This window comes from Coregonus clupeaformis, chromosome 6, assembly GCF_020615455.1.
Source record: "Coregonus clupeaformis isolate EN_2021a chromosome 6, ASM2061545v1, whole genome shotgun sequence".
NCBI classification, from domain to species: Eukaryota; Metazoa; Chordata; class Actinopteri; order Salmoniformes; family Salmonidae; genus Coregonus; species Coregonus clupeaformis.
In genome coordinates, this window is record NC_059197.1 from 8,169,115 (window position 1) to 8,241,203 (window position 72,089).

At 44.5% G+C, this 72,089-nt stretch overlaps 1 protein-coding gene across 1 annotated transcript; it reads right to left on the reverse strand.

Annotated features, from left to right (window-relative positions):
- Positions 1 to 3,082: 3,082 nt before the first annotated feature.
- Positions 3,083 to 54,733, reverse strand: LOC121567275 (interleukin-1 receptor accessory protein-like). Its single transcript, XM_041877172.2, has 11 exons — positions 54,250 to 54,733; positions 51,795 to 51,889; positions 20,348 to 20,636; positions 19,877 to 20,072; positions 12,790 to 12,952; positions 12,518 to 12,589; positions 9,559 to 9,685; positions 9,210 to 9,358; positions 6,267 to 6,410; positions 5,884 to 6,030; positions 3,083 to 4,156 (listed from the first exon to the last, which is right to left on the reverse strand). Exons 1-11 carry the CDS (start codon positions 54,462 to 54,464, stop codon positions 3,309 to 3,311), a joined length of 2,445 nt encoding a protein of 814 aa, XP_041733106.1. The 5' UTR covers positions 54,465 to 54,733; the 3' UTR covers positions 3,083 to 3,308.
- Between the last annotated feature and the right edge of the window lie 17,356 nt (positions 54,734 to 72,089).

Sequence of the window (72,089 nt, forward strand, 5' to 3'; positions counted from 1 at the left end):
CCAGATGGGATGGCGTATCATTGCAGAATGCTGTGGTAGCCATGCTTGCTAAGTGTGCCTTGAATTCTAAATAAATCATAACAGTGTCACCAGCAAAGCACCCCTACACCATCACACCTCCTCCTCCATGCTTCACGGTGGGAACTACACATACGGAGTTCATCCGTTTACCTACTCTGCATCTCACAAAGACAGAGACCAAACAACAGATTTCCACCGGTCTAATGTCCACTGCTCGTGTTTCTTGGCACAAGCAAGTCTCTTCTTATTATTGGTGTCCTTTAGTAGTGGTTTCTTTGCAGCAATTTGACCACGAAGACCTGATTCACGCAATCTCCTCTGAACAGTTGATGTTGAGATGTGTCTGTGACTTGAACTCTATGAAGCATTTAATTGGGCTGGTAACTCTAATGAACTTATCCTCTGCAGCAGAGGTAACTCTTGGTCTTCCTTTCCTGTGGTGGACCTTATGAGAGCCAGTTTCATCATAGCGCTCAATGGTTTTTGCGACTGCACTTGAAGAAACTTTCAAAGTTCTTGAAATGTTCCATATTGACTGACCTTCATGTCTTAAAGTAATAATGGATTATCGTTTCTCTTTGCTTATTTGAGCTGCTCTTGCCATAATATGGACTTGGTATTTTACCAAATAGGGCTATCTTCTGTATACCACCCCTACCTTGTCACAATCCATTAAGAAGGAAAGAAATTCCACAAATAAACTTTTAAGAAGGCACACCTGTTCAGAGAAATCCATTCCAGGTGACTACCTTATGAAGCTGGTTGAGAGAATGCCAAGAGTATGCAAAGCTGTCATCAAGGCAAAGGGTGGCTACTTTGAAGAATCTCAAAAATAAAATATATTTTGATTTGTTTAACACGTTTTTGGTTACTACATGATTCCATATTTGTTATTTCATAATTTTGATGTCCTCACTATTATTCTACAATGTAGAAAATAGTAAAAATAAAGAAAAACCCTGGAATGAGTAGGTGTGTCCAAACTTTTAACTGGTACTATATATATATATATATATATATATATATATATATATATATACATATATATATATATATATATACAGTGCATTCGGAAAGTATTCAGACCCCTTGACTTTTTCCACATTATGTTACGTTGCAGCCTTATTCTAAAATGGATTAAATTATTTGTTTTTTCTCGCATCAATCTACCCCATAATGACAAAGCAAAAAAACACTTTTTTTAAATGTTTGCAAATGTCTAAGTACTTAGAACTTTGTTGAATAACCTTTGGCAGCGATTACAGCCTCGAGTCTTCTTGGGTATGACGCTACAAGCTTGGCACACCTGTATTTGGGGAGTTTCTCCTATTATTCTTTGCAGATCCTCTCAAGCTCTGTCAGGTTGGATGGGGAGCAGCGCTGCACATATATTTTCAGGTCTCTCCAGAGATGTTCGATTGAGTTCAAGTCCGGGATCTGGCTGGGCCATTCAAGGACATTCAGAGACTTGTCCCGAAGCCACTCCTGCATTGTCTTGTCTCTGTTCTTAGGGTTGTTGTTCTGTTGGAAGGTGAACCTTCGCCCCAGTCTGAGGTCCTGAGCACTCTGGAGCAGGTTTTCATCAAGGATCTCTCTGTGCTTTGCTGCGTTCATCTTTGCCTCGATCCTGACTAGTCTCCAAGTCCCTGCCGCTGAAAAACATCCCCACAGCATGATGCTGCCACCACCATGCTTCACCGTAGGGATGTTGCCAGGCTTCCTCCAGACGTGACGCTTGGCATCCAGGCCAAAGACTTCAATCTTGGTTTCATCAGACCAGAGAATCTTGTTTCTCATGGTCTGAGAGTCTTTAGGTGCCTTTTGGCAAACTCCAAGCGGGTTGTCATGTGCCTTTTACTGAAGAGTGGCTTCCATCTGGCCACTCTACCATAAAGGCCTGATTGGTGGAGTGCTGCAGAGATGGTTGTCCTTCTGGAAGGTTCTTCCATCTCCACAGAGGAACTCTAGAGCTCTGGGTTCTTGGTCACCTCCTTGACCAAGGCCCTTCTCCCCCGATTGCTCAGTTTGGCCAGGCAGCCAGCTCTAGGAAGAGTTTTGGTGGTTCCAAACGCCTTCCATTTAAGAATGATGGAGGCCACTGTGTTCTTGGGGACCTTCAATGCTGCAGAAATGTTTTGGTACCGTTCCCCAGATCTGTGCCTCGACACAATCCTGTCTCGGAGCTCTACGGACAATTCCTTCGAACTCATGCATGATCAATGGAAACAGAATGCACCTGAGCTCAATTTCGATTTTCACAGCAAAGGGTCTGTTTTTTATTTTTTATACATTTGCAAACATTTCTAAATACCTTTTTTTGCTTAGTCATTATGGGGTATTTTGTGTGGATCGCTGAGGATGTATATATTTTATTATCCATTTTAGAATAAGGCTGTAACGTAACAAAATGTGGAAAAAATCAAGGGGTCTGAATACTTTCCGAAGGCACTGTATATGTTTGATTATATATGTTTATCAGTCATAATCATAGTCATAATTTATCAGTTGCAGGGCAGATCTGACACAAGTGTTCAGTTTTACAAGCAAATAGAGCATGTCCGCACACACTTTCCTGGGTTGCATCCCAGCACGATATTCTCTCTCTCTCCCCTTCTCTACTCTCTTTTTCTGCACTTCAGCTTTTGATAATACAACCCTCATTCAATACAACACATTAATTTCATAAGGAAATACACTATAATGACATGGCGACAAGGTCATGGTTCCTGTAGAATCAATTCTATTAAGTTCTATTGAATTGCATATTTACTGAGACGAGAAATTGTTGTATGGCATATCAGAACCCAGTCTTAAAAAACTTGCATTGATAGAGCTGTATGGATTTCTGAACATATGGCATACATAAACCAAATTTGAGTACCATTTGTCATGGGCTCAAAGGACCTCCAAAGAAGTAACATGGACACTAGATAAAGTATATTATGATAATCTAGACACACTCAGCACAGAGCAGTTTGCTTGGACAGGTAGTTAGTATCCGTCAGTCAGTCAGTTTCAACCCCCCCAAACCAACACACACAGAGATAAACAGATGGGAGACAAACCAACCCAGGCCAGTGAATGGTGAATGGATGACATCTAGTGACGTCTTCGATAGGTCAGTGAAGAACCAAATGAGATACAGAACAGACAATCAATCACAAACACTTTTATATTTCACTTAAGAAACAAAGTTGTCTGCTATTCCAATGCGATGTGTCCTTGGCATTTCGCCAACAAGTTGTGAGTCAAGTCTATTGCAGTTGCCCCTGTCTTCAGACAGTGTTCTACAGTGCACAGCCATGCCTGATATTGTTGCAGTTATTGTTATCTAGGTCGCACGCACCGTTATCAGAGTTCTGTGGTTGGTTAGGGGAAGGATGAGTTTCAGTACTCTTAGGGTCAAGTCCTGGTTGGGTTTCTGTGCAGCTTGAATGACGTCCTAGTTGGGTTTCTGTGCTGCTTGGATGAAGTCCTGGTTGGGTCTCTCTGATGTTTGGGTGAAGTCCTGGTTGGGTCTGTCTGTTACTGTTTGCTACGGGTTGATGATGAAGCTGGATCTTCGCCGCCGCACTACCCAAGACCCCGCGGGGCTCCCTAAAGTGGCCCACCTCTTTAACCTTTGACATCTCTCTGCTGCGAGCCTCCTGTATCCTCTGTATCCTCCACTTGCGCCCCCTCCCTCTGCCACCGCTGCCTGCAGCACCCTTGCCGTCCCTCTGCCTCTGTGGCTTGGCGGCATCCTGCTGCTGGCGCTGCAGGCCCAACGAAGCGGCCAGGTCGGAGTGGGACGAGGTGCTGTCGATGAGCCTCCTCCCCAGGGCCAGCGGCCTCACAGGCAGGGCCAGGAGCAGGCGCTTCCAGAAGCGAGAGGTGGGCGGCTCCGACTGGCGTCCCCTCCAGGTGATGGTGGCGGTACTGCAGCGTAGCTGCTGGGCCTCAGTGCAAGAGGCCAATAGTCTCGGGAGGGGGCTGTAAAGGATGGTGATGATTTGGGCGTGGCTGGTGAGCTGGATGTAGAGGCCCAGGCGACACTCCAGCAGGCTGACACTCTTCTCTGTCAGGTAGTCGGGGCTCAGGACCACCAGGAGCCGGCGGCTTGACTGCATACACCTGAGGACAGCCTCCGACACATCTAGTGGAGAGAAACTCACCTTAGGAACCCACCAGGACAGGACTATGACACTATGGGCAACAATCAATAAAACCGCATTGCGGTATTTAAAGACACACTATGTGCGTTCAGTTGCTGACTATTTACGTCAAATTTTGGATTGAATGCATACGCTAATTTATACATTTCTTATCTCATTAAACCACACAAATCTTTAATTTTAGGCAAACAAACATATATGACTTTGCTCACGGATAGGGTGGAGAGGTAGGCTCATTTGTAGACAGTATTTCTGTCTATTTAGGTGACCCCTTTTGGCTTACAGGCAAAAATCCTGCAAAGCTAGATTTTCTTCCTATGGTCAAATAAAATTACAGAATAGTTTTGATGTACTGTAAAAAAAATAAAACGTACTGTGAAAACTTAATGTAAAAGAAGTGTACTGTAAAAACATACTAATCACTAACAAGTGGACTCCCCTCACAACTGTGAACATTAATCAAACTGATTAAAGACACTGATTAAACATTGCTATGGCAGGTTCGACTGAATTTCAGCCTATAGATTTTCCATTATCAAAAACAATGACAAATGCACAATGTCAACATACTCATAGCTATCATAGATATCACCTTCCATAAATGTATTTCAACCAGGAACTCCAAACACACAGCAATGTGAAAGATAATAATATGCCATATGCATAATATGACAAACATTAATGAAAATGTGATGACATTAAATGACATGGACGAAACGGATATTGAGATATAAAAAAAAATCATTTATTCAGATAAAAATGTACATAATATGAAAGAATTATACAAAATGATACAACACATGTAAAACACTTTCAAAATAACATTTAACAGAATGCAAAACAAATGGATGAATGGTTTCTCAATCACAAAAAAGAAACAGTGTAATAATGGAACAATGGTGTGTGTGTGTGTGTGTGTGTGTGTGTGTGTGTGTGTGTGTGTGTGTGTGTGTGTGTGTGTGTGTGTGTGTGTGTGTGTGTGTGTGTGTGTGTGTGTGTGTGTGTGTGTGTGTGTGTGTGTGTGTGTGTGTGTGTGTGTATGTATGTATGTGTGTGTGTGCGTGTGCGTGCGTATGTCACGTATATGCTATGCCATTCTGTATTCTCCACTATGTTATTACGCTCGCGGTGTGTGTCTATAGCTATATTCTGCAGTGGTATAGCGTTACTATCTTGGCTCTGTAGCGGGTCTTTAATCCTTCTGACAGGTAGCTCCACCCGGAGTCGCTTCCAGAACCTAGAGGACAGATCTCGCTGCATTTGTCCTCTTGCCAACGGACCAGCGCCAGGGCTACTCTCGCCCGCCTCAGCTTGCGCATTTGGGATTCAAGATGATTTGTAGATCAGTGATTCAGCGCAGAGCCTTCATTCAGGCCAAACCTCTGAATCCTCTAATGGTCATAGCATGTGTCATTGTTATGGCCAGGGGAGGTTTGCTGGCCATGTGACATGACCAGGGAAAACTCCAGGCCCTAGTTGTAGGCTATTAGAGTTTTTCCTGGTCAGGTCATGTCAGGAAAACCTCTGGTCTGTAATCATCTCCCTCACAATTCCTACACATTTCTACCCACTGGTCCATTCTTACACACTGTTCCCCTTTCGCTCATACACTCCTCATCCCGCTGTTGGAATGTTCCATACTGATATCAGTGTCTGACGCTAGACCATACAATTCTGTCTAAGGTTCTAGAGGTTCTCCCATACTCACTCCCTCCAGGAAGGCTGTTCCTGTCCCTGTCAAAGATGCAGACGGTATAGCCCAGTTCATTCTCCAGGACCCTGCGCAGTGTCAAAAGGACAAATTGCTCCTCCTCGCTATTCCTCGCGTACGAGATGTAGATGTCGTACTCCTTGTCTGAATGAGGAAGAAAAAATATAGGTATTTCACAGATGTCATTATTAGGATCAGGCAAATGTCCAGGTAACTAACTAAGGCCTGGAGTTAAGTCACAACTATTGCTTGCAGTTTTTCCCAGGTCAGGTTGAATAAGTTGGAGCTACACTTTCTTGGCCAGGTCAAGTGGTCAGGAAAAACTACAGGCCCTAGTTGGTTATTCTTAGCTAGGACTGTCTGTGCAGTAGGTGTCCCACCTGTAGAGCGTTCGTCGGTTCCGAACCAGGAGCGATAGAGCAGCAGCAGCTCCAGCCAGAAGATGTGGTAGACCACGAACAGCACCAGCATCAGGAACAGAGTCACGCCCAGGCCACAGTCCAGCTCCACAGATGGCAGGTACACTGAAAATTCATTACAATAGAGAATTAGGTGCCTCGGGCTGGCCTGGTTGGTAACACCATCACCTGCAGCATATAATGTACCTCTATTCAAGGCGACATTTTCACAGCGCAAAAGAATTGTGCGAAAAATAGCGTAAACCTACTTTTTTATTTTACCTACTGTATATTTAGGCAGGTGATTCCCATTGAGACCAATCTCGCAGTATGATTTAACAAGAATTGAGTAAACTGAGCAATACTTCTATAACAGTGGCGGTCAGTGCCGTTTATGATGAGGGAGGACCATTTTTATTTTTCATGAGCATGGCCTTATTTCTATTACAGCATGTTGGATGACTGTCATTCATATTCCATTCACCCAGTTCAATGTAACATCGATAGGTTTAGGCTACTACAAGATACTCAAATGTTCTCTATACTCAACATGAGGTTGCTACAACCTAGCCTATGAATGAAAGTTTACAACGTAGGTCCACACAGGTGGAGAGAAACATTTGAGATGACAGACAGTGACACATGGACAGACAGTGACACGTTCAATACGGCCTTGCACACTCTTGCCTGCATCTAGCTTATCTAGGGTGTAATCATTAGTCCAACAGTTGCAAACGAGAGTTTCTATTGTACAAATTCAGGTATTTTCATCCCCGTTTCGTTTGCTTCCGTTTAAGAAACGTTTTTCAACAGAATCCACAGAATGAATACACCCCTGATCATAGCAGCCACGTTGTATTCATTCTAGCCTCTATGCGCTCTCCTCCTCTCACCTTTTCCCTTTGTTTGTGGACTTCAATGAAGAACACATCAGCTGTATGTGACCAGGCGAAAAAACCTTTCCAAGTCAAACCTTGTCATAACCGCTACACACGGCCTACATCGTTGTCCCCATATTAGCTAAAGTAACGTCAGAGTCAACATAGCTAATGCGTTAATAAAACCAAAAGCTTACCTTGACTTGGAAGAGTTCCAGTTTTGTGTTGGATAGTCATAGCCAACTAGCTAACATAGCATCCCTATGTTTGAGTAACTAAACTAGCCAGTTTCATTTGCTAGATAACTAAGTGAAACTGAAAAAAATTATACTCTCACTCACTCTCTCTCTCTCTCTCTCTCTCTCTCTCTCTCTTGGTTCTCCTTAATTTTTGAAGAAATTAATTGGTTGAAAACTGTTCAACTATTGCTCTTTGAGTCAACTACTCATCACATTTTATGCACTGCAGTGCTAGCTAACTGTAGCTTATGCTTTCAGTACTATATTCATTCTCTCCTTTCATCCTTTGATTGGGTGGACAACATGTCAGTTCATGCTGCAAGAGCTCTGATAGGTTGGAGGACGTCCTCCGGAAGTTGTCATAATTACTGTGTAAGTCTATTGAAGGGGGTGAGAACCAAGAGCCTCCTAGGTTTTGTATTGAAGTTAATGTACCAAGAGGAGGACGGAAGCTAGCTGTCCTCCGGCTACACCATGGTGTTACCATACAGAGTGCTGTTGAGGCTACTGTAGACCTTTCATTGCAAAACAGTGTGTTTTAATCAATTATTTGGTGACGTGGATATATTTAGTCTTGTTATTCAATGTTTTACCATTTTTAATTTTAAGAAATTCACTGAGGATGGTCCTCCCCTTCCTCCTCTGAGGAGCCTCCGCTAATCTATAGTTGCCTCTTTATAACGCACATTGTTGAGGATTATTGTAATTTTTGCACTTTGCACAATTATTTTGCACTACGAAAATGTCTCCCTCAGTCTGTGGTAGCATTGTATCAAATCCCACCCCTCCTACCTGTATGTATCATCCTGCTCTCCCTCACTGTTATGACTGCTTATCCCAACAAAACTCATAAAATAGGAAAGGTGTGATATAGCCAACTCTTCTAGGCTACAGGATTGGTGTGACCTGATAATATACTGTACTTTGTATGTTAATTCATTAGAGCCTAAGACATTGGGGGAAGGGGGGGGGGGGTGCTAAGCTGACATATGGAATTGTTTTAAGATGGTCATACTATGGATAATTTAGCTTGTTTGTTTTTATTCTATTTCTATAAAAAAAATACACATATTTAACCCCTTTTTTGGGTACCTTCATACTTCCATTCATTTTTTTTTTAACCAGTACTGGTTACATTCAGAAAAGTAGCGTGACACTTATCGGGGTCCTAGAGCAAAACAGAGAACACCATCGTGTCCGTGAGAATCTCAGCTTTCCACAGTGCGAGCCCATTAATTTGTAGCCCAAACGGTTCGGACGCTACCAAACAGAAGTTGGCACATCGACGGTACAGACTACCAACTTCAGATATCTCTAACTTCAACTGATGGATTTTGGTGGGGACTTTTTTACTATGTAACTTAGATTGATGCACCGGGGCGTCAATCGACTCTAGGGGGTTGCAGTTATTGCTTGAAATAATAAAACATAGTCGTACACTAAAGAATGTAACATGTAAAAATAAAACAAAAAAAGCCAAGTGATAAAACAGAGCAAGATATAAAACAATGGTATAAAAATCATACTAATAAAGGAAACAAAGAGCATTAAAACTGAGAATAAAAGGCAAACTAGTTAAAAATCAAGATAATTAGAGTATTGAAATATTTAATTCATGTTACAGTAAACAGTCCAAATCTCTACTGCTAACCATCACACAACAGTCCACAAGATCAACCACAGAGCACTAGCTACACACTACTTTCCCATAGTGACTAATACAACATTCAGCACATTCCAACACAAATGATCAACAAATGCCATATTGTGTCATGCTATGCTCTGTGATGTGCTAACTCATTCCTCACTCTCCTCTTCTAGCACTGCCCTGCGGGTGGCTACATCTCGGCCGTTGCGTCCGGAGCAGTTGTATTCTCTGGTCAGGTCCTCTGAGCTGAAGTCCTGGATGCGGAGCACATTCTCAACTGTCCAGTCCCCAAAATATTCCAACACCACCCTGTAGGATAGAGAGGGGAGGGGAGGAGAGAGGAGATGAGGGGAAGGAATACATTGGAAAGGAGTGACAGAATAATGAGAGGAGAGGATTGAAACAAACAAAACAAACAAAAAGAGGAGTATAAAAGAATAGAGATGAGAAGAGAATAGAAAGTAACAGAAGAGACTAGACAAGACAAGACAGAAGAGGATGAGACTTGCCTAGAAGTAAATGAGATGCGGGGATCAGCTAGCTGCTCTACAGTCTTCCCATCGATGGTCCACCAGGTCTCCCTGGGTCCTTCCAGGTAGGGCAAAGACACCCTGCATGTGAGATTCACCTCTGACCCTGCAACAGTCACCACGGCTATCAATACTGCTGCATTACCATGGGAACAATGTCTACTGTGCTACTGTGTCACCATGATAATATCACCCAATCGCTACAGCCATGACTACAACTTTGTCACAAGAACATTTTTATAATATGAAAAAAGGAATAGCAACAACTCACAAAAAAATGCAAGTAACATTCTGTGAAATAGTAGTGATTTTACTCGATTTAACAGTAATGTCCTGTAAAATATTCTACAGTAGGTAGTTCTACAGTATATAGTTGTTTAATTACATCAACTTAATGTGGAACTTAATGTGGAACTGTGACTTTGGTCTGCACCCTGTGATGGAAATATTATTATTGGCACAACCAAAGAACAGCTAAACTGTTCTTACAGTTGAAGTCGGAAGTTTACATACACTTAGGTTGGAGTCATTAAAACTTGTTTTTCAAGCACTCCGCAAATTTCTTGTTAACAAACTATAGTTTTGGCAAGTCAGTTAGGACATCTACTTCGTGCATGACACAAGTAATTTTACCAACAATTGTTTACAGACAGATTATTTCACTTATAATTCACTGTATCACAATTCCAGTTGGTCAGACGTTTACATACACTACGTTGACTGTGCCTTTAAACAGCTTGGAAAATTCCAGAAAATGATGTCAAGGCTTTAGAAGCTTCTGATAGGCTAACTGACATCATGTGAGTCAATTGGAGGTGTACTTGTGGTTGTATTTCAAGGCCTACCTTCAAACTCAGTGCCTCTTTGCTTGACATCATGGGAAAATTAATAGAAATCAGCCAAGACCTCAGAAAAAACATTGTAGACCTCCACAAGTCTGGTTCGTCCTTGGGAGCAATTTCCAAATGCCTGAAGGTACCACGTTCATCTGTACAAACAATAGTACGCAAGTATAAACACCATGGGACCACGCAGCCTTCATACCGCTCAGGAAGGAGACACGTTTTGTATCCTAGAGATGAACGTACTTTGGTGCGAAAAGTGCAAATCAATCCCAGAACAACAGTAAAGGACCTGGTGAAGATGCTGGAGGAAACAGGTACAAAAGTATCTATATCCACAGTAAAACGAGTCCTATATCGACATAACCTGAAAGGCCGCTCAGCAAGGAAGAAGCCACTGCTCCAAAAACGCCATAAAAAGGCCAGACTACAGTTTGCATCTGCAAAAGATGGTACTTTTTGGAGAAATGTCCTCTGGTCTGATGAAACAAAAATATAACTGTTTGGCCATAATGACCATCGTTATGTTTGGAGGAAAAAGGGGGTTGCTTGCAAGCCAAGAACACCAATCCCAACCGTGAAGCATGGGGGTGGCAGCATCATGTTGTGGGGGTGCTTTGCTGCAGGAGGGACTGGTGCACTTCACAAAATAGATGGCATCATGAGGAAGGAAAATTATGTGGATATATTGAAGCAACATCTCAAGACATCAGTTAGGAAGTTAAAGCTTGGTCGCAAATGGGTCTTCCAAATGGACAATGACCCCAAGCATACTTCCAAAGTTGTGGCAAAATGGCTTAAGGACAACAACGCCCTGACCTCAATCCTATAGAAAATGTGTGGGCAGAACTGAAAAAGCGTGTGCGAGCAAGGAGGCCTACAAACCTGACTCAGTTACACCAGCTCTGTCAGGAGGAATGGGCCAAAATTTACCCAACTTATTGTGGGAAGCTTGTGGAAGGCTATGTGAAACGTTTGACCCAAGTTAAACAATTTAAAGGCTACTAATTGAGTGTATGTAAACTTCTGACCCACTGGGATTGTGATGAAAGAAATAAAAGCTTAAATAAATCACTCTCTCTACAATTATTCTGACATGTCACATTCTTAAAATAAAGTGGTGATCCTAACTGACCTAAGACAGGGAATTTTACTAGGATTAAATGTCAGGAATTGTGAAAAACTGAGTTGAAATGTATTTGGCTAAGGTATATGTAAACTTCCGACTTCAACTGTATATATATATATATATATATATATATATATATATATATATATATATATATATATATATAAATATAGCTAAAACCTACATAATAATAATAACAATAATAATAATAATAATAATAATAATAATAATAATAATAATAATAATAATAATAATAATAACAATAATAATAATAGTGCCTAATTGGCATGTTGCTAACTGGTCTGCATAAACCAATATTTTATATATATATGTACAGTATATGCTTTTCAGTATTTCTACAGCTTTAGCTCGTACACCATTTCTCTCTCACCCATGCTTTGTCATCGTACTGCTGTCAACTCTCGCTCTCTCTGTGTCAAGTTGGCTGGATGTCCTTTGTCTGGTGGACCATTCTTGATACACACGGGAAACTGCTGAGCGTGAAAAACCCAGCAGTATTGCAGTTCTTGACACAAACCGGTGCGCCTGGCACCTACTACCATACCGCGTTCTAAAGGACTTAAATCTTTTTTTCTTGTCTCAAGGCTTAAAAATCTTTCTTTAACCTGTCTCCTCCCCTTCATCTACACTGATTGAAGTGGATTCAACAGGTGACAACAAGGGATCATAGCTTTCACTTGGTCAGTCTGTCATGGAAAGAGCAGTGTTCCTAATGTTTAGTACACTCAGTGTATATCTTAATATAATATAATATGCCATTTAGCAGACGCTTTTATCCAAAGCGACTTACAGTCATGCGTGCATACATTTTTACGTATGGGTGGTCCCGGGTATCGAACCCACTACCTTGGCGTTACAAGCGCCGTGCTCTACCTGCTGAGCTACAGAGGACCACATATATAATATATTGATATGCTGATGTATCTGATAGTCCTTCTCTACCTACCTTGTTTGACGGGATAGAGTTGCTCCTTGGCAGGGTTGAGTATATTGGGCTTTTTGGGTAAACCACTGGAAGCTGAGAGAAACACAAAGCAGAAAATACACTCAACTTGTTGAAAGTTTGACATTATCATATATTGCAAGATCAGATAGTTATCCAGAAAACATAACCCTAACTACCGGAAACACATATCATTGAATTGCTTTAACAAAAGGATGTACAGTGCAACGTTCATAGTTACAAAACATTCAGATTAGTTGTGAAAAAGGCCTTACACACTGCAGTTACATTGACCACTCTGGTGAATTTGATGGCTCTTCCTTTGGTCTCGTAAGTGACCACACATTGGTAAAGTCCTTGGTAGTGCTCCAACATTACATGGATGACCAGCTTGTCTCCTTTGAACACACGATCGATGTTCCTGAAGGCATTACACTCCTGCTCAAGGTCAACACAGATAGGGAGGGGGGAGTAGAGCAGAGTAGATCACAGGAGGTTGGTGGCACCTTAATTGGGGAGGACGGGCTTGTGGTAATGGCTGGAGCGGAATTGGTGAAATGGTATCAAATACATCAAACACATGGTTTCCATGTGTTTATGCCATTCCATTTGCTCCGTTCCGGCAATTATTATGAGCTGTCCTCCCCTCAGCAGTCTCCACTGGAGTAGATAATCTTTAGTAGAAGAGAGGGACCAAAGAGGTCAAATGAGTTGTACACAGACAGATCTGAACAGAGCAAAACATTCTACCGGGTACCACAGTTAACACCAGTTCTCGCAGTTACAACTTGATGTGAACACATACTGTACTGTACAGTGAGAGAATGAGCGTGAAGAAAAAGGCTGATGGAACTGAGCACAGTTTAAGTAAGTCCCTTGAAGGGTATAGAACCCTGTGGTGATATAGCCTATCTACATTACTTCTTTATGAACAGGCCCTGAGCTTGGCAATAGTGGGGCTATGTTGTGTGTTATGTCTTGTTCCTTCCTTCAGCAAATCAAGGTTACGTTCTAAATGTTCCATTGCCATGATGGCTGGCAACGTTCTTATCCCTTGCTTGCTAGTTAGCCAACTTTGGCTAACACAGTCACGTCAAACAGTCCAGCCAGAATAACAGAAAAGTAGCTACATTTGCGTTTGTTTAAGCTGTTTTCTAGTGATTTTTAGGGGATACATCCATAACAATGAGCTAATGATGTGCGATTTTGCCTGGCATAGAACATTTGCTCTCTCGGCAGGTTACTGTTCAGAAGAGATAGCCAACTACACAGCAAACACAATCACTTCAAATTGAAGCTGGAATGACAGCAAACTAGCTGAATTTCGTGGTTTTCTACTGAAATGTCTTTGTATATACAGTGAGGGAAAAAAGTATTTGATCCCCTGCTGATTTTGTACGTTTGCCCACTGACAAAGAAATGATCTGTCTATAATTTTAATGGTAGGTTTATTTGAACAGTGAGAGACAGAATAACAACAAAAAAATCCAGAAAAACGCATGTCAAAAATGTTATAAATTGATTTGCATTTTAATGAGGGAAATAAGTATTTGACCCCCTTTCAATCAGAAAGATTTCTGGCTCCCAGGTGTCATATATACAGGTAACGAGCTGAGATTAGGAGCACACTCTTAAAGCGAGTGCTCCTAATCTCAGCTTGTTACCTGTATAAAAGACACCTGTCCACAGAAGCAATCAATCAATCAGATTCCAAACTCTCCACCATGGCCAAGACCAAAGAGCTCTCCAAGGATGTCAGGGACAAGATTGTAGACCTACACAAGGCTGGAATGGGCTACAAGACCATCGCCAAGCAGCTTGGTGAGAAGGTGACAACAGTTGGCGCGATTATTCGCAAATGGAAGAAACACAAAAGAACTGTCAATCTCCCTTGGCCTGGAGCTCCATGCAAGATCTCACCTCGTGGAGTTGCAATGATCATGAGAACGGTGAGGAATCAGCCCAGAACTACACGGGACGATCTTGTCAATGATCCCAAGGCAGCTGGGACCATAGTCACCAAGAAAACAATTGGTAACACACTACGCTGTGAAGGACTGAAATCCTGCAGCGCCCGCAAGGTCCCCCTGCTCAAGAAAGCACATATATAGGCCAGTCTGAAGTTTGCCAATGAACATCTGAATGATTCAGAGGAGAACTGGGTGAAAGTGTTGTGGTCAGATGAGACCAACATCGAGCTCTTTGGCACCAACTCAACTTGCCGTGTTTAGAGGAGGAGGAATGCTGCCTATGACCCCAAGAACACCATCCCCACTGTCAAACATGGAGGTGGAAACATTATGCTTTGGGGGTGTTTTTCTGCTAAGGGGACAGGACAACTTCACCACATCAAAGGGATGATGGACGGGGCCATTTACGTCAAATCTTGGGTGAGAACCTCCTTCCCTCAGCCAGGGCATTGAAAATGTGTCGTGGATGGGTATTCCAGCATGACAATGACCCAAAACACACGGCCAAGGCAACAAAGGAGTGGCTCAAGAAGAAGCACATTAAGGTCCTGGAGTGGCCTAGCCAGTCTCCATACCTTAATCCCATAGAAAATCTGTGGAGGGAGCTGAAGGTTCTAGTTGCCAAACGTCAGCCTTGAAACCTTAATGACTTGGAGAAGATCTGCAAAGAGGAGTGGGACAAAATCCCTCCTGAGATGTGTGCAAACCTGGTGGCCAACTACAAGAAACGTCTGACCTCTGTGATTGCCAACAAGGATTTTGCCACCAAGTACTAAGTAATGTTTTGCAGAGGGGTCAAATACTTATTTCCCTCATTAAAATGCAAATCAATTTATAACATTTTTGACATGCGTTTTTCTGGATTTTGTTGTTGTTATTCTGTCTCTCACTGTTCAAATAAACCTACCATTAAAATGATAGACTGATCATGTCTTTGTCAGTGGGTAAACATACAAAATCAGCACGGGATCAAATACTTTTTTCCCTCACTGTATCCATAAAAACTATGCTTATTCATGATTTGGACTGGCTGAGAAAAGCTGCCAGCATGTCTGTCTCATCCCGAATCCCGACATGTTCATTACCATAGGACAGCTGGAGATCAAATTTCAATATTGAAACAATGTTGCAAATGTCGGCGAGACAGACAGCAAGGTTATTACAAATCTCCGCTGTTGAAAACCATAGTCTAAAAGAAATGGGAGACAATCTCTAGATGGTTTTTACAGTGTAGATCTAGTATATAAATTGCCTGGCTGAGCTGATGAGACAGTGGGATTGTGCAGTCAGATGGAACAGGGTAAACAGGCATTTCAATGTCATAGATTTAGCCGGTGGTGACTTGTGGAATAGACAATGGCTGGAATGCAGTTTTAACCAATCATTATCCGGTAAAATGTACAGTAATCAACTATAAAAAAGTTGCCAATAACATGACTGTAAAAGTGGAATGCAACACGTTACAACACGACAGGATGCCAGTCTATCGCAGACTTACCCCCAATCCATCTCCTTAATGCTGAGTGCCAAGCAGGGCAGAAACTAACCACAAGGGCAAGGAGTTGGTCTCACTAATGGGTCTAACAAATATAACCTGTAACAAAGCATGACAGGACATACACATGGCCAAAGGTATGTGGACACCTGCTCTTCGAACATCTCATTCCAAAATCATGGGCATTAATGTGGAGTTGGTCGGTGTTGTCAAACATATGGCACGCAGGCTGAGGGGGTCTAATCCGGCCCGCGGGTGGTTTGAGTAAAAAAAATATATATATATAATCAACCTATATTCATACAATTTCTTGACTGTATCCAGCTCGCTAATAAATCACCGAAATGAAAGCTAGACAGTCAGGGAGCATTGAAAATTCAAAAAACTTTGGATAGAGGACAATTCTGACGGGGAGGAAATATAACCAATTTTCATTGCGGTCCTCCGGCCCGAGTTGAAAACCGAATGAGTTTGACAACCCTGGTATAGTTCAGCACGTCAGATCTTGTCGAACTGTCTGACTATTTGGATGTCATACAACTGTGACAGTCAAAACATAAGATATGTTCAGCAAACTCAAAACTTAAAGATTGATTTAACTTAGAACATTGGAGAGGCCTCAAATGTTGCAATCAGTCATGAAACCAGTCAAACTTTATAAATCAGTCTTGAAAGGGCACAACATGGGCATTCATTTATGAAATAAAGGAACTTACTGTAATTTACTATCCAGTATCTTAGCTGAACATTTGTTGTTCATTTTACAGCTAACAAATTTAGTAATTTGCTAGACCAGAATGCATTGTGGTCTACAGTAACATATTGTAAACTGGTATAGCAGTACATTACTGTATGTTTTACTGTAAACAGACAAATGCAGCAATCTGTTACAGTGCTGGTCTTCTGGTTGAGAAGAGATAATATATCCAGACTACAATGAACAGGTCTTTGTTAAAAGCAGGTCAAGACAACTTTTTCATGATGTGATCAAGATGTCATGTCTTCTGGACAATTAAAACCAGACATCACATACTAATAGGGATTTTTTCCCCCTTAATCATATCACAATCAACTTTTTTGTATTTAAACAAATCTGGAATATTGTATTAAAATATGCAAATTAGGTGGTATCTCATTAAATATAGGCACAGACATATGCACACACACACACACACACACACACACACACACACACACACACACACAATAACATACGCACTATACACACACACCTACACATGGATTTTGTGTTGTAGATATGTGGTAGTAGAGTAGGGGCCTGAGGGCACACACTTAATGTGTTGTGAAATCTGTTGTGAATTTATTGTAATGTTTTTAAAATTGTATAACTGCCTTAATTTTGCTGGACCCCAGGAAGAGGGGGATCATAATAAATACAAATATGTGCATATTTGCATATCCCGCAATTTAGACTGTCAAACACCAAACACCTATTTAGACCCAAACACCAAGTTACTACATATAGTCTAGTTTGTTACATTCTCTATGAAATGCTTTTAAATTATGTGTAATTCAAAATAGTGAGCTTTGAAATGTTGGATGTATGTCCATTTTAAATTGGTTAAAATTCATGAAATCTCGATGATAAACTAAAAAAGATAAACATTTTCATCAAGATTTGTATGTTAACTTTTTGAAAAGACTAATATTAATAGACCAAAATACCAACAACCCTCAAAACTGATACAGTGGGGAAAATAAGTATTTAGTCAGCCACCAATTGTGCAAGTTCTCCCACTTAAAAAGATGAGAGAGGCCTGTAATTTTCATCATAGGTACACGTCAACTATGACAGACAAAATGAGAATTTTTTTTCCAGAAAATCACATTGTAGGATTTTTTATGAATTTATTTGCAAATTATGGTGGAAAATAAGTATTTGGTCAATAACAAAAGTTTCTCAATAATTTGTTATATACGCTTTGTTGGCAATGACACAGGTCAAACGTTTTCTGTAAGTCTTCACAAGGTTTTCACACACTGTTGCTGGTATTTTGGCCCATTCCTCCATGCAGATCTCCTCTAGAGCAGTGATGTTTTGGGGCTGTCGCTGGGCAACACGGACTTTCAACTCCCTCCAAAGATTTTCTATGGGGTTGAGATCTGGAGACTGGCTAGGCCACTCCAGGACCTTGAAATGCTTCTTACGAAGCCACTCCTTCGTTGCCCGGGCGGTGTGTTTGGGATCATTGTCATGCTGAAAGACCCAGCCACGTTTCATCTTCAATGCCCTTGCTGATGGAAGGAGGTTTTCACTCAAAATCTCACGATACATGGCCCCATTCATTCTTTCCTTTACACGGATCAGTCGTCCTGGTCCCTTTGCAGAAAAACAGCCCCAAAGCATGATGTTTCCACCCCCATGCTTCACAGTAGGTATGGTGTTCTTTGGATGCAACTCAGCATTCTTTGTCCTCCAAACACTGAGTGGCGCAGTGGTCTAAGGCACTGCATTGCAGTGCTAACTGTGCTACTAGAGATCCTGGTTCGAATCCAGGCTCTGTCGCAGCCGGCCGCGACCGGGAGACTCATGGGCGGCGCACAATTCGTCCAGGGTAGGGGAGGGAATGGCCGGCAGGGATGTAGCTCAGTTGATAGAGCATGGCGTTTGCAACGCCAGGGTTGTGGGTTCGTTTCCCATGGGGGGCCAGTATAAAAAAAAAATAATGTATTCACTAACTGTAAGTCGCTCTGGATAAGAGCGTCTGCTAAATGACTAAAATGTAAATGTAAAAATGAGTTGAGTTTTTAACAAAAAGTTCTATTTTGGTTTCATCTGACCATATGACATTCTCCCAATCCTCTTCTGGATCATCCAAATGCACTCTAGCAAACTTCAGACAGGCCTGGACATGTACTGGCTTAAGCAGGGGGACACGTCTGGCACTGCAGGATTTGAGTCCCTGGCGGCGTAGTGTGTTACTGATAGTAGGCTTTGTTACTTTGGTCCCAGCTCTCTGCAGGTCATTCACTAGGTCCCCCCGTGTGGTTCTGGGATTTTTGCTCACCGTTCTTGTGATCATTTTGACCCCACGGGGTGAGATCTTGCATGGAGCCCCAGATCGAGGGAGATTATCAGTGGTCTTGTATGTCTTCCATTTCCTAATAATTGCTCCCACAGTTGATTTCTTCAAACCAAGCTGCTTACCTATTGCAGATTCAGTCTTCCCAGCCTGGTGCAGGTCTACAATTTTGTTTCTGGTGTCCTTTGACAGCTCTTTGGTCTTGGCCATAGTGGAGTTTGGAGTGTGACTGTTTGAGGTTGTGGACAGGTGTCTTTTATACTGATAACAAGTTCAAACAGGTGCCATTAATACAGGTAACGAGTGGAGGACAGAGGAGCCTCTTAAAGAAGAAGTTACAGGTCTGTGAGAGCCAGAAATCTTGCTTGTTTGTAGGTGACCAAATACTTATTTTCCACCATAATTTGCAAATAAATTCATTAAAAATCCTACAATGTGATTTTCTGGAAAAGAATTCTAAATTTGTCTGTCATAGTTGACGTGTACCTATGATGAAAATGACAGGCCTCTCTCATCTTTTTAAGTGGGAGAACTTGCACAATTGGTGGCTGACTAAATACTTTTTTTCCCCACTGTAGGTAGATGTAATTTCAGCCTGTAGTGCCTAACCCAAATTATAACCAAAACATGTTTACAACCTAGTATACAATCTGACCACAATGTTTTGACCCCTGGTGTATACTGATGATAGCAGTGCTTTTTAATAAGGAACCTATTTTTTTAAATTGTATCAAGTGATACACCTTCTTAGGTGCTATTGGTACTATGTACTGCACCCAAGTGAAAATACTAGCCATTATCCCATATGGTAAGTCAGATTAATTGTACACAGACAGACCGAGGGTCACCTTACATGGTACCAGGTGACAGAGTGGCTAGTGTTAGGCAGCTTGATGTCCTCCAGGTCAGGGCAGGTTAGGATCCTGCCCTCCTGTAAGGGCACGATGACTTGGGTGGGAGGCACAGCAGCCTTCACCTCACAATTAGGGTCCTGGCCACTTGGCACCACCTCCAGACGCACTGCAATCTTGGCACACAGTGTCCTGTTTCTGAGAGGGGAAAGTACACACACACACAAAACAAACAGATCATGTTAATCAGACAAACTTGGACTTTGTAATCTTTAAAAAAAAAAAAAAATTGTAGGTCAGGAAGTTTTGGCTCAGGATATGATGCACTTCCTGACCGTCTGACAGATAATGATGGTGGGTTCAAAAGATTAAAAGAATGTCTAACTTTTTATACAAACATCTGCTCATAGACAGGTTTTCTTGGTTGCATGGGTCAAAACTCCTGGGCCTCCCGAGCCCAGTCTCCATCCTACCTCAGCATGCAGATGTACTGGCCCGTGTCCTGCGTGGTGGTGGGCTGCAGCCACAGCTTCTCCCTCTCCTTGCTGAGCCTCTGGTCGGGGTGGTGGAAGTCAATGGGCTGTTCCATGTCCTGACCTGCAACCACGTGGTACCACACTAGGTTGAGGCCCGCTGCCTGGATCGAGCTGTAGTTGTAGACAGTGGGGTGGGAGAAGAGAGGGCAGGGCAGCCAGCATGCCTCCCCCTCCATCACCCGCACAGCTCCAACGCCTGACTCTCCCCAGTCGTGGCACTGGAACACTGAGAGAGGGATAGAGGGATTACTTGTATTCACCCTGCATACCCTAATTGACAAACAAACAAACCAAAACAAAGGCAAAGTCTTCTCATGCTTTGTTGATTTGAAAAAAGCTTTTGACTCAATTTGGCATGAGGGTCTGCTATACAAATTGATGGAAAGTGGGGCTGGGGGAAAAACATACGACATTATAAAATCCATGTACACAAACAACAAGTGTGCGGTTAAAATTGGCAAGAAAACACACACGTTTCTTTCCACAGGGCCATGGGGTGAGACAGGGATGCAGTTTAAGCCCCACCCTCTTCAACATTTATATCAACGAATTGGCGAGGGCACTAGAACAGTCTGCAGCACCCGGCCTCACCCTACTGGTCCTCTGTAGCTCAGCTGGTAGAGCACGGCGCTTGTAACGCCAAGGTAGTGGGTTCGATCCCCGGGACCACCCATACACAAAAATGTATGCACGCATGACTGTAAGTCGCTTTGGATAAAAGCGTCTGCTAAATGGCTTATTATTATTACTAGAATCTGAAGTCAAATGTCTACTGTTTGCTGATGATCTGGTGCTTCTGTCACCAACCAAGGAGGGCCTACAGCAGCACCTAGATATTCTGCACAGATTCTGTCAGACCTGGGCCCTGACAGTAAGACAAAAATAATGGTGTTCCAAAAACGGTCCAGTTGCCAGGACCACAAATACAAATTCCATCTAGACACCGTTGCCCTACAGCACACAAGAAACATCAGCGCCACAGGTAACTTCCACAAAGCTGTGAACAAACTGAGAGACAAAGCAAGAAGGGCCTTCTAGGCCAAGACCAGAGTAGGCGCGTAAACAAGATGGCGTATTGAATAGAAATCGGTACAAAACACCTCAAGATAAAAACATAATATTCAAAATCAGTAAGTTAGACTAAATATTAGCATTTCATATATTCGCAGTTAATATAATTCAATCTGGATAATAACAGAAATAAGATCATAAGGCTAGAGAAATATATCGACAAATATTACTACAACAAGCAACACCCAAACATGACTGAAGACAAGCGTGGAGAGCCGATCCCCAAAAGAAAACGCGACTCATCGACAGATACAGATGATATATGCTTTTCACCACTAGGTATGGTAAGTGTGGAAAGCGACCTGTTGAAGTCGATAAATGACAAATTGGGCATATTAGAACTGGTCAGTAAAGACGTAAAAGAGTTGAAAGCGAGTCTTCAAATGAGTGACGAAAAAAGCTTTGGTAATGGAGAAAGAAACCAAAGAAATAAAAGTGACAGTCTCTAAAATGGAAACGGACGTTAGGGAATTAAAAAAGGAGAACAATCTTCTGAGAGAAGCCTTACTAGACATCCAAACTAGATCGATGAGGGAAAATCTAGTACTTACGGGTATTCAGGAAAAGGAGGGAGAAATAACAGAGAATATTATGAAGGACTTCCTGCATACAGCGCTGCAAATCCCACTCGAGGCTGTCGATAAAATCCAACTCGAACGTGTACATCGTTTCGGGAAAAAGAGGACAGAAATATGAGCGCCCAATCGTTGCCAAATTTGCTTTTTTAAGGACAAAGCTATGGTGAAAAGCCTGGGAAAAAGACTTGCTGGCACGAAAATAGGCATGAATGATCAGTTCCCGAAGGAGATTGTAGAAAGGCGCAAAGTTCTGTATCCAATCTTCAAGGAAAACAGATTAAAAGGGAAACGTGTTGCACTAGTGGTGGATAAATTATATATTGACAACCAAATGTTCAGAGACACAAAGACTACTCCATGGCTATTCTAAAAGTTGTAATGGAGGAGTCAAATATTGGAGCACCTGATACTAGCAATGATAGGGATTGTAATATTAAATAATATTTATAGTAAGTATAGTATTTTATAAATGGATAAAACGATATAACAAGCAGAATAATACATCTTTATATACAAATAATTAGAACATGGATTTTTTGGCGGGAGGTTGTTGTTTTGGCGGATGGTTGTTGTGGTTGGTCCTGTGTTCTCTCTGGCGTCCTTTCCCCCTTGCAGCAGATGTGGATGCGGGTGCGTTTGCACGCTCGGCCCATTTCTTCCGCAGTCAACCATGTGGTGTGCATTTTTGTGTTTGAAAAGGTACAGCGTTAAGTGAGTGAGAGGGGAAATGGTTGCATATCCCAGAGCCGACCGGGGGTCTATGAACAGGGGTAGTGAGAGAGAGAGCTTTCAATTTTGTGTAGATGAGGGATATACATTTTTAAATATAGTAAACATCTAATCTAATTATTCATTGTCCTATCATGATGGAAAGATCCCTAACCCTATAACCTGGACACCCACCTGAGCGACCCATACACCAAAGAGAAGTTCCCATCTATTTTATGGACCTGCTGTGAATATGCAGCCTAAATAGAGAAATAAATGCGGTCAGAGACCTACTTGAGCAGCACCGCCCCCTCAAGATTCTGAGCCTGCCTGGCAGGGTTGGTCCTACAAAGCCAGAGCCCCCTGATGGGAGAGCATAATATACAAGGAAATTCTCAAAGCTGCTAATGAGAACCTTGACGACCTTTTACCTAGCCGGTGGGGATTCCGGTGGGGTACGCCCACCCAGGTAGTGGCAGTGCTGGCAACACTGGCTGCAGTAACCCATGGGGAGGGGGTCACACTCGGACAATCAGAGAGGGGGTTTATCATTGTGGCCCAGGTGGCACAAAATAATCAAAGGTCTGACCGCATGGAGATGCTTGGGAAAATGGTTACAACAGGGGATCAGAGTGTTTGTGTCTCAGGTGAAGAGGGTGGATCTGATCTCCATCACCTAGGACTTGACATAGATTAAGTAGATTAATCAAATCTCACATTGTTGTCAATTTCTGCTCAATTTGCATGCTTTCTCAATCAGCTTTAACTGTATGTGCACTCGTAGATCAAGTTATTTCTCGAGTTGGGCTCTGGGATATAACAGCCGTTGAGTATTGGATTTTATGGTGGATTGTGGAGGAGGGGGTTGAGTGTGTTGGAGTATGTGAGTATGTGCGTGTGTGCTGGTCTGGCATATGTTGTGGGGGGTGGGGATGTTGGGGGGGTATGGGATGGACCGCGGGAATTATTTGCTAGGATAATAATTGCTTGTCAATGAATTAAATGTAATACAATGGCAATCCTGGTTATATGTTAGAATCCTATGCGTGAACTGCCGACATTATTACGCATATTAATTGATAATGATGGAAAATAGGATATGCATAATAAAAAATAAAAAAATAGTTATATAGATATATATATATAGAGGTGAAAGCATTGGAAATGCTTTTGGCGGTTAACCTGCTTCTGTTTTGTGGGTGGCACTGTGTGCTGTTTTCGATGGATGGGTCCTGGCCTCTCGGGGCCTTAGGGATACGGAGGGACGTGGGGGGATGCTGATCACTGGGATGACGGCTCAACTTGGGATGGGGAGGGGGCTTTAGCGGGGAATTAGTGGAGAACAATTGAAGGGTTACTCCGTAGCAATGCAAATATCACGGTACAGCTATATGGACACTCAATCATTACGCTATTTTTTATTGGTAAATTTACAAACATATATAATGATAAATAGACTTGAAACTTGTATCTCATTATGGTGTATGGTGAAATAAGTATAGCCAGTTATAATTGTAATGGCTTAGCTGATAATAACAAAAGAAGAACAATATTTACATGGCTCAAAGAGAAGGAATATAATATCTATTGTATACAGGAAACTCATTCAACAATTCGAGATGAAGTAGCGTGGAAAAAGAATGGGGGAAATATACTTCTCCCATGGGCAAAGAAATTCAAAAGGGGTGATGATATTAATTAATAGTAATTTCGATCCGAATGTGCAAATTGTCCAAATAGATACGCAAGGTAGATGGATTATTTTAAATATGGTATTGGACAATAAACAGATATGGCTCATTAACCTTTACGGACCAAATAATGATTATCCACACTTCTTTGACAATATATATAATAAATTATCAAGCCTGCAAGCAACTCAAGACAATATTATTATGGTGGGGGATTATAATACTGTTTTAAATAGCTCAATGGACCGAAAAGGAAATCACACCACAAACAATCACCCACATGCTCTTAAGGAAATTGTGAATGTCATGGATACATTAGAACTAGTAGATATATGGAGGCTTAAATATGCTGATCTAGTGAGATATACATGGCGGAGACTGAATCAAGCTAGTCGTCTTGACTTCTTTCTTATCTCATTCTCGTTGGCACCAAAAGTAAAAAAAAGTGTTGATAGGGGACAGAATGCGGTCGGACCATCATATAATAGGCATATACATTACTCTGACTGAATTTCCACGTGGGCGAGGATATTGGAAATTTTATCAAAGCCTATTAGATGATAATTTATTTATAATTAGAACAAAGGAATTTATAACTGACTTTTTCCAACATAACTTAGGTACAGCGAATCCCCTTATTGTATGGGACACCTTTAAATGTGCCTTTAGAGGCCATGCAATTCAGTACTCATCTCGAAAACAAAAGCAATTTAGGTCAAAAGAGTTTATACTAAGAAAGGAAATAGAAAGTCTAACAGAACAGATAGATGGCAATAAAAACTGTAACATAGAGGCTCAGAATAAATTAGAGGAAAAACAAAAAGAAATGGAAAAACTTATTCAAGAAAGATCAAGTGTAATATATTATAAAAATAAAGCAAACTGGATGGAATATGGGGAAAAATGCACAAAATTCTTTTTTAATCTTCAACATAGGAATGCTACCAAAAAGAACTTAATGAAACTGGTTACAATTGACGGAGTCACCCATAATTCACCTAATGATATTTTGAAGGAAGAAACAAAGTATTTTAAGCATATGTTTTCTTTTCAGTCGCCTCCATCTCCTCTAACTGAAGCTAATTGTAGAGATTTTTTTCCTATTGATAATGTCAAATTAACAGCCACACAGAAAGACTCATGTGAAGGTGAAATTACAGAGGAGGAACTTCTGGATGCAATTAAAGACTTTAAGTCCGGGAAAACTCCAGGGTTGGATGGCATACCAATCGAGGTATACCAAACCTTTTTGATATACTAAGAGGACCGTTATTAGCATGTTTTAACCACTCCTATGTAAATGGTAGATTATCTGACACTCAAGAAGAAGGTCTGATCTCATTATTACTGAAACAGGATACAAGTGGAAAATATAAAGATCCAGTCCATTTACAAAATTGGAGGCCCCTTACACTTCAGTGTTGTGATGCAAAAATCCTAGCAAAATGTATAGCGTATAGAATTAAAAAGGTATTGTCGGATATTATTCATTCTAATCAGACAGGTTTTTTACATGGAAGATACATTGGAGACAATATAAGGCAAGTATTGGAAACAATAGAACACTATGGAAAATATGGGAAACCAGGCCTGCTATTCATAGCAGACTTCAAAAAGGCATTTGATAAAGTTCGACTGGAATTCATATATAAATGCCTGGAGCATTTCAATTTTGGAGAATCTCTTATAAAATGGGTCAAAATCATGTATAGTAACCCTAGGTGTAAAATAGTAAATAATGGCTATTTCTCAGAAAGTTTCAAACTGTCAAGAGGAGTGAAACAAGGTTGTCCACTATCGGCATATCTATTTATTGTGGCCATTGAGATGTTAGCTATTAAAATCAGATCCAATAATAATATCAGAGGATTAGAAATACAGGGCTTAAAAACAAAGGTGTCATTGTACGCAGATTATTCATGTTTTCTTTTAGATCCACAACTAGAATCCCTCCACAGCCTCATAGAGGATCTAGATACATTTTCTAACCTCTCTGGATTAAAACCAAATTATGACAAATGTACTATATTACGTATTGGATCACTAAAAAATAAAAATTTTACATTACCATGTAGTTTACCAATAAAATGGTCTGATGGTGATGTGGATATACTCGGAATACATATCCCAAAGGAAATAAATGATCTCACTTCAATAAATTTTAATAGAAAGTTAGCAAAAATAGATAAGATCTTACTACCATGGAAAAGAAAATACCTGTCAATTTGTGGAAAAATCACCCTGATTAACTCTTTAGTATTATCCCAGTTTACCTATTTGCTTATGGTCTTGCCTACGCCTAGCAAACAGTTTTTTAAATTATATGAGAAAAAAATATTCAATTTTATTTGGAACGGCAAGCCAGACAAAATTAAAAGAGCATATTTATATAATGAATATGAATTAGGAGGACAGAAATTATTAAATATTAAAGCATTAGACCTATCACTAAAATCTTCAGTCATCCAAAAGTTATACTTAAATCCGAACTGGTTCTCAAGCAAATTAGTAAGATTGTCTCACCCACTGTTCAAGAAAGGCCTTTTTCCCTTTATTCAGATTACAACCTCTCACTTTCAGTTATTTGAAAAGGAAATAATCTCCCAAATGTCACTATTTCTAAAACAAGCCATAGAAAGTTGGTTGCAATTTCAATTTAATCCTCCAGAAACGACAGAACAAATAATGCAACAAATATTGTGGTTAAATTCAAATATACTAATTGACAAAAAACCTTTATTTATTGACAGAATGTTTAAAAAAGGTATAATCTTCGTAAATGATATCATCGGTAGGACTGGTGGAGTTATGTCGCACATGCAGCTAATAAAAACATATGGAAATGTCTGCTCTACCCAAAATTACAACCAAATAATTGCAGCCTTACCGCAAAAGTGGAAGAGGAAAGTTGAAGGGGGAGAAAGTAAGGAACTTGTCTGTCGGCCTTGCATTAAAGAACATAATTGGTTAAGGAAAACTGTGATAAATAAAAAAGTATATCAGTTTCACTTAAGGACCAAAGGATTGACAGCAGTCCCATATAGATTGCAAAATAGTTGGGAAGAGATCTTTGACGTACCGATCCCATGGCATAGTGTTTATGAACTGACACGCAAAACGACACCGGATTCAAAAATTTGAATCTTTCAATTTAAATTATTATATAAAATTCTTGCTACCAATAGAATGTTATTTATATGGGGGATACAATCTTCCCAGCTCTGCAGATTTTGCTGTGAAGAGATAGAATCATTAGATCATTTGTTTTGGTTCTGTCCATTTGTAGCTTGTTTTTGGACACAGGTCCAGGAATGGCTAAAGGATTGCAATATTTACCTGGAACTAACCTTGCAGATAGCATTACTGGGTGATCTGAAAAGTCATAGTCAATCAATCAATAATATAATAATACTTTTAGCAAAAATGTTTATTTTTAATTCACAATCTGTAGAAGCAATGAGAATAGAAAGGTTCAGAACTTTTGTAAAACATCACAGTATGGTTGAAATATATATGGCAAATAGAAATCCTATATGGATGGTGTTAAGAGATAGATGGGAGGTATTGAATAGAGTTGAAGGATGGGACTAATAACAAATAACAACAAATAATAACAAAGATAGCTAATAATGTAAGCATACTGTGTCCATAATAAGTATATAGGTTGTATGTTGGGAGCTTTTGGGAAAGAGCACAGTTAGAAAGATATGGCATTTAGAAGCAAACCGGATGGACATCATGAAAATGATCGGAGAGGTTGAGAGTAGAAGAAGTTCAGGAGCAAAAAAATTAATAAATATATATATATATATATATATATATTGTGACGTCACGAGAGGCTACACAGCTTTCAGCGGGATTGCTCAAGTAGTGCAAGGAGACAAGGTTCAAACAAAACAAGGATTTTATTATAGGTCTTGGGAAATTAACGAAAATATAACAAAATTCTGTTCTCTTGTGGCTCTTTAAGGGTTAACAGTTCAGGGATGTCTCTTCCACATCCAAAGTCATAATTCTCCCTCGCTCAGATAACTTTTCCCCAGCCTTACTGTAGTCCACGTTGCAGCTAGTGGCCAACCCAGCAAAAAGTCCTTCCAAATGTCTCTCACGTATTTCCACAGGTGCATATATCCAAAGGTGAGTATTTCCCAAAGGTAAGTATCTCCAAATCCTTATATTCCTCATGGAAGTGGACGTGCAGCCCTCTTGTCCTCCAGAGCGCCCAGGTTGGAGACTGTGTCTCTTCACCCCCCACACACTCCCTCAGTGTCTCTTCCCTTCCCAAACCTTCAGCTCATCAGCTCCTCATTTGTTTCAGCTGCGTGGGAAGATTGGCCATAGAGGGGTGGAGTTCCCGACCATACCAGCAGATGGAGCCATAGCTGTCTGGGTTTGCAGCCACCTCAGGGGGATGTAACATCCCTCCAGGACACAGCCTCTCGTGACATCACACATCCCCCTCCTCGGGACCGACGTCCTCGTCGGGTAAAGGCAGCGAAGAAGGCATCACGCCGGGAGAGGGCGTCCGCATTGCCGTGGTGCTTGCCAGACTGCTCTCTCTTCAACTCCTCCAACTCTAGGACCAGGGACTCAGCCTCCTGTTGTCTCTCCTTGAATTTCTTACTGAACGCATCAGCCTTGGTTTTAGCAGAGTTTAGCTTCTGTTGAGCAGCTTTCAGTTCCTTCTCTCTCTCTGCCTCCGCATTCTTCATCTTGTTCTCCAACACCTTGTACTTCTCCTCTGCCTTCTTCTGGACCTCCTTACTACTGCGCAGGGTCTCCTCACACTCCTCGATGGTCCTGCGCAGCCTCTCCAGCTCCTCCTGTTGCTTAGGAAGGAGCTCTGTTGGAGTTTAGCCTGGAGGATATCTAACTCTTCTGTCTTCATGTCTAACTGTTGCTTTAACAAACGATACCTCTCAGCGGTCCCCTTCAGACCAGACAGTTCTTTGTCCAGATTCTGTAGCTCCGTCTCTGTGTCGGTCTGGCCACCTGCCATCCCTATCAGAGCCCGGGCGGGAGTGAGTAACTCGGAGGATTGCACCGGAGCCTTCCCAGGATGAGTCTTGCCTCTCCGTTTCCGAGGTACTCGGGTTTTCCTCTCCTGAGACTCTCTCCAGAGTGGGTAAAAGGCTGGGCAGTCTCGTCCAATTAGGACAGGGACGGGGAGGGAATCAACCACCCCCGCCGTCGTGTGTATGGTTCCCCGTGTGCTGGTCATTGTAAGTTCAGTAATGGGGTATTCTCTGGTGTCCCCATGGACACAGGAAACTGGGAGGACTTTCCCCGGGGTCAGACACGTTGGGCCCACCAAATCCTTACGCACCAGGGTGGCCCGGCTACCAGAATCCAGTAAGCCCTCCACATCATGGTGATTCACAGTTACCGGGCAGGTGGGGGGTCGATCTGGGCCGCCATCTACGACTCCCAAGAGCGAGGCAAAACGATGTGTGGGTGCTGAGCTGGAGGACTCCGCAGTGGGCATAGGTTCATCGGCTGGTTTCCCACACTGCCAGGAGATATGTCCCATCTCCCCACACCGGTAACACTGTCGAGGTTCCCCATCCTGGTGTACTCTTCTTGGACCCGCCTGGTTTCTGGCTCCCCCTGGAGCCGGGATAAGTCCTGACGTGGCTGGGTTCGAGACCTTGGGGTCCTTTGGACGGGTTCTTCCCATTTGTGGTGGGGCCGCACTCCTGGGGTCTTTTCGGGAAGCATTCAGCATCTCCGCTGTGGCCTGGTACTTTTCCACAGCTTCCACGGTCAGATCAGCCGTGGTCAAGGCCTGTTGACTGATGAACCGTTTTGCCTCATAAGGCAGGGCGCGTGGGTAACGATCCACCACAACGGCCTCCACCACCGCCGCTGCTGTATTCCTCTGCGGATCCAGCCATTTCCTTGCGATTCGGACAAGTTCATGCATCTGCGCCCGAGGAGGTTGGTCTGGTTGGAAGGTCCAACTGTGAAAGCGCTGGGCCATACCAAACTTTGTGAGTCCATATCTGCTGAGGATCTCAGACTTCAGGGCATCATAGTCAGTAACCTGGTCAGGGCCCAGGTCCCGGACAGCATTCAGCGATTCCCCGGTTAGAAAGGGGGCTAACAGACCAACCCACTGTTGCTTGGGCCAGGCTTCCCTAGTGGCCGTGGCCTCAAATGCATGCAGGTATGCCTCAATGTCATCGGTAGCTCCCATCTTAGATATAAAGTCACTTGCCTTTATTGGGCGGGTATTTTGGACCACCCTCTGTCTCTGCAACTGCAATTCCTCTGCCTTCAGAAGGTTGGCTTTCTTTTGCTCCTCCAAGAGAGCCACGTTTGCTTGCATCTGGGCTTGCTGGCCAGCAACAAGGGCTTTCAATATGTCCTCCATTTCAGTCGGCGGGGAGCCTACGGCCAACTTGGAAAACTGGGTGATCAAACCTTCGGTATCCTCCTCTGACATGCACTATTAACGCTTGAGCGTGCCTGTATTCTCCACCATCTGTGACGTCACGAGAGGCTACACAGCTTTCAGCGGGATTGCTCAAGTAGTGCAAGGAGACAAGGTTCAAACAAAACAAGGATTTTATTATAGGTCTTGGGAAATTAACGAAAATATAACAAAATTCTGTTCTCTTGTGGCTCTTTAAGGGTTAACAGTTCAGGGATGTCTCTTCCACATCCAAAGTCATAATTCTCCCTCGCTCAGATAACTTTTCCCCAGCCTTACTGTAGTCCACGTTGCAGCTAGTGGCCAACCCAGCAAAAAGTCCTTCCAAATGTCTCTCACGTATTTCCACAGGTGCATATATCCAAAGGTGAGTATTTCCCAAAGGTAAGTATCTCCAAATCCTTATATTCCTCATGGAAGTGGACGTGCAGCCCTCTTGTCCTCCAGAGCGCCCAGGTTGGAGACTGTGTCTCTTCACCCCCCACACACTCCCTCAGTGTCTCTTCCCTTCCCAAACCTTCAGCTCATCAGCTCCTCATTTGTTTCAGCTGCGTGGGAAGATTGGCCATAGAGGGGTGGAGTTCCCGACCATACCAGCAGATGGAGCCATAGCTGTCTGGGTTTGCAGCCACCTCAGGGGGATGTAACATCCCTCCAGGACACAGCCTCTCGTGACATCACAATATATATATATATATATATATATATATATATATATATATATATATGTGTATATATGTATATATATATATATATATAGATATAGAATTATTGTAAAATTAACTCTGTCCATAAGGTGTAGATAGTAAGTATAGACCGGAAGTAGAGGCCTGGGCGTTGTTGTTCACTAATTTACTCCAAGTAGGGAAAGGATGGTGGGGTTGAAAAGTAATAAAGGGGGAATATATATATAAAAAATAAAAAAACATGGGGGATTGGAAGTGATGCAGACAATTACATTGATAGAAGATACAATCTATCTGCAATATTAAGCTGATCCATCCCCCCGAGAAAAAAAAAGAAAAAAAAAGAAGGGCCTTCTATGCCATCAAAAGGAACATAACATTCGACATACCAATTAGGATCTGGCTAAAAATACTTGAATCAGTTATAGAACCCATTGCCCTTTATGGTTGTGAGGTCTGGGGTCCGCTCACCAACTAAGAATTCACAAAATGGGACAAACACCAAATTGAGACTGCATGCAGAATTCTGCAAAAATATTCTCAGTGTACAACGAAAAACACTAAATAATGCATGCAGAGCAGAATTAGGCCGATAGCCGCTAATGATCAAAATCCAGAAAAGAGCCGTTAAATTCTATAACCACTTAAAAGGAAGCGATTCCCAAACCTTCCATAACAAAGCCATCACCTACAGAGAGATTAACTTGGAGAAGAGTTCCCTAAGTAAGCTGGTCCTGGGGCTCTGTTCACAAACACAAACAGACCCCACAGAGCCCCAGTACAACAACAACAACACAATTAGACCCAACCAAATCATGAGAAAACAAAAAGAAAATTACTTGACACATTGGAAAGAATTAACAAAAAAAACAGCACAAACTAGAATGCTATTTGGCCCTAAACAGAGAGTAAACAGTGGCAGAATACCTGACCGCTGTGACTGACCCAAACTTAAGGAAAGCTTTGACTATGTACAGACTCAGTGAGCATAGCCTTACTATTGAGAAAGGCTGCTGTAGGCAGACCTGGCTCTCAAGAGAAGACAGGCTATGTGCACACTGCCTACAAAATGAGGTGGAAACTGAGCTGCACTTCCTAACCTCCTGCCAAATGTATGACCATATTAGAGACACATATTTCCCTCAGATTACAGAGAACCACAAAAAACAAACCCAATTTTCATAAACTCCCTTATCTACTGGGTGAAATACCACAGTGTGCCATCACAGCAGCAATATTTGTGACCTGTTGCCACAAGAAAAGGGCAACCAGTGAAGAACAAACACCATTGTAAATACAACAAATATTTATGTTTATTTATTTTCCCTTTTGTACTTTAACTATTTGCACATTGTTACAACACTGTATTCTGAGTGTAATGTTTACTATTAATATTGATTGTTTATTTCACTTTTGTTTACTATCTACTTCACCTGCTTTAACAATGTTAACATAAAGTTTCCCATGTGTTACGAACCCCGTGGCTTTTAAACGTCTAGGGTGACGGACATGAGACCCGTAACATAAATTCATGCAAATTATAAGTGTAGTATGGAACAGTGAGAACAAATAGGACACAACTACCATGAACTACCGTCAAACACACATGGTTTATTTCAGAACACACGGTAAGGGTTTGGGAAAAAGGGCTGAGCAGGACCCAAGAAATGAAACAATAGTGTAAAACCCCCTAAACTGATCTAGCCTGCCTAAAGAACCGCTAAGCTACTGCTAGTCATACAAAAGTACAGTGGGTGGTCCGCTCCAGGTCTAACTAGTGTTTTTAGACAGATTTCTTCCTACGGGTAATGTACGCCCAAGGGCAACTAGCTTAAACTCCCCTTTTCCCAGAAACACACCAAGCTACAAAACAGGGTAATCAGCAATAAAGTACGTACACAATACACAGGACACAACAGTATCCAAACTCACATAAAGAAATGGCTTCTAACAAAGTTACCAATAGGGTAACCAACAACTTAGTGAGTACACAACACACAGGACACCACCGTGTCCATACTCACATATGGCAAAAATCTCTCTCTCTTGCAACACACACAAGTTTGGTTTTTATAACATGGGATGTGTGATTGAACAAACGAGTAACAGGTGGTGCAATTCACAGGAATGTTCACTGATTGGTCCAATCATCAGACACCTCAACGACCACCAATCAGGAACATACAGGACACCTGTGATTAGGGCAGAAGGAGAGAAAAACACAGGACACAGGATACCTGTATCCGTAACACTCCCACCCTTAAAAGAGCAAACCACAATGGTTTGCGACACACGTACTATCACAACACCCAAATTCACAAATCATCCTGCCGGGATAACAAAAAAAAAACCTAGATCATTACACACGAGATAAAGCATCTGCCAACACATTATCCATCCCCTTTTTGTGGCGGATCTCCAAATTATAATTTTGCACGACAAGTGCCCAACGCATAAGGCGTTGGTTCTGGTTGTACATCCGGTGGAGAAAAACTAAGGGGTTATGGTCAGTATACACTATTACTGGTAATGCACTGGAACCAACATAAACTTCAAAGTACTGCAGAGCTAACAACAAAGCTAGAGCTTCTTGTTCAATGGTGGAATAGTTTGTCTGACATTTGTTAAATTTCCGTGAAAAATAACAGACAGGAAGGTCCACTCCACTCTGGTCTTGCTGCAGTAGAACAGCACCAGCACCTCTGGCACTTGCATCTACCTCCAGTTTAAACGGCCGTTCAAAATCTGGCGCAGCAAGAACAGGAGTACTACACAAGAGTGCTTTAGCAGTGTTGAAAGCAGTACAACAATCTTCAGACCATACAAATTTTCTCGCCCGGACTGAGCAAATCCGTTAATGGAGCAACTACCGCAGAGAAATTTTTACAGAAACTACGGTAGTAGCCAACCATCCCTAAAAAACGGCGTAGCTCTCTTCTGGTGGTAGGTGCGGGAAATGCGTTTATAGCTGAGACCTTGGCATCTACAGGGCGCACCTGACCATGGCCGACCTGTTTACCAAGATACGTAACAGTGGCCTTCCCAAACTCGCACTTTGCTAAGTTCAGGGTTAGAGAAGCGGTTGCTAGACGTTCACACTACCCTTAGAGTGTTAACATGATCAGACCACTCAGTTGAATAAATTACCAGATCATCAAGGTAAGCACTACAATTACGAACTCCAGCCAATACTGTGTTAACCAGGCGTTGGAAAGTGGCTGGTGCGTTCCGCATCCCAAATGCCATGACAGCATATTGTAGGAAGTGATCTGGGGTCACAAATGCAGAGATGTCGGAGGCACGTGGGGTTAACGGCACCTGCCAGTAACCTTTAGAAGATCTAATTTGGTTACATAAGTAGCAGCACCAACAGTATCAATACAGTCATCCAGTCTGGGTAACGGGAGCGAGTCGGGCACTGTGACCGCATTGACTTTCCGATAGTCCGTACATAATCTGGATGTCCCATCAGGTTTAGGAACCAGAATGCACGGAGAACTCCAAGGACTTGAACTTGGCATAGCCAGGTTATTCTCCAGCAAATAACCGACCTCACCCCTCATTATCTTTCTCTTAGCGACGTTGACACGATACGGATGTTGCTTGATAGGTGCAGCGTTTCCAACATTAATGTCATGTTCTAACACATTTGTACATGTAGGAACATCATTAAAAGACATGGAAAGCTGTGTAATAGTCTCACAATATCATCTGACTGTCTGTCCGTTAAATGAATCAGGCTTGACGGGAGAGACAGCAGCATCTCTGAATTGGGCAATCTAGCACACTGCTGCTGAGTATTGCGCAACTCCAAACCATCTCCGTCCACATCATTAACATGACCTCCCACTACAGCCGTAGCAGCAACAGAGACAGCCAACTCGGCCAGTTTCTCTGGACTGTCTACCTGAGTGACGGGTCTGGTGTGGTATGTCTTCAACATGTTAACGTGGCACACACGAGATTGGCGTTTTCTATCAGGAGTCTGTATCACATAGTCAGTTTCAGTTAGTTTCTTTTCAATGACATAAGGGCCAGAGAAACGTGCTGACAATGACGCTCCTGGCACAGGCAACAACACAAGAACTTCGGTCACCTGGCTGCAGTGAACGAGAAACAGCCTGTGTGTCATAGTGTCGTTTCATCCGTTTCTGTGAGGAAGACAGCGCTTCCTTTGCTAGAGCACAGGCAGCATGTAGGCGCTCACGAAAGCGACTAACGTAGTCCAACACATTTTCTTTCACACACAACTCTTGTGACAAAACTGATCCTTAAGGACTTTCATAGGTCCTCTCATGGTGTGTCCAAACACCAGTTCAGCTGGGCTGAACCCTAGGGATTCCTGTACTGTCTCACGGACAGCAAACAACACTAGAGGAACTCCCTCATCCCAATCTTTCTCAGATTCCATGCAATATTTACGGAGCATAGACTTCAGTGTCTGATGCCAACGTTCAAGCGCACCCTGAGACTCTGGGTGATATGCGCTTGACACACGGTGTGTAACTGACAAGGATTTTAACACTTGTTTGAAAAGTGTAGAAAGGAAATTCGTACCCTGATCAGTTTGTATCACCTTAGGTAATCCAAAAGTTGAGAAGAATTTGATCAATGCTTTACTCACCACTGGCGCAGTAATCCTTCGCAGAGGAATGGCCTCTGGGTACCTGGTGGCCACACACATAATTGTCAACATAAACTGGTTACCAGATTTTGTTTTTGGTAATGGTCCAACACAATCAACCATCACATGTTCGAATGGTTCACCTATGGCCGGTATGGGACAAAGAGGCGCGGGGGAAATAACCTGGTTCGGTTTCCCAACTACTTGACAGGTGTGGCAAGTCCGACAGAACTGAGCCACATCTTGCTTTAAGCCAGGCCAAAAGAAATGTCGCAAAACTCGATCATACGTCTTGGTGACTCCCAGATGTCCGGACCACTGGTGATCATGAGCGAGGGATAAAACATTTTGTCGAAAGGCTGTAGGAATCACTATTTGGTAAACAGCATTCCAATCTCCGCCAGCGTCAACATGGGATGTCCATTTACGCATGAGGAGATTACCATCAATGAAGTATGCCATGTTTTCCTTCTTTAGCTCGTCCTCTGAGACAACACTAGAAAAACATTTAGCCAGGCTACTGTCAACCTGTTGGTTAGCGATCAGCTGCTCACGAGTAACTGGTAACTGTATTGCCTCAGCAACAAGTTCCACATCCTTCTTCCTTTCTCTGGGCTGTTGGTCAGACTGCACCAGCTTACCAGAGGTAGCACCCGAACTATCCTCTGGGTCACACTCTCTGAATAGAATCGTGTTCGACAAATCTATCACTTCACCCACTTGTCGTGCTTGAGCACGTGTGACAGCACAAGCGGGGAACACATCTGGATAACCTTGTGCCAGCTCCTCAGAGAGAGACTGGTCACTTTTATCCAATACCTCCAATACGGGTATCACCTTTCCTCCGGCAATATCGTTGCCCATTATAAATGTCACACCTTTTACTGGCAACCTAGGACGTACGCCAACTCTGAACAATCCACTGACTAATTCAGAGTGTACGTTCACAAAGTGCAATGGCACTGGGACGAAACCCATTTCAATTCCTTGTACTAACACACTGGAACCACAATATGTATTACTGGACAAGGGCAACACATCAGCGAGTATGAGCGACTGCGCCGCACCAGTATCTCTGAGGATTCTAACTGGACGCTGAGACGCTTCATCATCTGATATAGAAACAAACCCCTCAAAAATGAACGGTTCATAACTGTGATCTGGGACAGGGACTTTCAAACCACATTCACTATGAGGCTTCTGTCTTGATTCTGGCCTTACAACCGTACGAATCAGCCCAACACCCGTTGGCGGCCTGGCGTGCTGAGTCATCCCGGCTTGCGTTTAAGCAAAAGCAATCACTAACCAAATGTCCCACCTTATGACAATAGAAACAGTGACGCACATCTTTTGGGCGTGCTGGATGTACTGCTGGTCGACTAGGACTAAAAGTTAGCAACTCCGCAGCCCTGCTCTCCGTGCGAGCCGAAAACACGCTCTTATCGTCAACACAAACTTCGTCTGCCAATACAGACGCTTCCGACAGTGAGGATACTTTCTGTTCGTTCAGATAAACTACAATGCGTTCCGGTAAGCAATTTTTAAACTCTTCTAACAAGATTAACTCCCTTAGAGAGGTAAAATCAGTTACCTTACTAGCACTGTGCCATTTGTCAAACAGATTTCCTTTGTCTCTAGCAAACTCCACATAAGTCTGAGTAGGATACTTTTTATGAGACCTAAATCTCTGTCGATATGCCTCAGGAACAAGCTCATAGGCACGAAGAACAGTAGCTTTGACCACTTCATAATTCAAACTGTCTTCAAGAGGTAGCGCTGCCAGAACCTCTTGGGCTTTACCTGTTAGTTTACACTGAAGTAATAGGCACCATACCTCTTCGGGCCATTTCAATGCTACCGCTATACGTTCAAACACACTGAAATAGGAATCAACCTCTGACTCCTGAACACAGGTACCAAGGTGATCTGCCTACTAATATCAAACGTAGCAGCCGACACAGCTGGTGAGGATGGCTCACTAGCAGGCATAGTATGAGCAGCGACTAACCTCGCTGTTTCTGCCTCCAGTTCCATTTTACGCACCTCCAGTTCCATCTTACGCGTCTCCAGTTCTTGATCAAGCCTACGCGTCTCAGTTCTTGATCAAGCCTACGCGTCTCCAGTTCTACCTCTAGCTTACGCGTCTCCTGTTCTGCCTCTAGCTTACGCGTCTCCTGTTCTGCCTCTAGCTTACGCATCTCCAGCTTGTCTTGCCTGATTTGTGCCCGCTCTTCCGCCTCCATTTGGAGCCGTGTCGAGCGGACATCGATCCTGGCATCACTGTCAGTCAGTGGGGAGAGTGGGTCATAACGGGGCAATGTGGCTGGAGCCTTAGCCTCGTCCTCAGACACTGATGGGCTTACAGGAACAGCAACCACATCACCTACAGGAGCAGCAGACTCAGGCGGCGGTAACTCAAGCACTCGCTCGTTTAACAATATCGCTAGCACTACTTCCCTAACTTCTGCTTTCACTAAACCCCTCGGTATGGGTACAGAAAAGTGGTCAGCCAAAGCCTGTAGATCCACTCTACGGCAATTATCAAAAACCTCCCACGTAGGGTTTTCCAAAAATGCCTCCAACTCAAAAGTAGCCATCCTACTAGCAACACGAGCCGTCGACTACTGAACACACAAAAAAAAACAGGTAGTTACAGCTGCCAAGCTCAACACTGAACCAGACACTGACTAATTTACATGAGTAGCATGGGATAGATAGGATCCCGGACGAGCCCCCACTTTATGTTACGAACCCCGTGGCTTTTAAACGTCTAGGGTGACGGACATGAGACCCGTAACATAAATTCATGCAAATTATAAGTGTAGTATGGAACAGTGAGAACAAATAGGACACAACTACCATGAACTACCGTCAAACACACATGGTTTATTTCAGAACACACGGTAAGGGTTTGGGAAAAAGGGCTGAGCAGGACCCAAGAAATGAAACAATAGTGTAAAACCCCTAAACTGATCTAGCCTGCCTAAAGAACCGCTAGGCTACTGCTAGTCATACAAAAGTACAGTGGGTGGTCCGCTCAGGTCTAACTAGTGTTTTTAGACAGATTTCTTCCTACGGGTAATGTACGCCCAAGGGCAACTAGCTTAAACTCCCCTTTTCCCAGAAACACACCAAGCTACAGAACAGGGTAATCAGCAATAAAGTACGTACACAATACACAGGACACAACAGTATCCAAACTCACATAAAGAAATGGCTTCTAACAAAGTTACCAATAGGGTAACCAACAACTTAGTGAGTACACAACACACAGGACACCACCGTGTCCATACTCACATATGGCAAAAATCTCTCTCTCTTGCAACACACACAAGTTTGGTTTTTATAACATGGGATGTGTGATTGAACAAACGAGTAACAGGTGGTGCAATTCACAGGAATGTTCACTGATTGGTCCAATCATCAGACACCTCAACGACCACCAATCAGGAACATACAGGACACCTGTGATTAGGGCAGAAGGAGAGAAAAACACAGGACACAGGATACCTGTATCCGTAACACCATGCCAATAAAACCCTTAAATTGAATTGAAATTGAATTACTCTACAGACAAAATCTCTCTCTCTCTCTCGCTCTCTGAGACAGTGTCACAGAAAATACAACACACATCCACAGAACATCAAAGAAGAGTATAGACAAGGCTATTACAGTGTATGATTATTATTATATAACCATGTGTTAATAGAAGTCGGTGCTTTAATTTACATTGTACCCCACTTCACATGTTGTATTTAGGAACTTTGGGCGGAGGAGGGGGATAGGGAGAAGGAGGGAGATGTGGGGCACGCTGCTGATATTGGGGGGCTGTAGTAGTCCTCACCATTTGTTTTTGCAAAGGGGTGGAGGTAGGGGGGCTATGCTAGGCTGCATGGCAGTTTGATGGTAATTGCCCTGTCAGATTCACGCAAAGAGAGTATTAGTCTTCCTATTAAAAGTCCCCTATGGAACATTACAAATGAATACCTTCTGAAACCATCCATTTTCTCTCCCGCTGAGGGACTAGATTTTCATTAAACACGTTTTCAGAGGTGCAAACAGAAACAGAACACCTGCGAGTTTCCATTTGCAGAGAGGTCTACACGCAACCACCCACACCTGCGTGTCTTTGCACGACACCAACTCCATCATCAAGTTTGCTGGCGATACCACGGTTGTAGGCCTGATAATCAACAACGATGAGTCAGCCTATAGACAGGAGGTAAGTGAACTGGCATTGTGGTGGCAGGACAACAACCTCTCCCTCAACGGCAGTAAAAAAAAATGAGTTAATTGTTGACTCTGGAACCAGAGGAGGATCCACATCAAATGGACTGCAGTAGAGAGAGTCAGCAGTTTTAAGTTCCTCGGCCTCCACATCACCGAGGACTTGACATAGACCAACAACAGCACCACTATTGTCAAGTGGGCACAACAGCGTCTCTACTTCTTAAGGCGGCTGAAGAAATTCAGCATGCCACCCCGGGTCCTCTCCAAAAACTACTGCTGCACCATCGAGAGGGTCCTGACCAGTTACATCACAGCCTGGTACAGGAATTGCAAACGTCGACGACCACAAGGCCCTCCAGCGGGAGGTGAAGACGGCCCTTATACATCACTGGGACCGTGCTCCCACCCATCCAAGACATCTACTCGAAACGGTGCCTGAGGAAGGCCTGCAGTACCAACCTGTATGGTCTACCACATTGTCTCTCATTAGCACCACCAGCTGAAGAGAGTTTTCTTCCTAATTGTCTTCCCCGTGCCCTGTATGAATTTGTCCATTGCCTTTGTGATTTTTCTGAAGAAGGCCATTGTAGGCCGAAACATCAATCTTTTAAACTTTTACAAATGTTTAAAGGTGAGCGAGCGTTGCGCCTTTTCCTGTCCAATGATGTCTACACATTTTTAGGTTGCACCTCTACTCATGTGGTGTGGAGCACCTTCTACTTCTTTCCCATTTCTATCATGTTAAATATGAACCACTATCAGTATCGACCGTCAGTAGGCCTATTAACAAAACATATTCAACTGCTAATTTCTGTTAGAGTTGTGAGAATACAAAAATCTAAGCCTCATGTCATTACAAAAGGGAACTTTAAGAACTTCAGCAATCAGGCTTTTTTTACATGATCTTTTACTGACCTTGATTGTATTTCAGCTATCCCTGAACCTGATTTAGCTTTCAGTCTTTTTTCAGATGTCTTCAATACTATTGTGGATAATCATGCTCCCTTCAAAAAACGAAGGGTTAAAGGTAGGTCGAATGCCTGGTACACTCCGAAATTATCAGAAGTCACTCATAAAAGAGATGATGCATGGGTCAAAGCTTGGGCCAGACGGGCAAGCTTTTAAACAACTGACGAATCATTGTGTAAGACAAATCAGAAAGTCTAAATCTGATGTATGTAACTGCTCTTTAGGATTGTAATGGGAACCCAGTAAAATTCTGGAAAACTGTCAAATCCCTGAAGGATTCTACTTCCTCCTCTCTGCCACAACAAATTAATCCAGACACTAGCCTTCTTAATGGAAAGAAATGCCATCATTGATGCATTTAATCACCATTTTATTTCAGCAGCCTCTCTCTTTGAAAGAACTTCTAAGCCTATTCACAGCTCTTGTGCTGCCACTCCATAAGGGCGGGCTAGTAGTGATCTTAATAATTATCGCCTCATTTCAAGGTTTCCTTGTCTAGCTAAGGTTCTTGAATCCTTGGTAAATGTACAACTTCACGATTTTTTTATCTGAGAAATGTGTTTCGCATGTAAATCAAATCAGGGTTTAGGCCTGGACATAGCACTATTACAGCAACAACTTTAGTTGTTAATGATCTTGTCAATTCTTTAGACCAGGGATCATCAACTAGATTCAGTCGCGTGCAGACTATTTTCTTGAGCGGATGGTTGGGGGCCAGAACATGATTACAAGTAATTTGTAGACTGCAAATAGACCGCAAAAAGCCCAAAAATATATCATTCATAAAACATAATAATTTCAAACCTTGCTTATATTTGTATATGATTACGTGTTGCTTTATTATGCGTGGAAATACTTGGGAACAGATTTTCCAAATTAAAATCACTAGAAGATGATTTCCTGGTGTTTAAAAAAAAAATTATGTCCATGTCACACCCTGGCTCTGGGACTCATTATGTTGAGCCAGGGTGTGTTCATTCTATGTGTTCTGTTTCTATGTTGGGTTTTCTAGTTCGTCATTTTCTATGTTTGACGGAGTGACTCCCAATCAGAGGCAACGAGTGTCAGCTGTTTGCTGGTTGTCTCTGATTGGGAGCCATATTTAACTGTCTGTGTTTCACTTTGGGTTTGTGGGTTTTTGTTCCGTGTTCGGTCAGTGTCACCGTGGACTTCACGAGTCGTGTTTTGTTTTGTTTAGAAACTTTAACTAATTAAAGTCATGTTTGTTTCTCACGCTGCGCCTTGGTCTACTCATTACTACGACGATCGTGACAGAAAAACCCACCATACCAAGACCAAGCAGTGTGTCCAGGAGCAGGCAGCCTGGACGTGGGAGCAGATCTTGGACGGGCAGGGGTCCTGGACCTGGGAGGAAATCCTGGCCGGGATGGATCGCCGGCCATGGAGTGAGACGGTGGAGGCGCGCCGTAGAGAGGAGCTACGGCGTGATCAGGGTCGTCGTCGGACGGTCGTGAGGCAACCCCAGAAAATTTTTAGGGGGGGGCACACGGCATGGACGACGGGGCTGACGGAGGAGAAAAGGGGGCGGATCCAGAAGGCCACCAGGCCAGGGGTACACCGCCCTGTACGTCCTGTGCGGATGCCTCACACAGAGTGTGTGAGGGTAGGCATTCAGCCAGGACGGGTGGTGGCCGCTATTCACTCCAGGCCTCCTATCCGTCTCCACAGCCCGGTTCGGCCTGTCCCTGCTCCACGCACCAAGCCTACGGTGTGCGTCGCCAGCCCAGTCCGGCCTGTCCCTGCTCCACGCACCAAGCCTACGGTGTGCGTCGCCAGCCCGGTCCGGCCTGTCCCTGCTCCACGCACCAAGCCTACGGTGTGCGTCGACAGCCCAGCCCGGCCTGTTCCTGCCACCCGCACCAAGCCTACGGTGTGCGTCGACAGCCCAGCCCGGCCTGTCCCTGCTCCACGCACCAAGCCTACGGTGTGCGTCGACAGCCCAGCCCGGCCTGTCCCTGCTCCACGCACTAAACCTACGGTGCGCGTCGCCAGCCCGGTCCGGCCTGTTCCTGCCACCCGCACCAAGTCTACGGTGCGCGTCGCCAGCCCGACCCGGCCTGTTCCTGCCACCCGCACCAAGCCTACGGTGTGCGTCGACAGCCCAGCCCGGCCTGTCCCTGCTCCACGCACCAAGCCTACGGTGTGCGTCGACAGCCCAGCCCGGCCTGTCCCTGCTCCACGCACTAAACCTACGGTGCGCGTCGCCAGCCCGGTCCGGCCTGTTCCTGCCACCCGCACCAAGTCTACGGTGCGCGTCGCCAGCCCGACCCGGCCTGTTCCTGCCACCCGCACCAAGTCTACGGTGCGCGTCGCCAGCCCGACCCGGCCTGTTCCTGCCACTCGCACCAAACCTACGGTGCGCGTCGCCAGCCCGGTCCGGCCTGTTCCTGCCACTCGCACTAAGCCAGGGGTGCGGAAGTCAGCCTGGTAAGGCCCGTTCCTCCTCCACGCACCAAGCCAGGGGTGCAAGTCGACAGACTGGACCAGGGGCACTATGGGGGGGTGTATTGGAGGGTGGTGGTCAAGGCCGGAGCCAGAACCGCCGCCGAGGAGGTATGCCCGCCCAGCCCTCCCCTGTTTTGTTTAGTTGAGGCGCGGTCGCAGTCCGCGCCTTTAGGGGGGGGTACTGTCACACCCTGGCTCTGGGACTCATTATGTTGAGCCAGGGTGTGTTCATTCTATGTGTTCTGTTTCTATGTTGGGTTTTCTAGTTCGTCATTTTCTATGTTTGACGGAGTGACTCCCAATCAGAGGCAACGAGTGTCAGCTGTTTGCTGGTTGTCTCTGATTGGGAGCCATATTTAACTGTCTGTGTTTCACTTTGGGTTTGTGGGTTTTTGTTCCGTGTTCGGTCAGTGTCACCGTGGACTTCACGAGTCGTGTTTTGTTTTGTTTAGAAACTTTAACTAATTAAAGTCATGTTTGTTTCTCACGCTGCGCCTTGGTCTACTCATTACTACGACGATCGTGACAGTCCAACAATGAAAATATTACAAAATATACAGTACACATCAAAAGTTTGGACACACCTACTCATTCAAGGGTTTTTCTTTATTTTTAATAAAGGGCAAAAGGTGGCTATTTGAAGAATCTCAAATATAAAATATATTTTGATTTCTTTAACACTTTTTTGGTTACTACATGATTTCATGTGTGTTATTTCATAGTTTTGATGTCTTCACTATTATTCCACAATGTAAAAAATAGTAAAAATAAAGAAAACCCCTTGATTGAGTAGGTGTGTCCAAACTTTTGACTGGTAGTGTATATACACTGCTCAAAAAAATTAAGGGAACACTAAAATAACACATCCTAGATCTGAATGAATGAAATAATCCTATTAAATACTTTTTTCTTTACATAGTTGAATGTGCTGACAACAAAATCAAACAAAAATTATCAATGGAAATCAAATGTATTAACCCATGGAGGTCTGGATTTGGAGTCACCCTCAAAATTAAAGTGGAAAACCACACTACAGGCTGATCCAACTTTGATGTAATGTCCTTAAAACAAGTCAGAATGAGGCTCAGTAGTGTGTGTGGCCTCCACGTGCCTGTATGACCTCCCTACAATGCCTGGGCATGCTCCTGATGAGGTGGCGGATGGTCTCCTGAGGGATCTCCTCCCAGACCTGGACTAAAGCATCCGCCAACTCCTGGACAGTCTGTGGTGCAACGTGGCGTTGGTGGATGGAGCGAGACATGATGTCCCAGATGTGCTCAATTGGATTCAGGTCTGGGGAACGGGCGGGCCAGTCCATAGCATCAATGCCTTCCTCTTGCAGGAACTGCTGACACACTCCAGCCACATGAGGTCTAGCATTGTCTTGCATTAGGAGGAACCCAGGGCCAACTGCACCAGCATATGGTCTCACAAGGGGTCTGAGGATCTCATCTCGGTACCTAATGGCAGTCAGGCTACCTCTGGCGAGCACATGGAGGGCTGTGCGGCCCCCCAAAGAAATGCCACCCCACACCATGACTGACCCACCGCCAAACCGGTCATGCTGGAGGATGTTGCAGGCAGCAGAATGTTCTCCACGGCGTCTCCAGACTCTGTCACGTCTGTCACATGTGCTCAGTGTGAACCTGCTTTCATCTGTGAAGAGCACAGGGCGCCAGTGGCGAATTTGCCAATCTTGGTGTTCTCTGGCAAATGCCAAACGTCCTGCACGGTGTTGGGCTGTATGCACAAACCCCACCTGTGGACGTCGGGCCCTCATACCACCCTCATGGAGTCTGTTTCTGACCGTTTGAGCAGACACATGCACATTTGTGGCCTGCTCGAGGTCATTTTGCAGGGCTCTGGCTGTGCTGCTCCTGCTCCTCCTTGCACAAAGGCGGAGGTAGCAGTCCTACTGCTGGGTTGTTGCCCTCCTACGGCCTCCTCCACATCTCCTGATGTACTGGCATGTCTCCTGGTAGCGCCTCCATGCTCTGGACACTACGCTGACAGACACAGCAAACCTTCTTGCCACAGCTCGCATTGATGTGCCATCCTGGATGAGCTGCACTACCTGAGCCACTTGTGTGGGTTGTAGACTCCGTCTCATGCTACCACTAGAGTGAAAGCACCGCCAGCATTCAAAAGTGACCAAAACATCAGCCAGGAAGCATAGGAACTGAGAAGTGGTCTGTGGTCACCACCTGCAAAACCAGTCCTTTATTGGGGGTGTCTTGCTAATTGCCTATAAATTCCACCTGTTGTCTATTCCATTTGCACAACAGCATGTGAAATGTATTGTCAATCAGTGTTGCTTCCTAAGTGGACAGTTTGATTTCACAGAAGTGTGATTGACTTGGAGTTACATTGTGTTGATTAATTGTTCCCTTTATTTTTTTGAGCAGTGTATTAATAACAATATATATACATATATATATATATATATATATATATATATATATATAGTGAGGGAAAAAAGTATTTGATCCCCTGCTGATTTTGTACGTTTACCCACTGACAAAGAAATTATCAGTCTATAATTTTAATGGTAGGTTTATTTGAACAGTGAGAGACAGAATAACAACAAAATAATCCAGAAAAACGCATGTCAAAAATGTTATAAATTGATTTTCATTTTAATGAGGGAAATAAGTATTTGACCCCCTCTCAATCAGAAAGATTTCTGGCTCCCAGGTGTCTTTTATACAGGTAACGAGCTGAGATTAGGAGCACACTCTTAAAGGGAGTGCTGCTAATCTCAGCTTGTTACCTGTATAAAAGACACCTGTCCACAGAAGCAATCAATCAATCAGATTCCAAACTCTCCACCATGGCCAAGACCAAAGAGCTCTCCAAGGATGTCAGGGACAAGATTGTAGACCTACACAAGGCTGGAATGGGCTACAAGACCATCGCCAAGCAGCTTGGTGAGAAGGTGACAGCAGTTGGTGCGATTATTCGTAAATGGAAGAAACAAAAAAGAACTGTCAATCTCCCTCGGCCTGGGGCTCCATGCAAGATCTCACCTCGTGGAGTTGCAATGATCATGAGAACGGTAAGGAATCAGCCCAGAACTACACGGGAGGATCTTGTCAATGATCTCAAGGCAGCTGGGACCATAGTCACCAAGAAAACAATTGGTAACACATTACGCCGTGAAGGACTGAAATCCTACAGCGCCCGCAAGGTCCTCCTGCTCAAGAAAGCACATATACAGGCCCGTCTGAAGTTTGCCAATGAATATCTGAATGATTCAGAGGAGAACTGGGTGAAAGTGTTGTGGTCAGATGAGACCAAAATCGAGCTCTTTGGCATCAACTCAACTCGCCTTGTTTGGAGGAGGAGGAATGCTGCCTATGACCCCAAGAACACCATCCCCACCTTCAAACATGGAGGTGGAAACATTATGCTTTGGGGGTGTTTTTCTGCTAAGGGGACAGGACAACTTCACAACTTCAGGACAACTTTCTTGATTTCTTTGTTGTTATTCTGTTCAAATAAACCTACCATTACAATTATAGACTGATCATTTCTTTGTCAGTGGGCAAACGTACAAAATCACCAGGGGATCAAAACTTTTTTCCCTCACTGTATATATATATATATATATATATACACACAGTGCATTCGGAAAGTATTCAGACCCCTTCCCTTCTTCCACATTTTGTTACGTTACAACCTTATTCTAAAATGGATTAAATAAATAAATATCCTCATCAATCTACACACAATACTCCATAATGACGAAGCAAAAACAGGTTTTTAGAAATTTTTGCAAATGTATATAAAAATATAAAATATAAACGTATTTACATAAGTATTCAGACCCTATGCTATGAGACTCGAAATTGAGCTCAGGTGCATCCTGTTTCCATTGATCATCCATGAAATGTCTCTACAAATTGGAGTCCACCTGTGGTAAATTCAATTGATTGGAAAGACACACCTGTCTATATCCGGTCCCACAGCTGACAGTGCATGTCAGAGCAAAAACCAAGCCATGAGGTCGAAGGAATTGTCCGTAGAGCTCCGGGACAGGATTGTGTCGAGGCACAGATCTGGGGAAGGGTACCAAAAAATGTCTGAAGCATTGAAGGTCCCGAAGAACACAGTGGCCTCCATCATTCTTAAATGGAAGAAGTTTGGAACCACCAAGATTCTTCCTAGAGCTGGCCGCCCGGCCAAACTGAGCAATCAGGGGAGAAGGGCCTTGGTCAGGGAGGTGACCAAGAACCCGATGGTCACTCTGACAGAGCTTCAGAGTTCCTCTGTGGAGATGGGAGAACCTTCCAGAAGGACAACAATCTTTGCAGCACTCCACCAATCAGGCCTTTATGGTAGTGTGGCCAGACGGAAGCCACTCCTCAGTAAAAGGCATATGACAGCCCGCTTGGAGTTTGCCAAAAGGCACCTAAAGGACTCTGACCATGAGAAACAAGGTTCTCTGGTCTGATGAAACCAAGATTGAACTCTTTGGCCTGAATGCCAAGTGTCACATCTGGAGGAAACCAGGCACAGCTCATCACCTGGCCAATACCAATCCCTACGGTGAAGCATGGTTGTGGCAGCATCATGCTGTGGGGATGTTTTTCAGCGGCAGGGACTGGAAGACAGGTCAGGATCGATGGAAAGATGAATGGAGCAAAGTACAGAGAGATCCTTGATGAAAACGTGCTCCAGAGCACTCAGGACCTCAGACTGGGGGACCAAGGTTCAGCTTCCAACAGCACAACGACCCTAAGCACACAGCCAAGACTACGCAGGAGTGGCTTCGGGACAAGTCTCTGAATGTCCTTGAATGGCCCAGCCACATCCCGGACTTGAACCCGATCGAACATCTCTGGAGAGACCTGAAAATGGCTGTGCAGCGACGCTCCCCATCCAACCTGACAGAGCTTGAGAGGATCTGCAGAAACGAATGGGAGAAACTCGCCAAATACAGGTGTGCCAAGCTTTAGCGTCATACCCAAGAAGACTTGAGGCTGTATTCACTGCCAAAGGTGCTTCAACAAAGTACTGAGTAAAGGATCTGAATACTTATGTAAATTTGATATTTCAGAATTTCATTTATTATAAATTTGCTAAAATTTCTAAAAACCTGTTTTTGCTTTGTCATTATGGGGTATTGTGTGTAGATTGATTAGGAGGGGGAAAAAACGATTGAATACATTTTAGAATAAGGCTGTAACATAAGAAAATATGGAAAAGTGAAGGGGTCTGCATACTTTCCGAATGCACTGTATTTAGCCCCTTATTTTTGTTGGCACAAATCTACCTTCATACTTCCATTTGTTTGTATGGGTTGCCTTCAGACGAGTCCCGTGACACCATCGTGTTAGTGAGAGTCTCCCCTTTCCATAGAGTGGTCATAATAGTTTGTAGGCCAAACCGTTCAGACGCTACAGATGTTTTCATGAGAAAACTGATTTTTGGGATGTCTCATGGTCAGATGCGGAAGGCCGACGTAGGCGGATGTGATGGATTGAGACGCAGCCCATGCAAAAAAACATATATCTTTAGCTTAAACTGATGGATTTTGATGTTGATTTTTTTATTACGTTACTTAGATTGACACACGGGTGTGTCAATAGACTCTTAAGAATTTATGTGACATTCCAGTTATTTCTCACAAAAACAAGCATATCTCTGTGAAATATCAACAGAGCACTGAGACTCGTGTCATGCTAATCATTAATTTTGCTTTTGCGACCCGCGGAAACAACTTTGCAGATGACCACCACAACATGTAAAATACTTGACATTTGCAGCGAGAAAGTGGCATCGCTCTGTCAACAGAGCTTGGTGATTATTGTTGGATGTATTAGGTTACGAAATCCGACTTTTTTGATATAATGTTAATGATATTGTGATGGAAATGTTCTCTGTGTGTATCAGATCATATGTTTAGAATAATGCTGCTTTGTAATTACATGTCTTGGTTGGGTTCATGCGAGTGACGGATTGACTACACACAGGAGTAAACCATAATATCACTGAGAAGCAATTTTGCAGTACGCCCAGAACATTGCTCTGGGATCCCAAAATAGTATCTCAGTTTCAAGGTCCCTGCTTTGAGAGAAGAAGCCTTGTGAGGTATCAGTCAGTCACATACAGGAACCAACGTTAATAATGAATAATGAACAATGTAAATCATGCTTATATGACTTGTTTGTGTAGCAGTATATAAGGACTGAAAGGGAATGCCCTTTTCAGAGTTTTCATCAAGCTTGGATTGAGTTTGTGAACCTCTCCGGTCAAGATAATAAAGACTGATTCATTTAATATTGACTTCAGGTGTCCCTGGTGTTGAGTGTCCACCACAATATGTTAGAGAAAGATCACACTGAACGATTCAGAACATGAACAATCATATTTGTCTTCGTAAAATGTATTTTATAACATAAGGAATTGAAAATGCATCACTAAAGTGCATTTTCACCCACTCTTTTTGTAGCAGGCAGGTTACAACAAGCTAAAACCAATTGATTAAATCACTAGCGACCGATATACTTGCACATATTTTGCGCAGAAGTAGAGAGATGTGGGTTTATATTTACTGCTTTCTCACTCTCTATTGGAGTATGCATCTGTGTCTGCCCCCAGGTCCCCAGTGCCCCTGTTTCATAGCTAGTGAGTAATGCCACAAGAAGACAGGTCGGAGGAGACAATGTTCGTGAATGGATTTAGAATTTTGGAATATTGATAAGTGGCAGTTGGGACGTCGAGTGTGCATTATGTAAATGATCATTTTGGCCAAAACACTTGCAAACTCAAGTGATCACTCGAACACAACAGCAAGTGGACACTCGATAAAGGGCTTAGGTGCCAAGTGTTCGGTTTGAGATTCAGCCAGAGATTGTGATCATTCAACCAGAAACATAAAGGGCCTGTCAACCTATTCTCGAATTCCCAATGTCAAGTCAACCCCAAGCTAGAGTCCTGCATCGGGTTGGATACCCATGGTTCCCCACGGGTGAGCCGGAAAAAAATCAGCTGGCGGATGGAATGAAAACATTATTTCAACCAGTGGGTCGGCTCGCGGTTCAGAACATTTACATTGCAGGTCGGAAACATTTTAAATCAAGATAATAAAAAAATGTTTAACCCAGGAGCTTGTTGTGTTGCATTGTGGTGCAAATTCCATTCTGTGAAGGGTGAGGCAGACATAAGGCTACCAGCCACACACATATTGAGAGTGTGAGGAGCTGGGGAACTAACAATATTGAATGTAAAGGTATTGTTTTGTTATGTCGGCTATAGGCTTTAATTAGGTAAGAAGGCTAATTAAAATCAGAATCACCTTTATTCGTCAAGTACATTTGCACACTCAGAATTTTACTTGGTGATAGAAGGCACGTTTTGTAATTTGAGTGACACATCACATTATGAAAATATATGGGGAAAAAATATATAGTTCTTAATTCATGGCAGGGTTTCCTTTCATCCAAATGATGAACATACATTAATTAATGCAGGGAAAATAGCCTAATTAGCCTAATTAGTAATAATTATAATAAAACCTACTACTCCTAAACAATGAATGAAAATGATGTCATATGTCGGGTAATAGATCGGCTCTTGGAACAATCCGTGGGTCGGGATGGAGAAAGATCTGTCCTGATGTTGGGTATGGGGTGGAGCTCGGAACTGATGTGGCCAGCATGGGGCTGGTGCGGCTCCAAAAAACGGACCTGTGCAGGACTCTACCCCCTACACCCCAGACACGTAATTGTGGGATAGTTTGGGAAGGACTGGACAGCTGTAATAAATATGGTGTGAATTCCATTTAGCAAAGCGGAGCTATTCTTATACTCATATCCTATCTTTTCTAATCTACATGAATTGCCTACGGAGGGGACTATGGGTCATATTTGGAATGGAGCATAATACTGACCAATCAAAATCTCCTTGTCTGAACTGTCACTCACCTGAGTGGACACTGGATGGAGTGGTGGCTGTAGTAGCCCCTCCTACTCCCACCATGGCAACTGAGAGAGACAGGAGAGCTATGATGAAGAGAGCCCTGGGGAGGGAGAGGGAAATCATTACCATATATCTGCCTCGATCTCTACAATAACTCAGCTATTAATTACACATACATTGATTTCGCACTCGGTCAGTTCTGTCACACTTTGGGGGGGTTGAGGGGAAAGAGACAAAATGATGGGACAGGGTCATAGGAGAGGCAGATGAGGGAGAGTTGAAGGGAAATAGATTAAGAGAGAGAGATCGTGGTAAGGAGAGAGCGAGAAAGAGAGAGAGAGGTGGAAGGAAGGAGACAGAAAGAGACAGAGAGAGATGCAGGGAAGGAGACTAGATAAGGATTGTGAGAGAGAAAGAAATAAGTGGAAGGAAGGAGAGAGTAAAGAGAGAAGAGGAGGAAAGGAGAGAAGGGGGATACAAAATGATGGTGATCTGCCACGCATGAAAGGACTGAGGTAGGTCATGTCGGGCGGTGGCTCCCCGGAGGCACATATGGGTGCCTCCACCTCCACAACAACAACATTGATCACTGCTTTTTACTGCAACAGCACAGAGGGAGGCTTCCTTCTGCCCAAAGTCTCTGTGCCACACTATCACTGACTGAGGCGCTCAGAGAACTTGGCGTGGCCTTGGCTTGGCCTGTCTATCCAGATACACTGGCACTGAACAGAGATGCTGAATTAAATATACATTGAGACACTTAGGGCGCAATTCCATCAAACCCACTTTGCAGTATTTAGAGCATAGCTCTTGATTCCCAAGGTCAAATAGAATCACAGATTGTTTTATACTCTTAGAAAAAAATTTGCTATCTAGAACATAAAAGGGTTAGTTGGCTGTCCCCATAGGAGAAACCTTTGAAGAACCCTTTTTGGTTCCAGGTAGAACCCCTTTGGGTTCCATGTACAACACTTTTCACAGAGGGTTCTACCTGAAACCAAAAAGGGTTCTAACTGGGGACAGCCGAAGAACCATTTTGGAACCCTTTTTTCTAAATGTGTACTGTAAAATGTACAACAACAAGCAGGTAGACTACACACACTGTAGAGATACTTACAGTTGTCAGAATAAAAAGTATGCATGCATGAGCATTAGTTTGTAATTAAAGAAACTGAGGTGGTTTTGATTGAATTCCAGCTTGAGACACAGTGACACGTGGAAGAGGAATATTAGAAACACAGAGATGAAGATGAGAGGACTCTATGACCATGGCACAAAACATGGTCAAATATAAACACAGATACACTGACGCTGTATGTAACATGAAAAACAAAAAGAACATTAAACTCACACAGATGTGTAATCTAAAAACAGATGTTTATCTTAAAAATTGATAGTTCAACCAAATTACATATTGGTTTTCTTAATCTGTATGGAGTCTATGGACAGGGTAAGGAAACCAGTATGTAGGCCTAATTGTGAAATTTGGGTGAACCATCTCTTTCAACTTATCCCTTTATATTCACTTCAGTTTCTTCTCAAATGTAACATTTTTTTAAACCTTTATTTAAGTCAGTTAAGAACAAATTCTTATTTACAATGATGGCCTACATCGGCCAAACCCGGACGACGCTGGGCCAATTGTGCGCCGCCCTATGCGACTCCCAATCAGCGCCGGTTGTGATACAGCCTGGAATCAAAACAGGGGTTCTGTAGTGACGCCTCAAGCACTGAGATGCAGTGCCTTAGACCGCTGCGCCACTCGGGAGCTGACTTGTGTAAAATAAAGTTAGGCTACTTCATTTGATGTACAATACAATATTGGACACAACAGCATTTTAATTTTCCACTAGGCTACTTAGGCTAATTTAACTAAAACCACTGTCTTCTGCTTATCTGAGTGTCACAAATGACTGCTTTAGTATCAAATTTTCTGGAAACATTGCCAATGCTGCCTGAATTAGCATAGAATTTATCATAATCATTCAACCATGGGATCGATAGGGAGAGGTTTTCTAATGAGTCACGAAATTACTTAAAATGGGACATACATCTATATCATACATTAGTTGATTTTGCTTCCACAAAAGAGCACTCATTATGTGTTTGAAATAATATAATTATCTGCTATGATCGATATCTGGCAAGCTCCGACAACAGCGAGACATACGCCAATGTCTCAGTCTGTCAATTGCTTAAGCAGGTCCGATCAGAATCTGATGGAGAAGAGGGTCTTTCTTTCAAAACTGTCAAACTGTATGAAAATGCATAAATGAAAATAATTACAATAGATGTATAGATATTTCTCTACTTGCACTGTATGGGGAAAGCAATATTGCTTGAATTGTTTGGATTATAGGCTGAGAGTGGATAAAAAGCAAGCTATAGGCTGCATGCAACTAGTACTGCAACAGTGCACAATGCGTAATAAACGAATGAATAGGTTGAGGTGATACTTACATCTCCACAAGTCCACCGGTTCTCTGTGTAGCGCTGAAGACGGCGACTGGAGCGCTGACACGCCGGGCAGGGCAGAGTGGATGTCGCAGGGTGAGGAGACAGCCAGCTGCAGCTGAGTCAGACAAACTTACGATCAGAGAGGAACGTGGGACACCGCGGCCGTGCCAGTACCCGGCTTGATTTACTGTACCATTCAGCACGGGAACATAAATCATAGGACAAACGGCAACCACACGGTCTTGGGAATCCTTCCAATTAAAGCGACACAGTTGAGCACCCTCGAGATGCGACTCGGCAGTAGGCTACAGAGTATATTACACATCAAACGTAGCCTACCTGTCCATTTTCTTCTAGACGTCAACATATGCTGCGTTATCGGTTTATAGTTACAGGCTAAGTGTTACGACAACATATTTCAATGTAAGGAAATAAATATAGAAATCGTTTTTCATTTTTCTTAGTGCTCTGCTTACTGCCATGATGAATTAAGTGAATTCTGTAACAGAAAGTTCAACTCCTCCCCTCCACGAAAACCTAAGTTGCGAAATCTCCAATATAGGCGGTTTTTCATATTGTGCAGTGACTGCAGTCTATGGGTATTTCTCAACTTTAGTTGCGGTTTCAGCCCGGATCAGCCTGTAAGCGTCAATCTGGTACGGTTTTTACAAAGATGGCTATAGATGACTCTAAGTAAATACATTGCATTCAATGGGGGGAAGATCAGCCTCAAACTATTGATGCATAAAGAAATCCGTCACAGATAGGGATGGACATTTTACCTTTTTGACTGTACTTGCATGACTAGAACAAGGGTGGCACTGGAAAAAAATATGTGCGCATTTATCTATATGCCAACAGTGAGCAACAATTCCTAATTGATCATAACCATTACAGATAACAAATCCTAATTGTTAAATTACTTCATAAATATTCAGTCAATGAAAAAACAAGTGCCATTTAATGAAACTGTAATATCAACTGGTTATATTATATTATGGAACACTCTTCAAAATGGTAGTAATCTCAGCAGTGTGAAGCTTGCTTGTATAAGCCTATGGCTGTGCAATGGCATAGCCTTGTTTTGTTAATTTAGTAGACAAGACGCTTTAATTTCCAAAGCCGTTATCAGAGTAAAGACACCTATTTTATACAAAAAAAGATGATGTAATATAACAGAATAAAATATAACAGAATAGTGCGAAGTGATTCGCATCTTGTGTCTGGAACAATTATTCTCAGAGTGATCATTTGAAACGGGGATCAATTTGGCAAGGTGAAAGACACATTTTTCAAAACAAAAATCTGTCTTCTTTTCGATATACAGACGTTTTCTAACAATTCTACGTTGAACACTGCATGGGGATGAATTATGGCCAGGACATCTGTTTGGTGAGTAGGCCTAGGCTTCATGATTCTGATGAAAAATTCTCTATTTGCCTTTATCAAACAGTTTTTGCATATTTTCAGCGTGTGACCGGTCTATGTATAGGGTGGTAATAGCCTAGGCTAGCCAATTCTGAATGCCACTAGCAGTTCGCAAAGTAGGGTCTTCACTAACGTTAGTTACCACAGCCACAGAGTCATCAACCCTGCCTGCTTCTACAATTTCGCTTCTGAAAATCTGATTTTAAACCTAACCCTTAACGCTAACCTTAACCACACTGTTAACCTTATGCCTGACCGTAACCTTGAATTAAGACGAAGAAGCACATTTATATAGCCAATTATGACTTTGTGGCTGTGGTAACTAGTGACAACCGCAAAGTAGCCTATAAGCGGGAAATGATGCAATTATTCAAAAACTGCAGCTCATTGTTGGAACACATATTTCCCTACTTCAGTCAACCAGTCCATTTAGAATATGGATAAAACTGTCTACATTTGGCAAGGGATGTAGCTTGTGTATCCGATCAGTTAGAAACGTTTTATATGCATTTATTTCTGTAGGCGCACATAGCACTTGTGTATAGTGGGAGCGGTCGAACGCAATTGAGTGAGTGAAACATGGAGGGGAAAGGGAATTTAGGGAGAAGAACTGTAATTCTTGGTTTGGTTAATTTTTTGTTGTGTCCTGCAAATGCACATGTACAATTGGAACAGTCAAAGATAATTAAAGTTGTCTTCAAGACAACATTTAGACCAAATAGCTTTACAATATTTGAGAAAAAAAATGGATCTCTGGTTAAAGATCGAGTTTTGAAGTCAGTTTGAGTATTCAATTACTAATGCCCATCCCTAGTCATGGACATGACGCCGAAGTGAATATATTACATTCAATGGGGGGAAGATTAGCCTCACACTATTGATTCCTATAGAAAGGCATTGCGAACATGATGCCTAATTGAATACATTGCATTCAATGGGGGGAAGATTAGCTTCACACTATTGATGCCTAGAGATAAGCAGCACGGATATGATACCTAAGTGAATACATTGTATTCAATAGGGGAGATTAGCATCACACCTTGGAAGCCTAAGTGAATAAATTGCATTTAATGGAGGGGAGATTAAATTAACACTATGGATGCTCTTCTCTCTCTCTCTCCTTCCCTCCCTCCCTCCCTCCCTCCTTATCTCTCCCTCTGTCTCTCACTCTCTGCTTCCTCTTCATCCCCCCTCCTCCTCTTCTCTCTCCCTCCCCTTTCTATCACCCCTCCACCCTCTCTCTCTCTCCTTCTTTCTACCTATCGCTCTCTTCTATCTCTCTCTTTCTCCGTCCTCTATCCCTACTCTCTTTCTATCTCTATCTCTCCCTACCTCCTTCACCCTCTCTCTCTCTCTCTCTATCTCCCCCACACCCCCTCCCTCACTCTCCCCTTCTCTTTCTCTCCATCCTTGATCCCTCCATTCTCTCTCCTTTATTTTCTTCCTCTCTCCCCCACCTCTCATCTCTCTCTCTCCCTCTCCCTCCTCTCTCACCCTCCTCTCCTACCTCCACCACAGACAGGATATTGACGCATAGATACACTATATATACAAAAGTATGTGGACACCCCTTCAAATTAGTGGATTCGGCTATTTCAGCCACACCCATTGCTGACAGGTGTATAAAATCGAGCACACAGCCATGCAATCTCCATAGACAAAAATTGGCAGTAGAATGGCCTTACTGAAGAGCTCAGTGACTTTCAATGTGGCACCGTCATAGGATGCCACCTTTCCAACAAGTCAGTTCATCAAATTTCTGCCCTGCTAGAGCTGCCCCAATCAACTGTAAGTGTTGTTATTGTGAAGTGGAAACGTCTAGGAGCAACAACGGCTCAGCCGTGAAGTGGTAGGTCACACAAGCTCACAGAACGGGACTGCCGAGGGCTGAAGCGCTCACGTTTGTCCTCGGTTGCAACACTCACTACCGAGTTCCAAACTGCCTCTGGAAGCAACGTCAGCACAAGAACTGTTCATCGGGAGCTTCATTAAAATGGATTTCCATGGCCGAGCAGCCGCACACAAGCCTAAGATCACCATGTGCAATGGCAAGTGTTGGCAGGAGTGGTGTAAAGCTCACCGCCATTGGACTCTGGAGCAGTGGAAACGCGTTCTCTGGAGTGATAAATCACAATTCACCATCTGGCAGTCAGACGGAGGAATCTGGGTTTGGCGGATGCCAGGAGAACGCTACCTGCCCCAATGAATAGTGCCAACTGTAAAGTTTGGTGGAGGAGGAATAATGTTCTGGGGCTGTTTTTCATGGTTCGGGCTAGGCCCTTTAGTTCCAGTGAAGGGAAATCTTAATAATATAGCATACAATGACATTCTAGACAATTCTGTGCTTCCAACTTTGAGGCAACAGTTTGGGGAAGACCCTTTCCTATTTCAGCATGACAATGCCCCCGTTACCACGGCTGTGCACATCTCGTGTTCTTACCCCCACCCTCTGTACTCTGAAACTTGCATGTTCAGATACAAGGTATCTCTGTTCCGAACGAAGTCTCTCCTTATTCTCTATTCTAAGAACAAACAGTTCTTAGTACTCGCATGAGAACACAGAGGACTCCGAATATTTGGCCACCTCATCCAGTAGATATCGGTTGGTTCGACACATTCATTTGTGTGTGTGGGGTGACCTGCTCCCTTAATAATACGTTTTGAATAAAGTAATATCCTGATTGGTGATTGACCTTGTCTCTCCTCATTAATTAATTAGAATTTCCACGACAGAGTTCCATACAGAAATGGTTTGTCGAGATCGGTGTGGAAGAACTTGACTGGCCTGCACAGAACCCTGACCTCAACTCCATCTAACACCTTTGGTATGAATTGCCAACTGCGAGCTAGGCCTAATCGTCCAACATCAGTGCCCGACCTCACTAATGCTCTCGTGGCTGAATGGAAGGAAGTCCCTGCAGCAATGTTCGAAGAGGTAGTGGAAAGCCTTCCCAGAAGAGTGGAGGCTGTTATAGCAGCAAAGGGGGGACCAACTCCATATTAATGCCCATGATTTTGGAATGGGATGTTCGACGAGCATGTGTCCACATACTTTTGGTCATGTAATGTATGTGTCAAGAACATTGACATATAGATGTACTGTATAAGCAGTCAATTCATTGCATTCAAGGCCAAAAAGTTGGTGCTAAAGTTGCAATGTGTCATGAGCACTCTCTCTCCCTGGTAGCAACATTAATTGCATTCAATTATCTTCCACTCTGCTCACCTCCCTCTCTCTACTCAGCCTAACTAGCTCCACCTGCCCTGCTCTGCTCTTGTTACCTGGCCAGCTGCACTGCATTTCCCACTCACCATCCTCACCTTGCCTCACTCTGTTCTAATTACTCTGCCAGCTGAACTGCATTTCCCCACTACCTCTCCCAGTATATCAAGCCCTGGTTTTCAGCCAAGCCCTGTCAGATCGTCTTCAAACCCGGACCAGTAACCTGCCTGTCTGCGCTCTGACTCCTGTTTGTGATACCGATCCTTTCTTGACTGCCTCCTTGTTCTACTGCCCCGTCTATCCCAACCTGCCTTCTGGACCTCGACTACTCTCCGATCTTCAGCCCCTCCGGTAACTCGTTTCTGCCTTCTGTCTCTCACCACGATATTTGCCCAGCCCTGATCTGTACTTCTGCCTGCCATTCATATTGCTGTTGTGTGTGTGTGTTCCCCCAGGTCTCCGACCACCAGATGAGCGTGCCCAGACGTTTCACCACCCTCAGCCCGATACGCCGCTCCATCACTGGGGAACACACACACTAAGCACTTGGACTGGACACCCCCGGACATTTGGTGACCCCCGGAGCACAGGTACCCACAGGAGGACCCTGAAAGACCCCTGACACCCCTGGGACTCCTCTTCCCGCCTGTAACCTTGAATAAAGAACTCTGAATTTGAACTTGCGCTCTTGGGTCCTCTTCTGTTCGTGACAGAACGATCTGACCATCATGGACCCAGCGCACTCCCTGACCACGATGGAGGAAGAGCCAGAGAGGACTGCCCTACAGCGACTGGAACGCTCTGAGGGAGACATAAATCGGATGGCTGGCGACATCGCTTCCCTTCTCCAGCTATTCAACCAGCAGCAACAACAGTTCCAACTGCAGCAACAACAGCTAGCCCAAGCCCTGCAACTACTCTCAAGCCCGGCTACTCCACCTGCACCCCCCTGGTCCTTTTGTTCCTGTACCACCGATACTCCTTCATCCCTCCGCTGGAGGTCCCAATGCTGCAGGCCCGGCAGTGCTGCCACCAGATCCCCACGCTCCTGAACCAAGGATTGGGAACCCGGAACGTTTTGATGGCAACCAGAAGCAAGTAAGACCATTCTTGAGCAGCTGCCGAATCCAGTTTGCACTACAGCCCAGGACTTTCTCAACAGAGGGAGCCAAGGTGGGGTATGTCATCACACATCTCACCGGTCGAGCTCGGTTGTGGGGAACGGCGGAATTCGACCGGCAAACCCCAGCCTGTGCCTCCTTCAGTGCCTTTGAGGAGGAGATGTTAAAGGTCTTTGACCTAGGCTCGCCAACAGCCGAAGCGTCACAAGCTCTGCTCACCATCCGTCAGGGCAATCGGACAGTGGCAGACTTCTCCATTGACTTTCGTACCCTGGCCAGTCAAAGCTCGTTTAACCCAGAGGCACTGGTGCAAGCCTTCCTCCATAGCCTGGCGGACTATATCAAGGACGAGCTTGTTTCCCATGACCCGCCCTCAACGCTTGATGCCGCCATTGACCTTGCCGTTCGCATTGACCGCCGTATACAGACCCGGAGGAGGGAGAAGGGCCGTCTCAGTCAACCTGCCATCCGTACTCGGGTCGATACCGCTTCTGTCCAGCCCCTGCCTGTCAAGTCCCATAGCCAACTCAATCAGCCTGAGCCCATGGAGATTGGCCGTGCCTCTCTGACTCCCGAGGAGCGTCGGCGCCGTCTAAGCTCCAACCTTTGCCTCTACTGTGGTGGCGAGAATCACCGTGTCGCTACTTGTCCGGCAAAAGCCGCAGCTCACCAGGTGTAGGGGAGATCCGGGTGAGCTCAACAAGCCATCAGTCTCCCTCCATCCGAAAGACCCTGCTTCATCTCCGCCTTCAGCTTTCTGACAAGACTCATACATTGGCCGCCCTTGTGGATTCCGGAGCCGAAGCAAACATCATGGACCCTGAGCTTGCACAGCAACTGGGCGTGAACCATCATCAACTGACACAACCCATTCCTGCACGAGCCCTGGATGGGCATCATCTTGGCACTGTCACTCATATCTCCGCCCCTGTGACAATCCTGCTGTCAGGAAACCACCAGGAGTCCATCCAGTTTCACCTCCTACACTCACCTGGCCAACCACTCATTCTTGGATACCCGTGGCTCCGTCAGCACAACCCCCACATCGACTGGGAGACAGGAACAGTCCGTGAGTGGGGAAGGAGTTGTCACCAGACCTGTTTAAGGGGGGCCACCCTGCCCGTTCACCGGGGAAGGATCTAGCGCTACCTCCGACATATCCAATGTTCCGGCCTGTTACCACAGCCTGAAAGAGGTGTTCAACAAATCCAAGGCGACATCTCTACCCCCCACACAGACCCTATGACTGCGCGATTGATCTCCTGCCTGGCACAGCACCTCCCAAGGGTCGTCTGTATTCACTGTCAGCCCCGGAAAGAAAGGCCATGGAGGACTACATTAATGACTCTCTTGCCTCCGGGATAATTAGACCGTCGTCTTCCCCCGCAGGAGCGGGATTCTTCTTTGTCGGCAAGAAGGACGGTTCTCTTCGTCCATGCATAGATTACCGGGGTCTGAACGACATCACGGTTAAGAATCGCTACCCACTGCCCTTACTTTCGTCTGCCTTCGAACTGCTGCAGGGAGCCACTGTATTCACTAAGCTGGACCTTCGCAATGCCTACCATCTGGTGCGGATGAGGGAGGGAGACGAATGGAAGACAGCGTTCAACACACCAACCGGCCACTATGAATATCTCGTCATGCCCTTCGGCCTCACCAATGCCCCAGCAGTTTTTCAAGCCCTAGTGAATGATATCCTCAGGGACATGCTAAATACGTTCGTATTTGTGTACCTTGACGATATTTTAATATTCTCAAAGACTCTGTCAGAACACACGCACCACGTCCGGTTGGTCCTGCGCCGCCTGCTGGAGAACTCTCTTTTCGTGAAGGCAGAGAAGTGCGAGTTCCATGCCAAGACCGTTTCATTCCTGGGGTATGTGGTGACCGAGGGCAGCATTCAGATGGATCTCACGAAGGTGTCGGCTGTCACTTCCTGGCCAGTTCCTGAGTCTCGGAAGAAGTTGCAACAGTTCCTGGGCTTTGCCAACTTTTATAGGAGATTCATCAGAAACTATAGCACAGTGGCTGCACCCCTCACGGCGCTAACCAGCACTAAACAACCGTACCAATGGACATCAGCTGCTGATAAGGCCTTCAATATCCTCAAGACATGTTTCACTTCTGCTCCCATCCTCCAGATGCCAGATGCAGCAAGGCAGTTTGTGGTGGAGGTAGATGCTTCGGACGTGGGAGTGGGTGCAGTGCTTTCTCAAAGAGCAGCTGAGGATGGCAAGATGCACCCCTGTGCCTTCTACTCCCGTCGGCTAACCCCTGCCGAATGCAACTACGACATTGGGAACCGCGAGCTGTTGGCTGTCAAGCTCGCCCTTGAAGAATGGCGGCACTGGTTAGAGGGGTCAAAGGAACCATTCGTAGTGTGGACAGACCACAAGAACCTGGAGTATATCCAAACAGCCAGGAGGCTGAACTCCCGTCAACAGCGGTGGTCTCTGTTCTTTACGCGCTTCAATTTCACGCTCTCCTACCGCCCGGGATCTCGCAACATCAAACCTGATGCTCTTTCCCGGATGTTTCAGAAGGACGAGACCACCGCCATGACAGCTCCCATTCTTCCCAGCCACTTGGTCGTAGCGGCCCTCACCTGGGAGATCGAGAAGCAGGTCATGGAGGCTCTTCGGGACCAGCCAGGTCCAAGCACCAGCGCCCCCAACCGTCTGTTTGTTCCAGCAAATCTCAGGTCACCTGTGATTCAGTGGGGGCACGAATCCCGTCTGGCCTGTCATCCCGGCATCACTCGCACCCTTCATCTGGTCCGCCAGCGGTTCTGGTGGCGGGGGATGAGACGGGATGTCCGAGAATTCATCCGAGCTTGTCCCACTTGTAACCGAAACAAGACTCCCAACCAGCCTCCTGCTGGGTTGCTGCAACCCCTACTCATACCCAAGAGGCCCTGGTCCCACGTTTCACTGGACTTTGTTACGGGCCTTCCGCCCTCTGACGGACACACAGTCATCCTTACCATTGTTGACCGCTTTAGTAAGATGACCCACTTCGTGCCCCCTTCCCAAACTACCCTCTGCTAAAGAGACCTCCCAGGTGGTCCTGGAACATGTGTTTCGTATCCATGGCCTACCCCAGGATATAGTGTCAGACCGGGGCCCGCAATTCTCAGCAACCTTTTGGAAGGAGTTCTGTCATCTCCTTGGGGCCACCGCCAGCCTATCGTCTGGATTCCACCCGCAGTCAAACGGCCAGACTGAACGCATGAACCAGGAGCTGGAGAAGGCACTGAGGTGTGTGGCTTCCCAAAATCCCCGGGCCTGGGCTCAACACCTGCTCTGGGTGGAATATGCCCATAATTCACTCACCAGTTCCTCCACCGGGCTCTCCCCCCTTTCAGTGTGTCTACGGGTATCAACCTCCACTGTTTGCCAGCCAGGAGGCGGATGCCACCTGTCCGTCTGCTCTTGCGTATGCCCGCCGCTGCCGCCGCACTTGGGCCCAGGCTCGCACTGTGCTCCTGAAGTCTGGAACCAGCTACGCCGTCGGTGCCAACCGACGGAGGACCCCAGCACCTACTTACCGGGTTGGTCAGAAGGTCTGGCTGTCTGCCCGGGATCTGCCGCTGCGGGTTGTATCACGAAAGCTGGCCCCTCGCTTCATTGGTCCTTTTCCTGTGCAGAAAGTCATCAGTCCAACGGCGGTCCGACTTCAGTTGCCCGCTTCCATGCGGGTCCACCCCACCTTCCACGTCTCCAAGGTCAAGCCGGTCCATGAAAGTCCCCTGGTCCCTGCAGCTCCGGCGCCACCTCCTCCGCGCCTCGTAGATGGCGGTCCTGTCTTCACCGTCCGGCGGCTGCTCCGCTCTAGGCGAAGGGGTAGGGGTCTCCAGTACCTCGTTGATTGGGAGGGATATGGTCCAGAGGAGAGGACCTGGATCCCGGCCAGGAGGATAGTGGACCGGACCCTTATCACTGACTTCCACCGACTACATCCTGATCAGCCTGCAATCCGTAGGGGCCGTCCAAGAGGGGTTCCTAGCCGTCCGGCCCGCCCTGCTCCTGTCTCAGTGCCTGTCCTGTCTCCCGACCGTGACCCTCCAGCTCCTTCTGAGGATGAGGAGATTCACTCGGACCGCTCGGAGGAGTTCTGACCCGCCGCCTGCTCCCCTCCACCCTCCCGGCATGATGTTGTTCTTGGGACTTCTGGGGCCGTCCCTTGGAGGGGGGGTCCTGTCATGAGCACTCTCTCTCCCTGGTAGCAACATTAATTGCATTCAATTATCTTCCACTCTGCTCACCTCCCTCTCTCTACTCAGCCTAACTAGCTCCACCTGCCCTGCTCTGCTCTTGTTACCTGGCCAGCTGCACTGCATTTCCCACTCACCATCCTCACCTTGCCTCACTCTGTTCTAATTACTCTGCCAGCTGAACTGCATTTCCCCACTACCTCTCCCAGTATATCAAGCCCTGGTTTTCAGCCAAGCCCTGTCAGATCGTCTTCAAACCCGGACCAGTAACCTGCCTGTCTGCGCTCTGACTCCTGTTTGTGATACCGATCCTTTCTTGACTGCCTCCTTGTTCTACTGCCCCGTCTATCCCAACCTGCCTTCTGGACCTCGACTACTCTCCGATCTTCAGCCCCTCCGGTAACTCGTTTCTGCCTTCTGTCTCTCACCACGATATTTGCCCAGCCCTGATCTGTACTTCTGCCTGCCATTCATATTGCTGTTGTGTGTGTGTGTTCCCCCAGGTCTCCGACCACCAGATGAGCGTGCCCAGACGTTTCACCACCCTCAGCCCGATACGCCGCTCCATCACTGGGGAACACACACACTAAGCACTTGGACTGGACACCCCCGGACATTTGGTGACCCCCGGAGCACAGGTACCCACAGGAGGACCCTGAAAGACCCCTGACACCCCTGGGACTCCTCTTCCCGCCTGTAACCTTGAATAAAGAACTCTGAATTTGAACTTGCGCTCTTGGGTCCTCTTCTGTTCGTGACACAATGTGTAAATTGGTGAAAGACTCAATCATTTTTAGCTAGCTCAATTACTGTCAATGGGGGCGTCATGGTTATGAAAGGTCTGTAGGTAATGCTTTTCTATGGAAGAAAGGCCTTGTTCTCTGTGGGACCAAGTTTACATGGTCAGGTGTATGACCATTCATCATCTTGCATTCATCAGGAGCGTCTGTTGAACAATCCTATAAGTGAATTGTGTGTCTAGCCACAACCATTCTGCGGATGTCACTCAAAAGCAAATTAACTATAGTTCAGGCTTCAAGTGAGGCCTACCTTTCTGCCATGTAGTAGGAAAAAGGGGGAATTAATTCATTGTTCATTGGATTAGGGTTAGGGTCATGTCTAGGGTTGAGGCCCTAACCCTAGCTTCATGTCCACTCCCAGCTTAACCTTAAACCTAACTCTAACCCTAACCCTAACCCTAGATTCATGTCCTCATCCCTGCTAAACCCTTCCCGCCTGCCTGTCTGTCTGTCTCGCTGTCTTTCACCAATTTACCCATTGCAGCTTTATAACAAACCTTTTTGCCTTGAATGCAATGCATTGACTTATGCGTCATTGCCCTTGACACATATCTATGTGTCAATATCCTGTATGTGGAGGTGGGAGAGAGGAGAGAGAGGTTGAGGTGGGAGAGAAGATGGAGAGAGAGGAGGGAGAGGGGGAGGGAGGGTAAGAAGAAGGGAGAGAGAATGGGGGAGGAGGGAGAGAGAAGGAGAGTGAGGGAGGTGGCGAGAGGGGAGACGGAGAGGGTGAAGGAGGGAGGGAGGGTAGAGAGAGAGGAGGGAGAGAGAGCGAGCGAGAGACAGACAGACTATCCGTCAATATATTGGGGAGGTCGGAGAGAGGAGGGAGAGAGAGAGAGATGAGAGGAGGGGTGGGAGGAAAAGAAGGAGGGACAGAGAATGGGGGAAGGAGGGAGAGAGAGAGAAGGGGGAGAGTGAGGGAGAGGGTAAATGAGGGAGGGAGGAGGCGTACTGGAGACCACGAGCGTTGAGCCGGCACACCCCGTCCTGGCTGAATGCCCATCTTTGCACGACACGTGCGTGGTGCTAGCACAGGACGTACAGGACTGTGCCGGAACACTCACGGCACAGTACGTGGCTCCGCATAACACGGAGCCTGCCCAGTCACACGCTTCCTAGCCTGAGTACGGGGAGTTGGCTCTGCTCTATACCTAGGCTCCGCCAACCACCCTTTAGCCACCCCCCAAATGTTCTTGGGGCTTCCTCCTCGGCCGGTACCCTCTGCGTTGCCGCTGCTCCTCTCTATAACGCGCCTCCACAGTCTCCTCCCAAGGACGGCGATCCATTCCGGCCTGAATCTCCTCCCAAGTCCAGGATCCCTTCCCGTCCAGGATCTCCTCCCAGGTCCAGGCTGTCTGTTCCTGGACACGCTGCTTGGTCCTCTTTTGGTGGGATCTTCTGTCACGATCGTTTATGGAAGATACGGACCAAGGCACAGCGTGATAAGCATACATTTTATTAAGTACTAAACTCACGACAAAACAACAAACAAACGAAACGTGAAGTCCTAGGTTACACAAAACAAACCTTAACGGAACAAGATCCCACCCCGACTAGTGCCAAACAGGCTGCCTAAGTATGGTCCCCAATCAGAGACAATGAGATACAGCTGCCTCTGATTGGAACCACCCTGGCCAACATAGATCTAAACGATCTAGAACATCAACATAGAAAATATAACACAAAAACTACACACCCTGGCTCAACATTTCAGAGTCCCCAGAGCCAGGGCGTGACAGACACAGAAAACCTGAGCCTACGCCTTCACTATAGTGAATCACTAAAACAATAAAGAAATACACTACGGAAAAATAAGGAACAGCACGTCAGAAATCAGCTCAATGTAATTGAAGAATCCATAGACTCTAACCACTTCTGGGAAAATTGGAAAACACTGAACAAACAACAACACGAAGAGTTATCTATCCAAAACGGAGATGTATGGATAAACCACTCTTTTTGGCCCTATAACAAAGAACAAACAGCAAAAACATATACATGATCAAATACAAATCTTAGAATCAACTATTAAAGACTACCAGAATCCACTGGATTCTCCAATTACATCGAATGACTACAGGACAAAATAAACTATTTTAAACACTTTTTCAGGACCCTGTCCTTCAAAGATAATTAGTAGAAATCCAAATAACTTTACAGATCTTAATTGTAAAGGGTTTAAACACTGTTTCCCATGCTTATTCAATTAACCATAAACAATTAATGAACATGCACCTGTGGAACGGTCGCTAAGACACTAACAGCTTACAGACGGTAGGCAATTAAGTTCACAGTTATGAAAACGTAGGACACTAAAGAGGCCTTTCTACTGACTCTGAAAAACACCAAAAGAAAGATGCCCAGGGTCCCTGCTCATCTGCGAGAACAAGCCTTAGGCATGCTGCAAGGAGGCATGAGGACTGCAGATGTGGCCAGGGCAATAAATTGCAATGTCCGTACTGTAAGATGCCTAAGACAGCACTACAGGGAGACAGGACGGACAGCTGATCGTCCTCGCAGTGGCAGACCACGTGTAACAACACTTGCACAGGATCGGTACATCCGAACATTACACCTGCGGGACAGGTACAGGATGGCAACAACAACTGCCCGAGTTACACCAGGAACTCACAGTCCCTCCATCAGTGCTCAGACTGTCCGCAATAGGCTGAGAGACGCTTGACTGAGGGCTTGTAGGCCTGTTGTAAGGCAGGTCCTCACCAGACATCACCGGCAACAACGTCGCCTATGGGCACAAACCCACCGTCGCTGGACCAGACAGGACTGGCAAAAAGTACTCTTCACTGACAAGTCACGGTTTTGTCTCACCAGGGGTGATGGTCGGATTCGCGTTTATCATCGAAGGAATGAGCGTTACACCGAGGCCTGTACTCTGGAGCGGGATTAATTTGGAGGTGGAAGGTCCGTCATGGTCTGAGGCGGTGTGTCATAGCATCGTCGGACTGAGCTTGTTGTCATTGCAGGCAATCTCAACGCTGTGCGTTACAGGGAAGACATCCTCCTCCCTCATGTGGTACCCTTCCTGCAGACTCATCCTGACATGACCCTCCAGCATGACAATGCCACCAGCCATACTGCTCGTTCTGTGCGTGATTTCCTGCAAGACAGGAATGTCCGTGTTCTGCCATGGCCAGCGAAGACCCCGGATCTCAATCCCATTGAGCACGTCTGGGACCTGTTGGATCGGAGGGTGAGAGTTAGGGCCATTCCCCCCAGAAATGTCAGGGAACTTGCAGGTGCCTTGATGGAAGAGTGGGGTAACATCTCACAGCAAGAACTGGCAAATCTGGTGCAGGCCATGAGGAGGAGATGCACTGCAGTACTTAATGCAGCTGTTGGCCACACCAGATACTGACTGTTACTTTTTATTTTGACCCCCCCCCCTTTTTGTTCAGGGACACATTATTCAATTTCTGTTAGTCACATGACTGTGGAACTTGTTCAGTTTATGTCTCAGTTGTTGAATCTTGTTATGTTCATACAAATATTTACACATATTAAGTTTGCTGAAAATAAATGCAGTTTACAAACCCTCCAACCCAAAAAGGCCTGTGGTGTTGATGGTATCCTAAATGAAATGATAAAATATAAAGACCACAAATTCCAATTGGCTATACTTAAACTCTTTAACATCATCCTTAGCTCTGGCATCTTCCCCAATATTTGGAACCAAGGACTGATCACCCCAATCCACAAAAGTGGAGACAAATTTGATCCCAACAGCAACCTTGGGAAAATCCTCTGCATTATCATTAACAGCAGATTCATACATTTCCTCAGTGAAAACAATATACTGAGCAAATGTCAAATTGGCTTTTTACCAAATTACCGTACAAAAGACCACATATTCACCCTGCACACCCTAATTGACAAACAAACAAACCAAAACAAAGGCAAAGTCTTCTCATGCTTTGATGATTTCAAAAAAGCTTTTGACTCAATTTGGCATGAGGGTCTGCTATACTAATTAATAGAAAGTGGTGTTGGGGGGAAAATCATACAACATTATAAAATCCATGTACACAAACAAGTGTGCGGTTAAAATTGGCAAAAAACACACACATTTCTTTCCACAGGACTGTGGGGTGAGACAGGGATGCAGCTTAAGCCCCACCCTCTTCAACATATATATCAATTAATTGGCGAGGGCACTAGAACAGTCTGCAGTGGCCGGCCTCACCCTACTAGAATCTGAAGTCAAAATGTCTACTGTTTGCTGATGATCTGGTGCTTCTGTCCCCAACCAAGAAGAGCCTACAGCAGCACCTAGATTTTCTGCACAGATTCTGGCAGACCTGGTCCCTAACAGTAAATCTCAGAAAGAGAAAAATAATGGTGTTCCCGAAAAAGGTCGTTGCCAGGACCACAAATACAAATTCCATCTAGATGCCATTTCCCTAGAGCACACAAAAAAATATACATACCTCGGCCTAAACATCAGCGCCACAGGTAACTTCCACAAAGCTGTGAACAATCTGAGAGACAAGGCAAGAAGGGCCTTCTATGCCATCAAAAGGAACATAAAATTCGACATACCAATTAGGATTTGGCTAAAAATAATTTAATCAGTTATAGAACCCATTGCCCTTTATGGTTGTGAGGTTTGTGGTCTGCTCACCAAACAAGAATTCACAAAATGGGACAAACACCAAATTGAGACTGCATGCAGAATTCTGCAAAAATATTCTCAGTGTACAACGTAAAACACCAAATAATGCATGCAGAGCAGAATTAGGCCGATACCCGCTAATTATGACAATCCAGAAAATAGCCGTTAAATATAACAACCAACTAAAAGGAAGCGATTCCCAAACCTTCCATTACAAAGCCATCACCTACAGAGCGATGAACCTGGAGAAGAGTCCACTAAGCAAGCTGGTCCTGGGGCTCTGCTCACAAACACAAAGATACCCCACAGAGGCCCAGGACAGCAACACAATTAAACCCAACCAAATCATGAGAAAACAAAAGGATCATAACTGGAAAGAATTAACAAAAAAACGGAGCAAACTAGAATGCTATTTGGCCCTAAACAGAGAGCACACAGTGGCAGAATACCTGACGACTGTGACTGATCCAAAATTAAGGAAAGCTTTGACTATGTACAGAGTCAGTGAGCATAGCCTGTCTTCTCTTAAGAGCCAGGAAGGCTATGTGCACACTGCCCACAAAATGAGGTGGAAACTGAGCTGCACTTCCTAACCTCCTGCCAAATGTATGACCATATTAGAGACACATATTTCCCTCAGATTACACAGACCCACAAAGAATTCGAAAAAAAAAAACAATTTATTGGGTGAAATACCACAGTGTGCCATCACAGCAGCAATACTTGTGACCTGTTGCCACAAGAAAAAGGCAACCAGTGAAGAACAAACACCATTGTAAATACAACCCATATTTATGTTTATTTATTTTCCCATTTGTACTTTAACTATTTTCACATAATATGACATGTGAAATGTCTTTATTATTTTGGACCTTTTGTGAGTGTAATGTTTACTGTTCATTTTTCTATTGTTTATTTCACTTTTGTTTATTATCTATTTCACTTGCTTTGGCAATGTAAACATATGTTTCCCATGCCAACAAAGCCCTTAAAATTGAAACTGAAATTGAATTGAATTGAATTGATACAGTATAAGAGAGATAGAGAGGAGGAGGGAGAGGGGGAGAGGGAGAAGGAGTTGGGATAAAGAGGAGGTAAAGAGAGAGACAGAGGGAGAGAAAAGAGAGAGAGAGAGGGAGAGAGAGAGAGTCTCTGTCTGTGAGTTTATATGTCTGCCTGCCTGCCCATAGTGCGATGTGATGAATACAATTATGTACCTCTGATGAAAGATACAATTGACATACCTGTCAGTGCCTACCACTCAGTGACAAGCAGGGTACCACTCAAGTGACAATTCGGTACCAATTGATGATACCTTTTATTTTCTGAGAGTGTTGGGTGAACAAGCTGTGGGTGACATCAGGTTGACATACAGTAGTGTGTGTGTGTGTGTGTATGTGTGCGCGCATGTGTGTGAGAGAGTGTGTGCATGCCTGTGTATGTGTGTGCGTCCATCTGACGCGTGTCCCCCCTTTTGCCCTCAGAACAGCCTCAATTTGTTGGGGCATGGACTCTACAAGGTGTCGCAAGCATTCCACAGGGATGCTGGCCCATGTTAACTCCAATGCTTCCCACAGTTTTGTCAAGTTGGCTGGATGTCCTTTGGGTGGTGGACCATTCTTGATACACACAGGAAAATGTTGAGTGTGAAAAACAACATTGCAGTTAACAAACCAGTGCGCCTGGCACCTACTACCATACCCCGTTCAAATGCACTTACATATTTTGTCTTGCCAATTCATCGTCTGAATGGCACACATACTGTTATGATTTAACTGGATAAGAACCCAAATGCAGACAAGTACACCAAGCCAGAGAAGTTTTAACAGGTTTATTTACAATGTTCAAAGTCCAGGTTTCCAAATATATGGGAAGAGCAAGTCCAGGTACAGGGAGGGTAACAGATCCAGATCAGGGCAGGTGTGGTACCGTAATGTCCTAGTGTCCGTGGTGAGTCCAAAAGAGAGGTCCGGTAATGGAGAGCAGGATGGTGGTGGCAGGAGTGAAGCGGAGGCAGGAGTCAGGTTCCAAATATCTGTGGCACAGGAGAAAAAGTAAATAGAACAGACCAAAAAACACAAAGAGCAAAAATAACCAGGTTGAGTCGGCAGCGAGACTAACATGGTCGTCTTGACTATGATCTGACGATGAGTGGTAAGTTTGACCGGGTCTTAAAGGCTGAGGTGATTATGGTGAATGAGCTGCAGCTGGAACCCTGACTCCCGCACACCAGACTTCACTCCTGCAATCAAGGACAGACAGAGGGGAGGGAGAGAGCAGAGAGAGCTACCTATCAGCAGTAGGCCTAACAGTACCCCCCCCTCTACGGACGCCACCTGGCGGCCGACGGGGTTTATCGGGATGTAACCTATGAAACTCTCGGACCAGATCAGGATCCACAATGAAGCTCCTGGGCACCCAG

What these genes read in the sequence shown, in the direction of transcription:
- LOC121567275 (XM_041877172.2), bottom strand. Translation starts at nt 54,464, where the DNA reads ATGATTTATGTTCCCGTGCTGAATGGTACAGTAAATCAAGCCGGGTAC. An exon ending in GGTCAATGTAACTGCAGTGT is followed by an intron (nt 12,590 to 12,789) that starts GTAAGGCCTTTT and finishes TGTTTCTCTCAG; the next exon opens with CTTCCAGTGGTTTACCCAAA. An exon ending in ACTCTATCCCGTCAAACAAG is followed by an intron (nt 9,686 to 12,517) that starts GTAGGTAGAGAA and finishes TGACTGTTGCAG; the next exon opens with GGTCAGAGGTGAATCTCACA.